Consider the following 72,089-nt stretch of genomic DNA (forward strand, 5'->3'; position numbering starts at 1 on the left):
GCTGAACAAAACACATCAGGTTTAGCCTATTCCTCCTTCCTGCCCCAACGTTGATTGAGAGAAAAGCAAGAAAAAACTCCAATGAAGAAGAAGCCAATTTTTTCTCAATTTTTAGGTGAAAAAAATCCTTTCTGACTTCAATCTGGCAATCGGAATAATCCCCCGTATCACCGACCCTTCTGAAGTAATCAGTGTTTATAACCTGTAATATTGTAACGCTCGAAAGACGTTCCGGGCCCCTCTTGTACAATTTTATCGAGTTCACCAGCACCACGTCCTCAGGCAGAGCGTTCCATAGTCTCGCTGCCCTTACAGTAAAGAACCCATTTTTTTGTTGGTGTAGAGACCTTCTTTTCACAGAGGGCGCTCCCTTGTTACGGTCACAGTCCTAGGTATAATTAGAAGATTGGAGTGATCTCTGTATTGTCCCTTGATATATTTATATGTAGCTTGACCCCCCCCCCCCCCCTTCCCCATGAACCTATTTGGCAGCAGCCGCCTGACACTGGTTGCTCTGAATAGAGCAGTTACATTGAATGGCTATGATTGGTTCATCGAGCACTGGCTTTGACTGGCTGAGCCGCGGCGCTCGAGAACCAATTACAGCCAGCGCTTCCTGTGGGCGGGGATTTTGAACCTCCAAGCCAGGAAGCACTTGTTGAAAACTATAAGCAAGTCTGCTTAATGTAGTCAGGGCTTATTTTCGGGGTGGGGATTATATTTCAAAAGACCACTACAAACTCACGAGATCACCGCGAGAAAACACAGCGATATCACACATAACACAGATGTGATATCGCTGCAATTTTCTAGCGGCGATGACGCTGTTGCCCATGTGTAAGAGGCCTAACTACATTTATCAGTGTTTAAACCTAATTTGCCACTTTTCTGCCCGATCCCCCAGCTTTAACTAGATCCTTTTGCAATCACCTTGCATCTTCTTTTGTGTTAATTACTTTACATAGTTTTGGGACATCTGTAAATATCAATATTTTACTGCACAATCCTTCTACGAGGTCATTAATAAATATATTAAAAAGAATAGGGCCCAGTACTGCCCCCTGTGGTACCTACTAGTAATGGTGACTCAATCACAGTATGTGTCATTTATAACCCCTCTCTGCTTTCTATCTCTGAGCCAGTTACTTACCTACTTACACACATTCTCATTTTATATACCAACCTTTTATGTGGCACAGTATCAAACTCTTTGGAAAAGCCCAGATACACAAGTACCAATGACTCTCCCCGGTCCAGTCTAGAACTTACCTCCTTGTAGAACTTGATCATGGTTTGACAGGAGCGATCTCTCCTAAAGCTATACTGATATGGAGTCATACAGGTATTTTCCTTGAGTTCTCTAGGATACCAGCTCTTAAAACCCTTCAAACATTTTAGCAGTTAGACTTACCGGCCTGTAGTTTCCAGGTTTGCTTTTTGACCGTTTTTTGTATATCAGCACCATATTTGTAATGTGCCAATCCAGTGGAACAGATCCTGCCATTATAGAGTCCTAAAATATAAGGAACAATGGTCTACCTATCACATTACTTTAATTCCCTCAGAACCTGAAGGTGTTTGCCATCAGCCATCGATTTTTCTATTTTAATCTTTTTAGGACGGCTCTTCCCTTCTTCCTGGTTTAGGCTGCTTTTCCACGAGATGATCTATCAGGCACAGATGCTCAACATGTTGGTCCAGCAATAATTGTTCCTCTGCTTTCATAACTAAACGACTACCTGTTTACATAGAACGATACGTTATTCAGTTTTCTGCTTGCAGAAGCTGAACGACGAACGTGAAGTGAAAGACTTCTCGTTCGTCATTCAGTTGATGCATGCATTTACACTGAACGGTAATTGTTCAGATTCTTGCTCTATCGTGGGAATCGGAACGTAGTGTGATCGTTCCATGCAAAATTACCTTTAGACTGGTGACATTTAATGAAGAGTTTACTTTATCACTCTGCATTTCATCTGACTTTTCATTTTCCTGGTGAAAAATTATTTAACAGATTTGTTTTCTCCTCATCACCCTATACTATTTTTCTCACACTACTTTTTAAAAGGCCAAAGCTTTTCGTTTTAATCACTTTGCTACTAAAAATCCACACGTAAAAAGCATGTCTAAATACACCAATATGAATCAGTGATGTGTGCATGCTGGATGTGAATCTGCAACAAAATCCACATATAACGCTCAGATTGGTTGCAGATTACCGGCAAATCCACAGTGGAATTTTTTACGCCATCCCTGGACCCGACCTAATTAGTAGCAGGGTTCTCCAAGGGAACTTTTTTTTTTCCCTCTAGGTTTCCCTAATGCTAAAAGTTTGAAGAACTACTGCTGTAGTGTCTATAGGTTGTGTGGTAGCCTCTTGGTCATACATACTTTGTCAGATGAGTCTTTTGAGAGTTGCTCCCATTGTGTGCTCGGCCTCCGCTCCTCCTCCCGCACCAGGTTCTTGGAGAGCAGCTGGCTCTTTGCTCTTTAGTCTCTCCGGCTGAAGGTTGTTTCTGCTCTACTGCCAAGATGTAAAAGGGAAAATAAAGCCACCTCCTTGGGGTATCGGCAGCAGAAGCAATCTCCTGGTACAAACATGCACTACAAGCTTGTGAGGTTAGTAAGGGCTGTTTATGATGACGCTCTACAAGCGTCATTTCCAACCTGTTACTTTATATCTCTAACTCCTATTCACTGCAGATGCTGGCAAATTTCATATTTTCCCGCTGAGCTCTTTAACTGTTAGGTAGAGAAGTAGTTATGCAGCCCCTTTCTTAGGTGGTCTAATCAATAATATGATGGAACATAAGTTATCTCCACCGACAATATTTAACTTTTACTCAAACTTTCAGGTCTAAAATTCAGTCCTGATTAATTCCCCCATGTAGCTTTATAGCGCCCGCCGCTCATTGATTGTCCGTCCGTCTGTAGAAGCTTGGTGGGGGTTTGACTATAATGGGTTGGTCAGGTTCAACAACAGGTCAGTTCAGAGAGAGGGGTGTAATACGAGGGTGCTTACTCTGGATATCCTCAGTCTGTGGATATCGCTGGCCACAGCCACTTAGATAGCAGTCGGTGCGGCAGCATATAATTGGGAGCAGACTACTTGTGTGAAGTATCTTTTACTTGCACACAGTCCGGTATTACTTTCACAGCTTCAAGGATGGTGCAGAGAGAGCTGGATATGGCGGATGGTACAACCACACACTCTCAACGCCGAGACAGAACACCGTCTACCGCTTGCCTGAGTGTCAGCTTCTCGCACCACTACCCTTACACTCTACGTCTCCCCACTCCTAGGCTACACAGTCTTATGTATGAGAACATATGTTTTATGGCAGCTCTGGTCTAGAGATATAGGGGGCGCCAGGCCTCTAAACTAACCTCAATTAAAGGCCCTTTTACACCGAAGAAGCTCGCAGCAGTCATCCTGATCGCTCCTGTGAATGGAGGCGGAGCGGCTGGGAATCGTTCCTGCCCACCCACCCACCTCTATTCACAGTAAACAGGCAGTTGTTCATAGATGAACGACTGCCTGTTTGGACAGGCCGATTGGCATTGAATTTTTCTGCCTGCCCGATCCAAATGGTAAGCAAATAAATTATCGTTCGTCATTCAGGTCGTACAGATTCCCACCATCTAAACGATAACCATTCCATGTAAAAGGACCCTTGGGCTGCATTTACACTGAGCGAAAACGTTCAATTGAGCGCAGCTGAACGATAATTGTTCGTTTAAACGCATCCAACAACCGAACGACGAATAAGAATCGTAAGGCTCTCGCTCTTTGTTCAGTTTCAATCGGTGCCGGCTTATTCATAGGGATGTGAAACACTGACCGACAAGTGAGTGAGAACTGCGCAATTCTCCACAAGACTCGTGCAGTCTAAACAGGCAGAGCGCGGACAAGCAGGTGATGACGTCACCAGCTCGGTTGCTCAGGTAAACAAGAATCGCCCCGTGTAAAGGGGGCATTAGAGACCATAATACTCACATACTTATCGGTGGACATATTAAAGGGGGTTACCCAGGAAGCAGAGCCTCGTGTGGCGCAGAGTGTTATGGCAACAGAAATGCAGTCCTAAGCTCTCGCTCAAGACCTGAAGGTTGTGGGTTCAATCCCTTTGAGGTTCTGTTCTTCCAATGTCGGTAAAATGAGGACCCAATGGCAAATCACACCGCAAAAACGGTCTGCCAAGACTGTTTATTTTATTTTTTGTACACCCTAGGAGTCAGTGCTTGCACCATGGGACTGTACGGTACCTTTACCATCCAGGAAGCGCCGATACACCGGATCGGAGCGGAAGCACTGCTTCAACCCCTGTGCAGCGGCTGGCGCTTATAATTGCAGGAGCAGCTCTCATTGAAATTAGTGGAAGCTGTGCCCGCAATAAGAAGCACAGCTCTCAATTTATAAGGTTATCCCCTACCTACATGATGGGGGATAACTTTATGCTGTGGGCATCCGACCGCTGGAACCTTCACTGATCGGGGTCCGTCAGTCTCTGAGTTAATGGAGCGGAGGTCGCACAGGTCTGCCACCACTCCATTCACTTCAATGACAGCGCCAGAGATTAGAGTTCAATTGCTTCAGCCCCATCCTGTTGGTAGGTGAAACCTGGGATTTCCTGTACCGGTTGCAGCAGAAGCCATATCTGTAGCGTCCAGGTACGGAATCCCCGGGATTGTTTCCCCATGGTAAAGAAGGGGCCGGACACTTTCCAACGGGTTATAGCGCAAAACATATGCTCCACGTAGACAGATGGGTCCCCCCCAGATTCTGACATTACATTTGTTGCCAGAAATGTGGAAGGCGGCTTCATCACTAAACGCCAACGACTCCATGAAACCATCACTTTCCATTACAGTTTGCAGACTCTTGCAGAAAGAACGTCGCCGCACTTTGTCGTCCGGTTTCATGGCCGGTAACGATCACAATCAGTGGGGACAACTTCACAAAAATTTGCGCAGAATCTTCCACCCAGTCGGTGGCGGGACATCCAATTCTCGGCTCGCTCAGGCAGTGGATTTCTGAGGACTTAGTTTGAAACTTGCACGGACGCGCTCTGCGGTTTCCACACTTACTGGTGGACGGCCGGATGATTTTTGCTTACGGATGTAATCTTTTTCCTGAAAATCGGAGTACCACTCACGAATTGTGCGCCCGCTGGGTTGATCTTCACAAAACTTTGTTCGAAAATGACGTTGCCCATGTATAACAGACTGATGGACGTGAAAGTCAACACCCCAAACGCTCTCCCATCTTCGTTGGCAGCCATTTGTCTCATATCCCTCCAGCGATGACTACGGCAGAATAAAACTCTTTGGGCCTCATTTAGCAAAGCGGTCTACCATAAGAAGGTCTTTGTTGCCCATAACAACCAATCACAGCGCAGCTTTCATTTTACCTCAGCAGCTTGAGAAATGAATGCTGCGCTATGATTGGTTGCTATGGGCAACAAGGACGTTTTCTGGTAGACCGTTTTGCTAGATGTAAATTTTTGAGCTTATGTTTCCGTTAATATCAGATTTCTGTATCTGCGTGTCATTAAACGGCAGTTATGGGGGTCTTACATCGGGGAGATGATTTGTAATAACACTGTATTTAACCCTCTGCTGATTCTGAGTTGAACAGTCCAATGGGCGGTCCTATCCGTGACTGACCGCCTTCCCTGTGTGTACAGTCATACACAGATAGCTGTCAATCACGGTTAGCTCCGCCCACTTCCAAACTCTCGGAAAGCCTAGTAATGCTTGATTTTGGACTTGTAATTATTCATTAGAGGTGAAAATGCGGTGTCATGCTATTGTTCTCTGCTATCAGTTTGTTTTTATAGTCCTGACCATGTTTGTCTATCTTCGCACAGGGCTATCAGCGGTGGCCTGGCCCAGGAGAGGCCTGGTTATCTGTTTTGCCTACCAGAGCAGGGGTTCCTCAAATCGTCAGTGCATGGCATCTTGCATCTTCCGGTGACTCCTGCCAAGCTGGACCCCCCCGAATTGTGTGAGGAGGCTGCCAGATACCCACCAGCGTTCTCCATTGATATCCAAGTACCTGAAAACCAACCCAGCGCCCAGGACGATGACAAGCGCACTGCACCAGTGGGAAACTGCCACCATGTCAAAGACGCTTCTACAATCACAGGTGAGGGGGCATATGGTCACCTGGTGCCACCACCAGCCTTACTATGCCACTTCTGGTGGCACTCTTGCAATGTTAGTGAATGTAGGAAATATTTTGGGGAGGATACACCAGGCTTGTGAAGTGTGACTGGGAGCTGAGCTGCGAGTCACGGAGGCGGGCTGCGCCACCTTCACCCCGCCCGCAGCATGCAGATTGACAGCTCTGTCCCTATGCGCTAAAGAAGAGAGATAGCTGTCGAAGGCATGATGTAGATGGAGAGAAGCTTGCGCGCCCGCCTCCATGACTCGGAGCTCAGCTGAGCCTGTTGACAGAATCCCTTTATAGGGGGTTGTCCATTACAATATATAATTTTTGGCACAGGGCTTAAAATAACAAAATCGTCAGTACTCGCCTGTCCGCAGCCCCAGCGCAACAATCCCGCTGTCCTCCAATTCTTTGTCTTGGAACAGACCGCATGATTTCTGCTCCTGGCATCGGCATGACATCCTCGGTGCCATAATGCAGGAGTTCTGAAGGGCAATGCTACGTCATCCGATTGGCTGCAGCGGTAACGTGGTGTCCGTTCTAAAGCAGAAGTACCGCGGGGCTGCAGCGCTGGATCGCTTGGGTGACAGAACAGAATAGGAAGGTTTCCGTTTGGTTCCGGTTTTAACTGTCCATTTTTCTGAGAATACCCATGAGCACTCTCTGTTTTTTATGGCTTCTTCTTGTAGCAGGAGTAATTTGGGAAAAGGTAGTATTTTAGGGAACTGCTTATCCTGCAATTCCCTTTGGTACACGTAGGCTGTAAGTATACAAGAGGACTCTTTGAGGAGGTTGTCTGTTCCGTCCTCAGCCACATTCTTGACTAAAGTTTGCCTGATTACCACCTGTCCTGACCTTCTGCCTGATTGCCCATATTGCATGACCTCTGCCTGTCTACCGACTACGCCCTTGTCTTACCACACTTCAGTGCCTTTTGGTCCACATGGGTCTGCTGTCACTGCACCAAGGCTTCTCCTGGGAAAACGACCTGGGTGTGCCCGGCAGCGAAGACCAGATCACTCAGAGAGGAGTTAAAGGATGCAAACCAGGTGACCCCATAGTGCAGCCCTCAGCAGTAGGCCAAAGGCGAACCAGTCGGTGACACGGTGGGTCCACACTGGCTGCATTACACAATATTAACTAATTTTTATCTGATTTTCAAAAAACTTTAGAAACACTTATCTTGATTAAAATTATTTTTGCTGCAGTTTTTTTTCTTCCCTGTGACATTATAGGGCTATTTTCTTTATATTTATATATATATACTAGCTGATATACCCGGCTTCGCCCGAGTTAATTTGGTACTGGTGTTTATCTGGTGTTCACACGGAAATCTTCTGAAGTCGTGGTTACTTCACCATTTTGCGTAGTTCTCTGTGTTACCCAGGAAACACCATGGGGAGGTAACCATGCAACGTTTCCTTTATATAAAACGACATCAGGAAGAGAGAGAATTAGATTCCATACGTAAAATGTGGACGCTAATTCTTTTGCGCTTAGAATTGAGCAATCGAGGTGGGACCCATTAGCTTTTCCTATTTATGACATAATCAATGCTCGTGCCAAATTTCACATTTCTATGACACTGGAAAGTGAGAAAATTACATTCCGTACGTAAAATTTTGACGCTAATTCTTTTGCGCATAGAATTGAATAATGGAGTTGGGACCCATTAGCTTTTCCTATTTATGATATAATCAATGCTCGTGCCAAATTTCACGTTTCTATGACACTGGAAAGTGAGAAAAATACATTCCGTACGTAAACTTTGGACACTAATTCTTTTGCGCATAGAATTGAATAATCGAGTTGGGACCCATTAGCTTTTCCTATTTATAACATAATCAATGCCCGTGCTAAATTTCGAGTTTCTATGACACCGGGAAGTGAAAGAATTAGATTCCGTACGTAAAATTTGGACGCTAATTCTTTTGCGCATAGAACTGAATAATCGAGTTGGGACCCATTAGCTTTTCCTATTTATGACATAATCAATGCTCGTGCCAAGTTTTAAGTTTCTATGACATTGGGAAGTGAGAGATTTAGATTATGTACATTAAATATCGACGCCAATTCTTTTGCGCTAGAATTGAATAATCGAGTTGGGACCCAATTACTTTTCCTATTTTGGAGATAATCTATGCTCGTGCCAAAATTCATGTTTCTACGACATCTGGAAGTTGGAGAACTTTTGGCGAGTCAGTGAGTGAGTGAGTCAGTGAGTGAGTCAGTGAGTCAGTGAGGGCTTTCAGCTTTATAGATATATATATATAATGCTTTTCGCAGATTTTTTTCTTCCCATTGTTGTTTTATTAGGGGAAAAAAAAAAAAAAAAATATATATATATATATATATATATATATATATATATATATTAATATAATAAAATTTTTAACTTCATTTTTGTAACTATTTTAACACATATGCCCCCCATGACTTCATATAAGACCTCTGGGGGTGATTCACATTCTTTAAAAAAAAAAAAAAATCCACAATTTTCCACTGTAACTGAGGCATCCATAAGAGTGGGGACAGTAGTCGCCGGCAGAACTGGTCTGGGTCTACTAACACCCTGCAGCTTTGCGTTGGCAGGGGGCACCCAGCAGTCCCGTGATCTCCAGGTTTAATAGGAAAGCGACACTTCTACTTTCTCTAGTCACTACATAGCGCATAGGCTGCAAGAGTGAAGGCAGAAGAGGTTAACAGCTGAGGACCCGACCTGCTCCTGGTACAACAGCTTTATTTCCACGCCATATTTTTATTAGAGCCCAGGACCAACTATGTGAATTTATGGCGCTTGGTCCTTATTGGGTTAACGCAACAGCTTGCTTCCATTTTTATCATTTCTATACTTTTCCCACTAAATCCCTTTTACGGTGGCAATATCCATGTTAACCAGCAGAGGGCAGTGTTGTTACATAGTCCCCTAGCCATGTATGATATATTGTATAATGACATCATCCTGTGATATGCTATAATCGTACAGTGTCCCATTGACTATAACGGGTCCTTCGAGCTTCCGGCACGCCACCCAGCATTTTACTGGATGAAATAGCACAGCATGCCGAGATATTTCGTCTGGGGTTTTGTGCCGGAGCCTCCAGTGCAGATGTGAACACGTGCTAAAACCAACATACAGCTACATTTGCAAGTAGCCGTTTTAGTGTGGATCTTAATGGTGGTTTTGCTAATGAGCCGTAGCAGAATTAACCCTTTCATATGTCTGCTGCAGATCAGCGGCAAAGTCCCCACCAGTGGTGCAGTTTTTGCCGCAGGCTTTGACATGCATTTTGGTGCAGCTTGTGCTGTGTGTGAACGTACCCTAACGGGTTTCCCGTTTTTAGCAAATGATGTTTTGTTCCTTCTATATAATCATGCGTTCTGAAATTTAACAATATACTTTGTATATCCATTCTTCGCTGTTTTCAAGATCTCTGCTTGCTCCCAGTGAATGCCAGCCATCTGAAATTCTCTCCTGGGCATGCGATGTACTGCATTGAGGGGCCCAAGTGTACACCTCATTTTGAAGAAACAGTTATCAGAGCTCTAAAATGCAACCAACTGCATGCCTACGGTGCTCATTTACTGACAGCAAGCAGAGATCTTGAAAAGACTAAGTCACTAATACTCCAAGTATGCTAGAAAATTGCTGATAACCAATGATGTATTTGCTGAGTAGTACATCTTACGTGGTATCTTTTATTAACCCTTTCTTTTCCCCCTCCAGATGTGTGCACCAGCGGGGATGTCCCAGAGGTGGAGATCATTAGCCTGCTGCAGGAGCAGCTCCCGCACTATACCCTGCGGGCAGACACCATGTTTGGGTATGAACACGATGACTGGCTGCACACCCCTCTGCTCCCGCCAGAGCTGCCTCTGCGCCTCACTCCTGAGCAGATAGAGGAGACCTTAAAGTACTTCCGTAAGTTCACAGAAATGTGATCACTTTTTCAGCACACTGTGTACGCTATAACCAGCCTCAAAGAGGATCAATATGGTTTCAAGCTGGGGAACAAACCCACTTGAGATCAGGGAGAAAACACAACCAATGCCATGTTGCCCTAATTGGATGCGAATCCATGGCCTCATCATAGGGCACCTGCTTAAGAGCCACGTTGGTTGGATGTTTTCCTGTGTCGGATCCTCCTTGGAAAGAGGCAAGGAAATATTGATGCATGATTCAACATAAGAAAGGGTTGCCGTTTTGTGTATTTGCTGTTTTCCCTCAAAAACAGCGCCACTTTTATCCATGGCTGTGTCAGGTATTGCAGTTTTCATTTTAAAAGGGTATTCCGGGCACAGACTAACATTTTAACAATAAGTCATTCTGTAATAGATTCACTGGACCTGGTTTAGTTACTTTCTTCATTGATTTCAATGAAAGCTGCCCCTGCAATTACGAGCACCATGGGTTGCAGCAATGGCCTCCGCTCTGACCCTGGTGAGTCACAGCACTGACAGCGGACTCTGATTTGAAACCCACATTTAAATAGGACTTGGTTCTGTATTTGTTACGAGCTTGGTTCTGGAGCTGTATTTATTCTATGAGCTGTTCTGGTGTGGGTTTGCTGCTGTCTTGCTATCAGCCTATCATTGCAATACATATTCTTGTTTTTTTGGGGGGGGGATGGGGCACAAAAAAAATTCTGCACAAGTTTCCAGTTAATCTTTTGTCAGCACAACTGTTATTGCTGTCAATAAGGCCGGCCTCACACGAACGTCATGGAATTGCGTATTACGTGGGCTCTGTATGTCTGTGTGATCTGCGAGAGCTCGCAGCAATCTATTACTTTGCCTTACGCAGTTCCACTCACAGCGCATTGGAATCCGTGAGCGCAAAAAAGAATGCAGCATGTTTTATTTTGCCGCATATATACATGGAATGGAGCCCATTGTTCTCTATTGTCACTTATATACATTGCGTATGGGCTGCGGGTATACGCGTCATCGCTAAGTGATGGGGTGGGAAATAAAAAAAAAACGGGTGTACTGTGCATGACCACTTGCGTGCGTACGCAGTCTTGCGAAGTACAATTTTGCGGCCCCACGCTAGGTCGCGGCTGGGTTCACAGCTGTAAACCGCTGCGGGATCATCATAGTATTTTACGCTTAAGGTTTTTTTTTCACATCTGCGTTCGGGTCTCTGTTTTTTCTGTTCCGTCATAGGAACAGGAAAATGGAAAAACTGGCAGTAAACAAATCCATCCTATGATGGAACCGAAAGGCACTGGACATATATTAGTTCCGATTCCGTTATGCTCTCCAGGTATCATCATCCCTTAAAGAGAGCAACTAGAAAGTGAGTGAGGAGACTAATAAGGCCATTCATGCTCCTCTGGGAAATATATGCAAATACGGAATATGGAGTGTTTGCCCCTCATCAATGTGTAGTAGGATTCTGTCTTGGCAAACTGATGCAGGGCAAACAACCTGAAACAGCTGTCTGTGTATGGATTCTGACTTGGCTTTCAATTCCCAGTCATTGTTGCAAATATAAAGGGTCGGACATTGATTTGCAGGAATGCTGCCATCCAATAGGTGGCGCTGAAAAGACATTGTCCATCTTCCTTATTTGCATGCCCTCCAGCATGACATGCTACTTCATGCAGGATGTTTGGGCGGATCTGCAGCAGAGGCCCCCAGCGGAGTTGTAGAGGAACAGCATAATAATTTTGCAGATATGATTTCTTATATAACGGCCAGCAAAATAACCACGGAAATGATGTTAAACAACAACTTTCAGGACTACTGAGATCTCTTCATCAGGCGGCTATAATGAGGTATCTGAAAAAAGTATGTGTTAGCGAGTAATGCTACTTTTACATGGAGCGAGGATCTCATGAGTCTCATTGGTACTCGGGCATCCTGTTTAGATTGCCCGTTAAGTGCCTGAACCAACACAGATTTTTGTGCCAGCCAAAACGGAACAGCGAACAACAAGCGCACGATTTTCGTTCATCGTTCAGTCACTGTCTGTGTTTAAGCTGAACGATTATCATTCAGTTTCGCTCGTTCGAACGGTTTTGCGAGCGATAATCGTTCTGTGTACACGCAGCATAACACAAAGTATCTGAAGATACGTGAAGGAACGCTTATCATAGATCAGCGGTCATTATCTGGCTGAAATGGTGCGGTGTAAGAGGTCATAAGGAACCTGCTCTGTTTCTGCTCTTTTGTGTGTCTTCAGAGACTGTGAGAGAAACCAAGCAATCTTGTAGATATGATACCTTTTAATGGCTAACAAAAATGCATGATGTTACAGCGAGCTTTCGGGAAATATCGCGCCCTCTTCATCAGGCTGTTAAATGAAACTAGTTTGGATGGCATATAATTATAACATACAGATGAAGAGGGGAGGGGAACACATTCCTCTTGATCTAAATAAATGTTCACACACAGAAATTTGGGACTTTTTGCACTCAAAACTTAAAACAACAAACAGAGCGGAGACATACATCATAAATCAGTCCACTGAGCACAGGACAGTTTTATGGTGTCTTATCGCCTTCAACCTGCACATGAAAGGAGATGCAGCACCACCTAGTGGGTGGCAACATTATTACAAGTCAAGTTCTGAATTTTTATGAAGTTTTAAAGCAAAAGGAAAAAAAAACAAACTTTTAATGATTTGAAAGAGGACATCCCTCTTGATCTCCTTCAGACCTTTCATATTTTCCACTTATGCAAGAATCATTGCTCTACCGGCTAACATGGTACCAAATCATTTTCTTCAGAGACTGTGAAACCGTGCAGAATGAAGAGACCGTGAAGGTTTACATAGGTAAGTATTCGCGCAAAAAAGCGATTACAGGTGACTGTCGGCACAAGTAAACAAGGGACCCAACAAAGCAAGTGTGAGAATGGCTCACTTGTCAGAGTTGCTTGATTTGTAGCTCCCCTAAGAATCGGCCCTTTTAATCAGACAGTTGCTCATCTATGAACTACTTCCTGTTTGTTTTGAATGGTGCCGGAAGAGATCTTTGGCGCATTCCACCTCCGTTCAGTACAGGAGCGATAATTGTTGGGCGGCTGTCTGGTGCTTAAGCTGCCAACACTCATCCCTTGTAAAAGTACCCTTACAGGCCTTAATATCAGGCATGAACGTTTGCCCCAACATTCAAAGACTCGTTTATTGGCTAACTGGCCTACAGAATATCCAAGAGTCGGATAGAATTGGAACTTAAAGGGATTGTCCAGTTTTAAACTATTGTTGGTCTACCGTTAGGATAGGCCATCAATAGTAAATCGGTGGGGCATCCATCGCCTGGGACCCCCATTGATCAGTTGTTCACCAGGCTGGTGCGCTCGTGCATGTCACTGATTTCTGCAGAAAGCAGACAGCTCTGTTTGTACTGCAGTGGCCAGACTTGGTATTACATGCAAACTTTCCTTTCACTTCAATGGAAACTTTGAGTGTAATACCAAGACTGGCCACTGCAGTGGGAACAGAGCTGTCTGCTTCCTGCAGAAATCAGTGCAGTGCATGAGCACACCAGCCCAGTAAACAGCTCATTGTTGGGCCGTAGACCTCCGCTGATCTATTATTGATGGCCTATCCGGTGGACACCCCGTCAATAGTTTACAAAGCGACAGTCCCTTAAATTAATAAAGTTTGATTTACTCAAAAGATTGTTTTACTTTTGTCAGCCATTTATAGATCTCTTGTTCTCAAGTATATTGTTTCTTTAACCAAGAGCAATTACACTAATACTAATCTAACTGGAGCGGTCTATTGCCATCTACTCCGTTCTGGTCTGGTGGCCATTGGTGAAGTCTTGTTGTGTTATGTTCCAGTTGGCGTGTGTCCTGGGACTATGGGGGATGGGGTGCCGAGTGTATACAGTCAGTGAGAGGTTATGACCATTTCATGAGAGCGGTACACTCCTTATTCCTTATCTTAATAAGGAGGGTGTAGGAAGCCAGCTGTCCAGGTAAGTGAACTTCGTACTTGTTGTCAGTGGAGACACTAGGAGAACGTGAGTGAGGTGCAGGTGTGACTTCTGCACGGAATCAAGGGGACGATAAATAGCAGATTAGATTAGGTTTGTGCTTGTATTACATGAAGGTTTCGTGCATGCGGTGTTGTTTTCTACACATTTCCAGATATACATGTCTGACAGGTTATATGTGACCATCCCATAAGAAATAGACCATAGCGGACAGCAATTGGCTCCAAAGTTGCCTCCAAATGGGGTTGTCTTCTGCAAAACACTCGGATCCATTATTGTTTCATAGACTGGGCTCACGAAGGATCCTCCAGTACTCTTTGAGGGTGGTCCGATCCTGTAAATATGTCCGTGACTTGTCCTTTATTGTCAAGCTGCAACATTATGGTCCCCATTATAGCTCCTACAGGAAGGGTTCTCATCCGGCTTTATGTGCTCTATGTGGTCTGCGGAAGTAATAATTGGAAAGTGTCAGCATAATGCATTTTATCACTATAAAGCGTCAACCTTATTCCTACCTTTATATTTGCACATACTGTATATAATGCTGGCAGTACTTTACCCTGTGTACAGATAACAGTGGAGAGGAGTGGGAGCTTCAGGTAATGTTCTTCCTTAATGTGAAAGCCCCTCAGACCAACATTTTTCCTTTTTTGTCTTCTCAAAGAAAAGTTGTAGGGGTATACTGGTTCTCATTGAAGAGATTCAAGTGGTGTAAGGAGACCATGCAATGCTCCATGGGGAAAAAAAATAAGCAAATTCCTTCCCTCCTCCCTCTTATCTCATTTCAGCTAAACCAAAAGTGACCACCATCTGTAGACAGACATTCTAGGGTCCTTGCCCCTCGGCAGTATAGAGCAGGATGTTCTTCCAGCTGCCGCTTCCAAAGTAAGATTAAGATTAGCGGAGGCCCCTGTGCAAACATTTTTCCATGTGCCATGTCGAACCTCTAGGTTTTCAGACTATGCAGTAGACCTAACGCCGTGTATCAGTCATGTCTGCAGTGTTCTTTTAAGGTCTCATTCACATTCGCCTTGTACCTCTAATGGAGGAGATTGCTTCCGAGCCCGTGTTTAGGTAGGGCATGGTGCCGCACTTGTTTGTTCAACGTCTTCCATGGTATCCACGACCCGGGAGGAAGGCGGAGGAGGTGACGTCCTCAATAACTGAATGATCAGTCATTCAGTCATTGCTGCCTAGATAACGCTGGACCCTGGAAGATTGGGACAGCACTAGAACACCAATTGAGGCAAACATGCCTCGCAACTGTGTCTATTTCAACAGGACAGTCCCAATTTTTTAGTCGCTGTTCCTGGAAGCCATGCATGGTGTCCTGATTTCAACTGTATCTACCTCCTCAGGGTGTAGGTACAGTTGGTTACAATCAAGGGCATACAGTTCATGCAGGTCTCATCCCCCGTCTCCTGCTCTAAGGCACTCCTACTGAGAGCAGGAGACGGAGGACACATTGGACTGTGCTATGCATGGAGCCGGACATATCTGTAGGCCGTTGACTTCAGGGCGCTCAGAGGAGCATTATTAATTTGAAGAGTTGGGTTGAAGGCATGGCTTAATGTAGAAAATGAGAGCAGGCTCCATGTGCCCCGGGGATCGTCCGTCTTTTTATTCATTGGAAGGTGGGAGGTATGGAGCAAAGTAATTAGTTGGGGGCAGCTGGCATAATACTTGGGGGCACAGTTGGAAAAATACAAGGGTTCACAATATGGATGCCTGCAATTCCATCCCTGATGCACAAGGCTGTATTTGGGATCTATTGTATGTGCCTATGAGTTTACATGGAGGCATATAGAATAGATGAGTGTGACTTGCAGTACAGAGGAGTTTTTTGGAGGAGATTACGGGGCCACCATACGGCAGTGTACCATGTGTCCAGAATATGGACCTGTAGACCCTCCATGGGTGCATGCGGCGGTGTTGTTTCCCCCGCACTCTCCACACGGTCTGCTCACATTGTTTGGCTGGGTAGATGTTTATCCGGATTCCTGAGTGACAGCCTGGAGGTCTCGTTCTGTCTCTCAGATCATGAGCTGTGGATGTGACAGGCCGCACGTCACCAATGGAGGACGGTCATCAGTGGGAAGAGAGGGGAGGGATAAGCATTCACAAGGGTCTGTCCTCCCATCACATCCCAACCCTCACATTTTACATGACATAGGTTTTCGTGTAGCCGCCAGGCAGGGGAGTGGAGGATTATGGGATCCTTTCATGTGAAGCTCCTTACTTTGCATGCACTTGTCTTAAGACCTCTTTATTGTTGGAAGGGATTTGTCCTAACTGGCTGCAAAATGATTAACGGCTCCTAAGCTTCTGGGTATAGAAGGGTGTACAGACGACTGCAGGCACGGACTGTAATAACCTTCCACTAAGTGTGGTCTGCTACAGGATGGGCCATGGAGAAGTAGTCCGGCACTGCGCTCTTATGAGAGCTGTCTAAAAAAAACCCCTCTTTGTTGCCCATAGAAGCCAATTACAGCGCAGCTTTCATTTCTATGGGTATGTTTACACGGGGCCGAAATTCTGCAGCATTTCCGCATCAAAATCTGCACCACTTCCGCATCACATAACCAGCAGCGCTGCACTCGATCAAAAAGTCAAAATGGTGTCATGCTCGCCTCAATCAGGGACGTGCGGACCTGTAGGCACTCCATGCATATCAGGGAATTGTATTATGAGCAATTGCCCAATATATAGTTAACGTGTGAATAGAAGGAGCATCACTTTAAAGTGACCCTCTAGTTTCAGGACAAAGTTCTGTCCAGGCAGGATTAGTTCTATTAACTATAATTGTTCTCTGCTGCCCCTCCAATCTGCTAGTTCTGGGCCTCATTTTCGACTGGCTAAAATGGCCGCAGCAATTTTCTGACTACCTAATGCACACTGTGTATTGCTCTGTCATTGGCCAGTGCTGATCATGTGATCAGCTAGGGCCAATCAGAGACCAGGTATTGTGCATTGGTATCTAACACTATCGATGCACTGCTGGGATTAGGTAGTCTGAAGATTGCGTTGGCTATCTTGGACGGCCGAAAACTGGACCTGGAACCGGAAGATTGGAGGGATCACAGAGAATGTAATGAAAGACCAATTGGCGATAAATTGCTAATCGGATCTTTAATGCAGACCATAAAATCCTAATTGGTCTGCATTGCATCGTTCCGTATGAACAGGCCGTTGTTCATCTATGAACGACTACCTGTTTACTGTGAATGGAGGCGGGCGGACCGAAACGATCCCTGGCTTGCTCTGCCTCCATTTACTGACTAATGATCGCTTCTGTATAAAAGCATTGGAGCGATCATCACTGAGACGGCTGTTGGGTGCCCGAGACTCGTTCCGTGAAAAAGGGGCAAAAGCCCTTGTGGAGCAGGGTCATAGTATCATAGTATGTAAGGCCAAAAAAGACGTATTTCCATCCAGTTCAGCCTATTACCCCCAATATTGATCCAAAGGAAGGCAAAAAAAACCCCAGTAAGGGTGAAGCCAATTTTCCCCATTTTAAGGGAAAAAACTCCTTCCCGACTCAAATCTGGCAGTCTGAATAATCCCGATCCTTCTGAAGTTATTAATGGGATGTTGTCCTCTCCCTCTATATCAATTTGTGACTCGTGTAGTGGACGTTTACTGTTCCTGTCTTATATATGTAGTTATATGTAGTAGTATTTGCAGTTTATAAGTAGTGCAAAGTAGCTTAACCCCTATTTTCCCATTTGGACAGCGCCTTGGAATTAATGGCGCGTTTACAAATAACTATTAATGAAGTCTGGGTTGAGGTAACATGCCAGCACGTTTTACCCACTCTGAGCGCCGTATTTTTAGGACCATTCCCATAATAGCTCCTCTGTAAGCGGGTGGTGGGCGGACGGGCAATAAGATGGCAGCTCAGGCTGGCAGATAAGTATGGTTGTACGGTGCGCTCACACGAGACACGATGGCCGCAGCCCAGGCTCATTAAGAAGATTATTAGTCTGCAAAACAGCTTTTCAGATGCAACTATCTGCGGAGATTAGGCAGGGTGCACCCCAAGAGATTAGCCGTGAATTAAGGCTCTATTATTATACAGCAGTCTTATGTATCGCACTGCAAATATCTAGATATACTATGATAACGCCCCTGCTCTGGTATTACTCGGCTGATATTTCATTTAGGGCCTTAGGAAAGTGGAGTAATATGCAGGGTTGCTCTTTGTGATCGACCGAGTGATTTGAAATCTGCCCGATTTTGGCTAAATCTGATCATTCTGTTCTGATTTTTAGCAAAAACCGCCAAAAAAAATCTCATTTTTCTGCTTGGAGCAGGATGGACATGTATGCTGGCTGGCTTAGCATTGCTGCCTTGCAGTGTTGGAGTTCTAGGTTTGAGTCTGACCTTGATGGAGATTTGAACCTGGGACCAACCACTGCAAGGCAGCGACGCTTACCACCGGGCCCCGGCCACCACCACCATCACCGCCTCCAGTGGTGTTCAAGGAACATTTTGGAGGCCAGATTAGAGAACCACATTTTCACTCTTAATGCTTTTAATGGAAGTCGGAATCGTGAGTCTCAATTCACATTTTTTTAAAAATTGGGCTGGGGTTGACCGACTCTGTTATTTCAATAATCGCTTAACATTAGTGGTATGCCTTTTTGAAGCTGGATAGAGGTCGATTTTAGGTGTGGCCCTGAATTCGGAGCCCCACTTGTGAATGATGCAGTAATCTACGTGAGTAACTTTACTCCACAAGAGGCACAGAACTTAAGGGACTTGTCATGAGATAGAATCAGCGGGACTGTCCGGAGTGCTCTGCAGCCGTGGCCTTGCGGGCTGTATCCCTATGATGTTTTTTATAATATATCCCACCAGCCCCCTTTGCTCAGGCGAATTCTACTTTAAACTGGCTGTTGGCACATTCAATGTGTCAAAGGGGCATTCCCCACCGCTCACTCTCAATGGGTCACATCAAAATTCTATTGACCGTGAACACCACCCATTGAGCTTTTAGGACTTCCCATTTGACTCATTGAGTGCTCATGGATAGAGGCAGCAAGGCTGGGGTTGAAGAGCGTTGCAGTCTGCCCTGCTGATTCTATGCCTTGACAGATCCTCTTTAATGAGACACTGTCATCACCTTGAGCCCCATAAACTGTGTAAAAACGAATGGAACGAATGAGTCCAGGTAGCGGTATTTCATACTAACCAGATGCCCCGTTGCAGTGCTGTGCCAGACAGGTTTTATATAAGTGATATTTAGATTGAACTCCTCTTGCACTAATCATGTCTGGATGTGGATGGTGAAACTGAACTCAATTGTCAATTGAATTTGCTTTTCTGGTTGGGTCATCATCTAAGGCAGCGAGTACTTTTTCAAGGTAGAGCTGAACAGCATTTTCCTTTTACTAAATGAAATCATCATTTAAAACTGCATTTTATGATTCCTTGGATTATGCTTATCTAATATTAACCCTTTGCAATCCAATTTTGGATTCAGGGTTTCCTAGGAGGCTTTCTCTTTCTGCCATTCTACAATGGCGGCATCTGCTGTCTAGAGCCAGTACTGCAGTACGGGACATGCTCGAGAGGCCCCCGACAACAGAGCAGCCAGTAATATACAGTAAGAATACCCTGACGGACGTCTTCCGACGTCGGCGCTGTACAGCCTTCAATCAGAATGTCTTTAGACGTCAGACAGTGGATTGGAAAGGGTTAATAATGGTCTGATGATCCTTAATACTCCCTAGAGTAGCAAGATGAGAGTATTTGGGGTCAAGCCAAGGCACAGGGGGATTGCCCACCTTGTGATCTCCACTCACCTTTGGGACGGCCGTAGCTCTGGTAGGCCGAAGGGCTTTGTCCTCTCCCTGCTCACAGGATCCATTGTCCACTGTTCAGCAATGGATGATCCTACGCTGGAACGTCAGAACTTTGGTATTTACCACTAGCCATTCTAAGTAGCACCTCTTTCTCTGGCGAATTCGCCATCATCTCATGTCCAAAATAAGTCAATCTCTCTCTCGCGATCTTGCCTTCCAGGGACACCTTTGGGTTGAGACAGTCCATGACAGCTTTGTTGGTGACCCTAGCTGTCCAGGGGACTCCTAGAAGTTTTCTCCAACACCATATCTTGAAAACGTCAAATTTTATTCCCATGGTCATCTGAAAGTGTCGGGAGGTTGAAAACACATGACATACCAACAGTGGCTCAGTGCTATGGGTTGGGGAAAGACCAGGTGACCTACCCCATAAAACCTTCACCATGGAACTCTATGTATCAGAATCCACATGCTTTAAAGGAACAGATAAACAATAAAACCAAAATCGCATATGAACGCATTTGTGCCAGAATCGGTATGCATTCCTTCATGTCCCATGGTGTGCACCTATAAAAGCAAGGGGCCTTGTAGGACCCCTCTACGATCTGAAGTGTGACGAATACACAAAAATTTTAAAAAATTGGGAAGGCGGCAGATCCTTTTTCACAGCTTTGTATGTGAGTTCTAAGTGTGTTTTGGCCTCTTTGAAATTACAACTCAGACTAAAGACATCAAGAAATGGGTCCTCCGTACCTACGAGAGACACAATCTGCAGCACTTAGAGAATGAGGTCAGGGAACGGCTAAGTCCGGGAATATGACTACAGATGGAAGCTGAGGTTTGGTTGGTGCATCTGCCTCAGCACCGGCTCACATTGTTTATCTCAGCCCAGTAATTCACTTCTAGCCCTGGAGGTCTCTTACCCTCCTCACGCGTCCTGATAAACACGGCCGTCACACTAATGACACATGGCAGATAGCACCAGCTGCCCCGATCGGCAGGAGACAACCGGGCCGCCTACTAGAACATCTACACTTATGTATCACAGTGTGGGGGCCGGCTGTGGTCTACAGGTCCTGACGGTGACCCAAATTACGGGACAGATAGAACTGCATACACCTACATGTATGTACAGTATACATGTGCAAAGGTATACGAACATGCACACAAATAAATGTTGACCTGCACGCTCACGGATTCCTGCGGGGGCCATGAGAAATAAAACAATGGCGTTCTGTATTAGCTGCAGATGTTCTGCATGGAAAATGTGCATGGGATTAAAGTGAATGAGATGTTAACAAATGTAATCCACGCAGAACAGAAGGCTTCTATGGAGACATTGATCTGTGATGCCGGTATTTAGCTCTGCAATTCAGGCTCTGCTGTGGGACTTCGCTATCAATTGCACCCGCTTCCATCTGGAGAGTGAAATCCACTGCAGATCTGCAGCAAAATCCACGTGTGTGACCTGCCCTAAGCCATGCGTGCGAGATTTGTGTGTTGCTAAACGCACAAGTCTCGCACGACATGAACCCTATTCTTTTTACTGGGATCATACACATCCCATTTCCCACTATTAGAAGCAAGCGCGTCGGAGGTCTGGAGAGCAGCGGGAGGGACCTGGACTTGGCCTGCGAGAAAAGTATAATAAGCCCCTCCCCCTGAAAATAAGACCTAGTGCCTCTTTTGGCTCAAAAATTAATATACGACAGGGTCCTATTTTTGGGGGAAACGCGGTATCACACTTTGAGACTAGAGGGCGTGATTGCAGATGAATGGGAAGGGGGTAGCTAGGATACAAATAAAAACTGTACCACAGTCACTACAAGGCTGACTGTAGAGGTATGCAGCGGCCAGGCTCGCTTGTCCAAGGAAGTGACAGGTTGACTAATGACCTGTAGAGTTCATGGTGTATTCCACTTGCATATTAATGTAACTTCAGTCTCATCCTTGTATTATTCTCTTCAGGGCGGGACCTCCAGTCTTATTCTCTACATGGCGGGACCTCCTGTCTTATTCTCTACATGGCGGGACCTCCTGTCTTATTCTTTACATGGCGGGACCTCCTGTCTTCTTCCCACAGTTGTTTTGGTTGGGAACACAAAAGAGCTGCTCATTGCCCATTTGCATCTGAATACGTTGGGTTGCATTGTCCCGTTGCTTGATCTCATCATTTATAATCCAGGCTCTTTTCATTTATGGTCCTCCCTTTTCTGCTTCCGCATTCAGTTCTGTGCTGGATAAATCCACATTTCAGGTTTTTTTGCATTCTATATGAAAGGAATTTCAATGTACTTCTTCACCAGACAAGACCTTTCCAAGCCTAGATGGGACGTTCCTAGAGTACGGTGTTCATGTTGTATGTGTGCTTGGTGCTAGTGCAAAGTCATAATTGAAGCTCCAGGATCCAAAACTGGATCTGTAATTGGGCTAACTAGATAAATGTAAGCTTTCGAGGCTAGTAGACCTCTTCGTCGGGCTGGAAAAAAAACCTGAAGAAGTGGCCAAGTGTCCTGAGAAGCTTGCATTCATAATAATTCTGGTTGGCCAATCAAGTTATCAACCCCTACAATACTTGGTATTTTTCATACGAGTATTTAACATCACTGTCCCTGTTTTTACAGGTTTGAATCGGCAGACATTGCTGACTCAGAATCAATAGCGAGTGCCCACAAAAACATCAACATTAGGCAGGTCAATATTTTTGTGGAGACTTGGAGAAGTACACAGCACTTTTATCAGTCGCGGTTATTAAAACACTTCCATAGAAGACCGGGCAACCATCCAGCACATGTTCTAATGATCCAACGGGTGTGTTCTTACAGCCTTCGCCCTGCCCAATAATAGGCAGTGTTCTTGATAGTATCACATGTTGAGTTCCAAGGAAACTTCAAGGAGCTACCCGAACACCATATGAAGTCACAGAGAGCCCCTCACTATTAGAAGCAATTGGGGCTATTGTTGGATTTGTTCTGCGGGTACAGCGATTTACCTTTTGTAGAGATCTGGATAAAGGGCCTTTTACACAGCCCAATAACCAGGCAAGAACATTTGCTTGAATGTTCTTCTACCCAATCATTGCCCAGATAAATATGCTGGCGATCAGCCGACAAAAGGAAAGGGCTAATGCTGGTTCGTTGGCTGCACATGTCCCAGTATGAACAGGCCTACGTACAGAACATTTAAAAGAACACCAATGTCATTCACCATCACTTATTGAAGCAGCCATGTGAAAGGGTCTTTACGAACACAACCAAAGCCCCCAAACTCCCTAGTAAATGCAAATCTTAGTCCTCCTCCATTCAGCAATTACTTAGTTGTATCTGTTTTGAATAAAACTCTGTGATTGGCCGTATGGCCACCATTATATGGGTCAGAAGCGTAGCTACAATGGCTGCAAAGGTAGCAGTCAGAGTTGGTGCCAAGCAGGCCTAAACACCGATTGTTCACATGGTTAAACACCAGCAAATGGCACATAGGCTAGGTAGTGGCTCTAATATTGGTTTTGCATTGGGGCACCTGAGCATCAAGTGACACCTTGGACATGGGTTGGCACCCAGATATAGGGTTTTAGCCAGATTTTACTTAGTGGAGGGGGGCATATGACATATGGTATCTATGGTCACTAAGCATCAGATGGAGCTGGACAAAGTCAACATTCAGCCAGAGGTCTCTACCAGTTGTTCTTGGAGATATGACTTTGGGGCCTGAGCGCATGGGAGAACTGACCTTGAGCTATAATTCCCGTAGTAGATGGGAAAGAGAATTCCAGATGCTCAATATGTCTTAGACCAGAATCTTGGCATCACTGTAACGTAAGCCTAAAGCCAAACCTCACCCAGTTGGGTCCACTGGTTGGGTCTCCACAGAGATTTTTGATCAGTGGTTCCGTCTTTCTCTCGTCATGAAAATGGAAGTTTTAGACCCATTATGACCCAGCAACCCATAGAAGCTACAAAGCTCCTCACTGTCCACCATAAATGGTCATGATTTCAGAAATTCCACATCTAACATGGTGATCAATAGTGTTTGTCTAGAGAATGCCATACCTTGTCCAAACTGAGTGATGGGTTTCAAGCTCCTAATCCTTGGCGTTGCAGTGTGGATAGCTTTAGGCTGGAGGACTCGTTCACATCATCATCACATTGTACAATCATTTCCAAGTATATCATCATACGTATAAGAGTTCAGCACAGTTTCATTGTAATAAAAGAAATTATTAGTGCTCCGCTGCCTCCAGTTTGAAAATTTGGTAGGGCGACTTTTCACCCACGGTGGTATTCCAGGGTTAACAGAACCAACGACAGAAGAAGCTCCAACACTAATCTGAGTGAACCCTAAGACTAACTTCACACGGGCGAGTGCGATATCGGGACGTAAATCACTGCTCGCTATCGCACTCGCCAACATGCGATTTGCCTGTGGATGCAAGGCATTTTAGATCAAAATCGCCGCTGATAGCCGCGGAGGAGGATTTTGGAGTGTCTCCCATTGTTTTCAGTAGGCAGATATCGCCTTGCACCCGCGTGCTCCCAGCATGTGGCGCGATGCTACCGCCAACCCCATTGAAAACAATGGGCGTTGAGATGCGAGGGCACGCCCAGAGATAGGACATCCTGCAGTGCGGGAAAAAAATCACTCATGTGTATGACCCCATTCAAAAGAATGGGGTTCATCTTCATGCGAGATTAGTGCGTCTCACAACGCACAAATCATACGCAATATTAATTATGTATGGGCGTCGGGTCGCATGCATCCAAAGACATCAATGTAGCCTGTCCGTGTGGAATCCGCACTAAAATAGACCATGCTGCGATTTTTCTTTCACTTGCGGTATACGGAATTTGAACCCACAGGTGTACAGGAAACTTCGAAACCACATGCCTTTCAGTGCCTGCGGATCATCCGTTCGGGCGTCGATCGCGGAATCCATAATTCTAATCCGGTCATGTGAGACCCGGCTAATAATGGGGCGAACTATATATAAATTCAAATAGAAGGTGGTATAATGCCTCTGCAGCGCCACCTACTGGAAGACAGATTCCCAAAAGTCAATGTCCGACCTTCTGACAGGTCTTGCTAGAAGGTCGGACATTGATTTACATAGAAGCTGCCTTCCAATAGGTGGCGCTGCAGAGACATATTGTAACATCTCCTATTTGCATATTACATTTCCCAGAGGAGCAGTACACGGCCTATAGGTCTCCTCACACCTCCTTGGTGGTCTCCGCAAGGAGAAACGATGCCCCTCCAAGACCGTATAGAGAAAGGGTACTCAGAAGTTCTCCTATGTAGAGCTTATGGAATGTATACTATCAGTAGTGCTGCTCCATATGTCAGTGACATCTGCCATATTAATACTCCCAGCACCTTTAAGGGAACGTCTTTAACGAATGCAGGAAACGGCGGATGGCGATTTTACTTTACTTTATATAGAAGCATATTAAAGGGGTTTTCCGGCTGTAAACTATTGATTACCTATTCTCAGGATAGTTCATCAGTAGTTGATCAGTGGGATCTGCCACTCGGGATTCCCAGCAATCAGCTGTCTGAAGAGGCTACAACTCTCACGTACTCAGGCATGCAATGTCACATTTATTGGTCGCTTGGCCTGAGAACTCGGCCCTATTAAAGTGTATGGGATTGAGCTGTCATACCAGCCACAGACAGCATACAATGTACGAAGTCCTACTGAAGCAGCCACTTCAATCAGCTGATCGGTAAGGATCCTGAGCAGCGGACCCCCGATGATCAACTATTGTTGACTATCCTTCCGATGGGTCATCAATGTTTTTTTCTGGAAACCCCTTTAAATTTGAACAAGTCCTTGATTTCGCAGAAAGAAGGTTTCTACACCAACATAGAAGAGGGTTCTTTACTGTAAGAGCAGTGAGACTATGGAACTCTCTGCCTCAAGACGTGGTGATGGAGAACTCTTTTAAAAGAGTATAAGAGGGACCTGGACACCGTTCATGTTACAATATTACATGTTATAGTCACGGATTATTTCAGAAGGGTCGGTGATCCAGGGATTATTCCGATTGCCAGATTTAGAGTTGGGAATTGGGAAAATTTGCTTCTACCTTATTGGTTTTTTTTCTTCCACTGGATCAACATTACAGTTCAATAGGCTGAACTGGATGGAGTGATGTATTTTTTTCAGCCTTAGGCCGCCTGCACACGGCCGTGTCGGATCCCGCTGCGAGCACACGGCCGGGTCGGATCCCTCTGCGAGAATTCCCGCAGCGGGACCCGACCCGAGACCCTGCAGGGACCAGCGCGGCACTCGCCTCTCTTGCAGCTCTGGCTCTTTAAAGTGCCAGCCAGCCGGCGCATGCGCAGAGCAGAGCCTGTGGCAGGGAAGCGATGTTTCTGTGCGGAATTAGAACATGCCGCGATTTGTTTTCTGCGCGCGATTTTGAGTGGATAAATCGTGGCTGTCTGCCAAGGATTGCGTTTTCTAACGCAATCCTATGGCAGCTTCCATGGGCGGAAATTCTGCAGGAAATCCATCTTCTTTGAGAGAGATATTTGCAGGATGAATAGAGGGAAATACCTGCTGAAATGTATCAGAACTTAGTAGAAAGTATGCCACAGAGAGTCTCCAATGTCATTAGGACCAAAGGAGCCCCACTAAGTATTAAATTATGGAAATATATACTACTTTTGATTCATGTCATAATAATGGGGTGCAGGAGATGTGGTTTACATGTCCTCAGCCGTATAGCCACCTATCTGGGATTCATCAGGATTGATCTACTCTGTTCACACACAGCCATAAACACTTAAAGGGAACCAGTCAGGTTTTTACATTGCAATCTGCGATCAACCTCTAGAGGTCCTTTTACACGAGACAAGCTATTGGGCAAACGATGCCGACACTCGTCCCAGTGATGCTCGTTGTTGTGTTGTTACAGAGGAGCAGGTATCGTCGGCATCACTTACTAGAGGCACCGGCCCTTTCACGATTGGCGTTTCCCTGTGCTACCCCCCGGAGTGCAGCATAAAATCACGTGACAAGTTTTCCGTGGATCTGTTTCATGTGAATCCACATTAGATGGGAAAATCCAGCGATCTTAGCAACTTCCAATGAGGCCCGGCCATCGGTGCTAGTTTAGTCAATATTTCCAGGGGGTCAGAGGAGGATGTCAAGAATTCTTCTGACGTTCAAGCGATGCACAAGCAAACTGTAGCCAAATGTAAGTTTGAACTCACAACTCCTTGTTGGTTAGCACGGATGAGCTATAACAGCAGACAGTCGGCTCCAGTACCATTGCTAAGAGACACAGACTCTGGTGGACAAAAGAATGCAAATTGTATCACTGGGCAGCGCAAAAACATCACCTGGTCAGATGAATCCAGGTTTCTGTTGCACCATGCAGATGGGAGGGTCAGAATTTGGCACAAGCGGCATGAATCGCTGACCCCTTCCTATCAGCTGGTCAGAACATGTCAGCACTTCCATCTAATTTGCGGAAACTTCAAGAAGCTCCCCGTCCACAGGGGCCGATATTCCTGCAGAATGATTTCCTCACCTAGTGACCTAAAAGATGTAGGCACTACAACTCCCAGCATGCTTGTGCCCAACTAGAGAGCCGTATCATGGGGAGCGCTCATCAGAAAAAAACACCTTGTTGTTCTTACTATTCTATTTCGTTTGTTTGCCTGTTTTATGTTGTTCGCACCCGATCTTTAACTTGGGTTTCACATCTGTGTTGGAACGTCTGGCCGAAGGTTCCATCACAGATCCGTCCAAAAGCTGGGCAGCTGGTTGGAAAGTAGACGGACCCCATTATAGTCAAGGGGGTCTGTCCATCGCTGTTCGGTTCCGTCTAGAGACAGAACCGTTCGGTCGCGGGGATTGCTCTTTCTGGCTCCCCGAACGTGACACCAGGCGCAGATGTAAAGGCAGCCCTTGACTTCTCTTCTTTCTGTGGGGCATACAATGTGCAGATTTTGGTCTTTTTGAGTCCGTATTGGGTTGCTTCAGTTTTCCATCTTGCACCTTATTACTTGCAGGTATTATTCTGTATGTTCCTGGACACTTTCTCATCTGATCTTATGTTTATGGCTTAGGGATAGGAGCAGGTGGAGTGTCGGATTGGCAGCGCTTGGAACATACCATGTCTTGCCACCGAAAAGGGGAATCTCATTACATTTGTTTTCCCCGTAATCACAATGCAGAACACCACCGAGATGTTATTTTTCCCATAGGAACAAGGGGGCGGTTCACATACTTATTACCATATGAATGAAGCCCTGTGTTAATGCGGAGTGGACAGCATTCTGTTTTGCCACCCTGTCTCTCCCTCCTGTCATGGATGTAGGAGGGCCCATCCAGGTGTATATACACAGAGGCGCAGGCTTGTGAAGGACTAGAGCGAGACGAGCTTCACAACTTCACACACTGGGCATTAGAGAGTGCCACTCACTGCCACACTCCTCAGATGCCTGCAGACTGGGGACATCAGGATATGAGCGGGCACAGCGCTGGGACCTGCCTGTTCTCCAACATTCCCAGCAAAGCTCCTGTTGGGGTTCACGTTCCCCATTGAGCGACGCTTAATAAGAAAGGCGCTATTATTTTCCAGCAGCCATGGAGTTCTGGGAAAACGCTTGCCATCTTGCAAACGAGAATGAATGCAATGGAAATCTTATTTTCATGGACTCCATAGCAGATGACCTGGAAGGTAAGGGCCAACGCTCAACTATGGATGAAGGTCCGAAAGAACCTTATTAGATGATTGTAACATTTTACTATCTTGTGTTTTTGTACTGGGATTGCAAGCTCTTGGAGTAATTAATTGAGAATGGAGAGATTTTGGAGAGAGTCAGTATGAGCGCTGCTAATGTCTGCAGGAGGGCTGAACATCTCAGGTAGCACTGTCCATCCATCACTGGTCTACGGGTGGCCTTGGAAGTCTTCCTTGTCCAGTGCAGATGATTTATTGCAGGTCCTTCTGGCTTCCTGGTGTCTTCTGGATGCAACTTTCATCTAGAAGAACCGCAACGTTCAGTTTGTGCTGAAAGTAAGTTGGAGACCTGGTTCCAAAACATGTGGAGTGTCACAGGTCCTCTCCAACATCCGAGGTAGTCACACGGCATATCACTTGGTGACAAAAATGTATCTGACCTACAGGGGAAAGGGACTTGTTATTTGTATAGCACCAACTTATTCCGCTGCACTTTCAGGTAATTTATTTATTTGCTCGTTGACGTCCCATCGCTCAGGATCCTTGCCAATCAGGTGTTCTCTGGGACCACTGTCAGTGCAAACAGAGCCAGATGCAGACAGCTCTGAACGCATTACAGTGGCCTGGGTTGGTATTGCAGGCACAACTCACAAATGTAATGTAATACCAACACAGGCCACTGCAATGTGGACAGAGCTGTCTCACTTCTGAATATGTCCACTGTCACAGAGGACTCGGTGAACAGCTGATCGCCAAGGGGTCCGCGGCCCATCAACTATTTGATGACCTGTCCTAAGGATAGTTCATCAATAAGTCTGTCCTGGAAAATGCCTTTAACGATTCTAAAATGTATGATTAATGATCTGATCCTGTTAACAGTAATTACTGTACATCTATGATACTAAAACTATTGGCTCTGATCAAGGAGAACGACTGGCAAATTCCACTATACAGTGAACGGCAATTTTGTCTGAGACAACAAACAACGCTTTGCGCATTCAGATGCATTAATTAAAGCACCAACGTTGTAGTAGACTGCAGTTTTTGACAGCGCACCACCTAATTTTCAGGATAATTCTTGACCTCCTCCTCTGACCCCTTTTGTGGATTTGTTGTCTCCATTCACAGGATTCCCTTTCACTGCATGTTTTTCCTCGATCACACCATTCTCTGTATACTTTCCACAACACTCTATGAGAAAACCCCACAAGGTTGGCAGGAAAACCCCGGCCCCTGACTAGTCGAGCACAGATGACCAGGCCTCATTTGAAGTTGCTCAGATCGTTGGATTTTCCCACCTAATGGAAGTGCCAATCGTAAAAGGGCTTGAGTCTCTAATGAAGTGGCCAATTCGTTGTAGACTGTTACATGGTGTACTGTGAAATTAAACAATACTTGATACTGGGAACTGTGTTTTTATTGATGCCCGTCAATCATATGTGATGGCACCATCTAGTCTGTAACCTACCTTCTTTAATAATACGTAATCAAGGACGATTTTCCATTAAGTCCCATTTAGACCCAACGATTCTTGCTTAAAGCCGTTTTTTGAGCGAGAATCATTGGGTCTAAACGCGCGGCCGTCATGCAGTTTTCGTTAACAATTCGCTCATCGTTGTCTTTCAGTTAGCTGAAAGACAACGATGAGTCTTATCAGGACCGCGCGCTGAGTTCCAAGCGGGATACCGCTAATATTGTTTCAGCTGTTATCTTGCTCGGAGAACACAGCAGAAGTATGCAAAAGACAGTGCTCCAGCTGTCTTCTGTATACTCCACTCGGAGCGCTCAGCCGTATACCAGCTAAGCGCTTCGAGAGCACAGCAGGAGAATGCAGAAGACAGTGCTCCAGCTGTGTTCTGTATACTCCGCTCGGAGCGCGCAGCTGTATACCAGCTAAACACTCCCTGAACACAGCAGGAGTATGCAGAAGACACCTCTCCATCTGTCTTCTGCATACCCCGCTCGGAGCGCTCAGCTGTACGCCAGCTGAGCGCTCAGAGAAGACAACAGCTGTATGCAGAAGATAGCGGTCCCGCTTGTCTTCTGCATACAGCGTGAGCTTCATTTACACACTTATGCAAAGTGAACGCTCAATACTGTCACTCAAACTGCCATTTGAGCGAATTTTGAGCGATCATCTTGCCGTGTAAATGCACACAATGATTATTGCTCAAAAGATGTCTAAAGACGTGTCTAAATGGGTCTTTACTTCTCTTCAGATCGTTATCTAAACAGCAATTATCTCCAAAGCCTCATAATGATGGGGCTCAGTTCCCATTGAAATCCAGACCCTGACCCTAACCTGTAATTCCGCAGACCGGTTATACGTGGCCCTAGACAATGTACACCTCAGCAATGCAACAAATCCATGATCGGAGGCTCTCCGGCTGTTGTTAAAGTACGTCCCCCATCATCTGGCAGGACTGGTTTGGCATGTAGAAGACCACTGCTAGATATAAACAGCACTCACTCAGTTTTTAAAGGGTTAAAGAAATGCTGACCCCATTACTGTCCTATCTGGAATGCAGCTATTGTTTACTGTTAGCAAGACCCAATTAGTGCCAATTAGTTTCTATGTCAAGTGACAACCCCCCCCCCCCCCCCCCCCCATTTCTCTAAGAATATGGTTGTGCCCAGTGAACAAGCAGCATATGGAATGGAATATTCGATTTTAATATAGGGGAGGACAATGAATTCAATTCATCTTGAATTCCTCTGTATCTCTAGTATTTCAGAGTTATGTGGGCCAATTACACGGTCACATGGTTTCTAGGTCAACACAAACTTTATAATGGATGCTTAATTCATTGTCTGGACTTTGTTTTTTGTTGCATTTGAAGTGAAGATGATAAAATTCTATTTTATTTTATAAAGTTCTTTTTTCCTTCTTATTTTGCAGTTCTGTGTTCTGAGCGTGTAGGCAGAGTGACCAAGACCTATCGAGACATAGACGCTGTGACGAGTCTGCTTGAGGAGGTGAGCATGTAAAGATGAGGCATTCGGTTCGGATTACAGGAAAATCGGTGAAATCTTGGGTTTATTCTAAGTATAACCTCATCCTCGTAGCCGCCCTTAGATTCTGATTGTGTCTGGCATTCACTGGTTGTGACGTGCCAGATTATCCAGAGTCCTACAATACTAGCCAATAAGGAGGGAGCTGAGATTGAGCCCTCGGGTAGACAATGGGCCACCGGCAGATTCTCCAATAGGGATCCGGGACTGTAGGGCCAAGTGGTGGCCATGGAACTCGCCATTGGCTCCAAACCATGACAGCCCTGTCCAGGCCTGACACAGAGCAGACAATGGCTTCCTCTTTGACGCTGATGCTGGTAGCGATCACATCCTGATACTGACAATGTTTTTTAACTATGAAACCATTTCCAGAAGCAATGCAATCTTCACTTGTGAAACTCTCAACGATCCCTCAACCTGGATGCCTGTTGCAAATGCTAGGATGGATGTTGAGCCCAACACACCACTCTGTGTTCGCATTGCGAAAGAAAAAAGAGAGAACTAGTCCTGTCTTGCACTGCTTGGGGTTGAATACACTGAGTCGCTTCCATGCAGTCATGTCCAGGGACCCAATCGTGACACATTTCCGTGGACACTTGAACCTGGTACATGGTCTCTGCAGCCAAGATCTGTTCCCTGCTCTTACAATGCACTACTCTGACATTGGAATCCCTACATAAATTATAGGGCACGTCTCCATTATCATATTTCACCAATCAGATATTAACCAAACAAATATGCAAAGAATGGGAAACGAAAATAATTCTCCATTTGGCCACTAGAGGCCAGGCTCAACCCTTAGTCAGAATGGTAACAACCAAACAGCGGCAACATTTACAATCTGACCAACGCTAGGAGAGATACCCCCATTACAAATTGTGTATATATATAGAAGTCAAGGGGCCGTATAGAGTGGGCCCCACTGAGAGTTCTGACTATGCCTTTATTAAAGTTAAAGGTGTCATCCAGGTTGGAATGATAGATAAGATTCAACAATAATGATGGATAGCCATACAATAGCTGATCGCTGGGGGTCCCAAGCCGCAGACCCTCACTAATTAGTAGCTGATCAGTGAGGGTCTGCGGCTCGGGACCCCCAGCAATCAGCTGTTGTTCGGCTCGCCATCAGTATGCTGTCAGCTGGAAGCTGACAGCCCCGTATACATTGCAGGGGACCTGGTTGGTAATGCAGCACTGATTTCATTGTAGTTGTGATCCAGACAACCCATTGACATAGCAGGCCTTGTATGGAACACGCCTCAAGAGCTGAGGTGTCACTGCGCCCATAAAAGTCCAATTTATCAAAATAACGCATTATTTGCCCTGCATGGTGAACATTATCAGAAAACAATACACCACGCCAGAACTTCACTTTTTTTGGTCACCTTGTCTCCAAGAAAAATTTAATGAAAAGCAAGCAAAAAGTCGTGTGTACACGATAATAGTACCTATAGAAACCACAGGTCGTCCCGCAAGGTACAAGTCCACACAAAACCCCTTCAACGGAAAGATAAAAAACTTATGGTGGTCAGAAGATGGCGACAAATTTTTTTTTTTTTTTTAAATATTTTTTCCAAGTATTTTATTTTTAACTATATTATTATTTATTATAAACTCTATAGGTTTGGTATCATCCTAATCATACTGACCCCTTCCCCAAAGATCGCGCACTCATAAGAAATTTTTAAAAGTTTAAGTACATTATATGGCACATTAAATGGTACCATTGAAAAATACAACTCGTCCCTCAAAACACAAGCCCTCTGACCGCTCAGCAGACGGAAAAATAAGAGCGGTATGACTTTTTTTTTTTTTTTTTAATCCAAAAATTGCAAAGAGAAAAAAATGGCCTGCGTCATTAAAGGGTTAATGTCCACACAATTGTAGTCTATGATTTAGAGGGGTTTACTAGGAGTAAGATATTGATGACCTATCCTGAGGATGTTTGATCAGTGGGGGACTGCCACTCTAGGCCCTTCCAACCAACTGTCTGAAGTGGCTGCCATGCTTGGGTTAGTGCCATAGCCACTTCACTGCATACCAGGCACAATGCTGTACGTTGTATAGTGGCTGTTCCTGGTATAGCAGCTCAATCCCTCTCACTTGAATGGGACTGAGTTGCTCTAAGGTGAAGGTGAATTTTTTTGCCTGAGAAAAGGCCATGGTGCCCACCTAAGCGCTTTTGGCGTCTTCAGTTAACTGATTGACAGAAGCCCTGAGTGGCAGATCACTGCCAATCAACTATTGCTGACTGACCCTAAGGATAAACCATCCATATTATATAGGCAGGGAATGATGGAAAATAAAATAAGCATTAGTCAGCTCTCAAAGGGCCCCTCTAGTCCAGGGCAGGGTCCCAATTCCTGCCGCTCCGATCCCGGAAGAAGCCGCAACCATTCCAATGTCATTCATATATGCATATTAGGGTTCAGCCAATCCCAGGCTTCAGTCACGTGCCGTTCATGGCAAGATCGCATATGAAGCCTCTGATTAGCTGAGCGGTCACCTGTACAATGACCAGCACTCATCTGCTGCAGGTTCTACTGGGATCGGAGCAGCAGGGACCAAGACTCCTGCATTAGACCTTGGGGTTCATTTGAGAAAAATAGAGCTTATTTTTCATTTTTACTATTCCTTGCCCATAATGTTTTTTTTTGGGGGGGGGCAAGAAAACTTTTTAACTTCTCCTTTTTGCATTTTTTCTTGATCATCAGAAAGAGAGAGACCTGGAATTGGCAGCTCGCATCGGGCAGTCTCTTCTGAAGCAGAATCGGGAACTGACGACAAGGAATGAGTTTCTGGAGGAACAGCTGGAGGCTGCCAAAGAGGAGGTAAAGGGGAAAATGGCGGCTGTCCGCTTCCAGGATGCTTACTTTTTCTTTAAATAGTTATTTTACAAAAGTTTTAAAGGGGTTTATGAGATAACAAGAACATGGCTGCATTCTTCCAGAAACGGCCCCACTAGGTTGTGTCTGGCAGTTTAGCTACAATTCAAGTGAGTGCAATACCAGACCTAGCCTGCGTGCAGGAATGGCGCTGTTTTATATAGGAAGCAGACATGTTTTTCTAAAATCATTCCACCCAATTAATAAAATGAAGGCGAATTCTGTGTAAGCGAAAAATCACTTATGTTAATTTGTTGATTAACCCATCAAAACCAATGGGTTATTTTCCTGTGTGACTTCCATCCATTTCACAATTGGATGGAAATATTTCAACAGATGTTACATCGCTTCGGTCTCATCCTGGACCGCTATTTAGAACTGAGTGAATGTTACATTTGTGCATCTCCAGGTCTTTCAACTGCGACATGATATCTCCATGCGGGAAGATCTTCTCCATCTGTATGCCAACATGTCCGACAGCGAGCCAACGTCTGCAACCGCTACTCCGTCAGTACATTTCTATTCACTGCCTTGAAACAGTAATCTTGGCACTTGTGTATGTCCGTAGTGTGGTGATGATCGCCTCCCCATACGTTGCTGTTTTTATTGACCCCCTTACTCTGTTGGTAGGTTACGTAGGAATGAGAATTCCTTTTGTCTTCAACAAAGCGTTCAGCTGGACACGCTGGAGCAGAAGCTCAAGAGCCTGGAAGATGAGAACCAGAAGATGCGTGGTGAGGTGAGCTGTTCAGCTGTGTGCCAGTTGGTGCTATGTATAGTGTTGGCTACCTGGAGGTGTGCTGTGTGATGGTCGCCTCATGGTTCTATATATGTTGTCATCCATTTGGACATTCTATGCGTGGTGTTGGCCACTTGGCCCTAGTGATGCTATGTATGGCGTCGGCAAGCTTGAGGTGTACTGGTGTACTATGTGTGGCATCAGTACCTATGGATGTACTATGTATGGTGTCAGCAGGCTGGAGTTATGCGATGTGTACTGTTAGCGTTTATCGATAAGCTCTGTATTTCATCAGCCACATGGAAGATCTGTATATATGGCGTCAGCCGCCTGGCAGCGCAGCGTCGGATGTTCAAGGTGTCACAACTCATAATGGCTTTGTTTTCTAGGCCGATCACATACTTGAAGCTACCCATGAATATGAGGATCAGGAGGGCTCCTTGATGCTGGACTGTGTCGAACAATTCTGTAAGTTTCCATAAAGCAGACAATCTGTAGCCAACAGTCTTAAAAACCGAGGGAAACACGGTGCCACTAAAGTACAGAGCTTCCCCTTAATTAGTTTTTCCACACTGTAATAAACGTTGGGCCACCGTGTTTGCTAAGCAGTGTCCACAGTACCTTCAGATTATGACATGGTCGACTGGTGGCATTAGCAAATATCCACCCTATGTGTGACATAAGTGACTAATTCCTTCACTTCCAGCTACCTGAGACTGTGGCCAGAACCCACTGCCGCAAGCATGGAGGACGGACGGGGGGGGGGGGGGGGGGGGGGGGGAGAGGAGAGAGAGTTCCCAACCAGGAAGGGACTTTCTTAAATCCATTTCCTCATATTACAGATCTTTATATGTGAAACTCTCCAGAGTTCCCATGAAATGCGATGCATCAGAAGGGGGGTATTGACTTTTTCAGCTGCAGCATATACCCATTCTTTTCTGTGTTTCTAGCTGAGGCCAGTAGACAAGTGGCATTGCTGGCAGAAGAGTTGGCAAGAAGGGGAGAAGATGCAGTCCGGCAGCAGGAGGAGATCAGCCAGCTCCTTGCACAAATCGTAAATCTACAGCAGAAGTGCCGCAGTGTGAGTGCGGTCTACTTTACTGGTCTATTATGGCACCTCTCTGTTTATAAGTGCCATTCATTACAGGGGTGTTCTCTCTATTGGAAGTGATGGCATTTTATTAGGACTTACCTTTATTGTCTGAATGGTGGTAGAATTGCTAGAATACCCACAAATTCAACTTCAGGCATAGGTAAAGGCTCATGGAACTTGGTGCAAAAGTTCCGCTTTGTGCCCCCTCTCTGTACAACTTCTCTACAGGTTGCCACCCCAAGTCATCAACAACTTTCTTAAGTGACTCGTCCATACAGCACAAGCAGCTGAAGGCATTGCTTAAGTCTTAAATGATCAGCAGCACAAGCCTGAAGACATATGTTTTCCCCACCAGAAAAAAAGAAAAAACAACAAAATACATCTGTTATAACACAGCAAACTTAGAGACATCCACTCAGCTCTAGTATATCTTAATGATGCTGTAGATATCACCTCTACGCAGTGATAGTGATTACAGTGCAGTTACCTCCAGTGACCACAGGTGACTCCTCCTCAGATGAGGAGCATTAAGACTTCTTCTAGCCACTACTAATATCTGCATACTCTCCACATCCTGCTGCTACTACTACTGTTCCTCGGTGTCCCCTGCACAGTCCTAGTGCCTCCACACACTAATGATTTCCCCGCTGTGCCCATCAAAAAATAGTAATGCCCCTTGATGCCTCACGGTTATAGTGCCCCTCTTTCTGCCCCTGTACAATAATAATCTCCCTTTGTTCCCTCTACAAAGCAGCAGTACCTCTCTTTGTGTCCCTGAAAGTAAAAATGCCCCCTTAGTGCTCCCCGCTTGGTAATAGTGTCCCCTTTGTGCCCCTTACATAATAATGGTGTCCCTTTGTGTCCTCCAAAAAGTAATAATGCCCCTTTTGTGCTCCCCATAAGGGAATAGTGCCCAGCTGCCCCCTACCAAGTAAAAATGCTCCCTTAGTGTCCCCATGTAGTAGTAATGCTCCCTTAGTGTCCTAAGTGTACTTAAGGAGCATTACTACTACATGGGGACACTAAGGGAGCATTACTACTACATGCCACTATTTCTAATGGTGGGACAACCCTTTAATAAGAGATCCCCCATTTATTGTCATCGTTTAGCTTATTAAAGGGGTTGTCCCGCGGCAGCAAGTGGGTCTATACACTTCTGTATGGCCATAATAATGCACTTTGTAATGTACATTGTGCATTAATTATGAGCCATACAGAAGTTATAAAAAGTTTTATACTTACCTGCTCCATTGCTGGCGTCCTCGTTCCCATGGAGCCGACTAATTTTCGCCCTCCGATGGCCAAATTAGCCGCGCTTGCGCAGTCCGGGTCTTCTGCAGTCTTCTATGGGGCCGCTCGTGTAGAATGCCGGCTCCGTGTAGCTCCGCCCCATCACGTGCCGATTCCAGCCAATCAGGAGGCTGGAATCGGCAATGGACCGCACAGAAGCCCTGCGGTCCACGGAGACAGAGGATCCCGGCGGCCATCTTCAGCAGGTAAGTATGAAGACGCCGGACCGCCGGGATTCAGGTAAGCGCTGTGCGGGTTGTTTTTTTAACCCCTGCATCGGGGTTGTCTCGCGCCGAACGGGGGGGGGGGGTTAAAAAAAAAAAAAAAACCCGTTTCGGCGTGGGACAACCCCTTTAATTTTTCCATTGTCTTTATAGACCTCTGCAGAGAATGAAGAACTGCAGCAACATCTGGCCGCTGTGAAGGAACGAGAACGCCTACTGAAAACAGAGGTAAATAAAGATGAATGCAGTCCTTGTACAGGGACTGAGGATGATGCAAAGAACCCCAAAGAGAACAGTCTGCCCCTACACTCTCTTACGCTATCTGTCAGGCTCTGATTGGCCCACTGGGAACAGGTGAAGCCTCCAGTGGGCCCTGAACAAAGAGGAGGCTCCCAATCGCCCATCACACATGTTGTACATACAGATAGGCACCGTACAGCATCTCAGGCAGGTAGTATATTACTGTACCTGTTCAGTGGGCGCCCATAATGAATTTTACTGGAGGGCTCTAGGCACCCCAGTCCGACACTATCAGTGGTGATTGGACAATGTCTGACTCTGTAGGGGCACATACTATTGACAAGAGGAATGGAATTGGTCAGTTATCCATATATTCATACATTTTCTAGGAAAGATGCAGCAGAATTGTTATTTTATGGGAAATACTAGAATTTTCTATAATACACATATCGGGAGACGTGATGGGTTCTTTTAGTCACGGGATAGAAACGTCATGATGATAATTCTTTTCTTCTAGCTTGAGGATCTGCAGGAGAAACAAAGAGAAAGCCAGGATATGCTAAACGAAGCCCAGGAAGAGTTAAAGAACCAGCGAAACAGAAGCCTACCTAACAGCACCATCAGCAGATACAGCACCTTGAACATCTTCCCCCTGGTAAGCAGATAACCCAGTTTGTAGAACTGATGCCCATGCATCAGATATCAACACTGTTCTTCTTGGACGACCTCGTTATTTTTATCTCTCCAGTCTTAAAGAGTAACTGCAATTTTTTCAAAAACTTTTGACAACTCTGAGTGACATGACAAAAGTTTTGATCAGATGCTGAGACCACCGCTGATCGCTGAAAGGAAGAGGCTGCAGTGCTCATCATAGCGCTGCGCCCCTTCAGCTGTCTTCCTTGCCTGTCGGCTCCTCTTGGCAGCTAAAGACTGATGCATAGACTTCTGTAGATCTCTACGCATCGGTCACAAGCTGCTTAGAGAAGCTAGAAGGCAACGAAGACAGCCACTTCATTCGAGCGATCAGAAGGGGTCTCTGTGCCCAGACCCCCCACTTATCAAAACCTTTGACATGTAATTCGAACATTAAAAAAGATGCTGTTACCCTTTAACCCCTTCAGTTGCAGTCCCGGAAATATTCCGGGACTAGCTCCACTGCCCATAGTGATATAGCCCGGAAGATTTTCGGGCTATGTTTCACTATGGGACCGTGCAGAACACAATGCCATAAGCTGTGGCATTATGTTCTGCACACACCTCGCCTGCACAGTCTCACAGAGAACCAGTGCAGGACTCAAAAAAACAAAAAAAAACTGGAAGATCTAACCAATCTGCCGGCAACTTCACGCTTCTTTTTTTGAACTCCTGCACTGTTTACACTTTGCCATGGAGACTATTGGCTTGTCAGAAGCCGGCCAATGGTCCACATGGCAGGGAGAGCTGGTGATCAGTTGTCAGATGATAGCCGGGCACCAGCTCGTACAGTGGAGAATGGAGAAAACCTCAGATCTCAACTGTTTAACCCTTTACATGCCACGACCTGTGCGACCACAGCATGTAAAGGGCTGACAGAGGGGGCTCCCTCTGGGTCTGCCAGCTAAATTAGAATTAAAAAAAAAGTATTAAGTCCCCTAAAGGGGTAAAAATTAAAAAATTGTTAAAGTTTAAAAAAAATTGTAAAAAAATTGTAAAAAAATAAAAACACCCAAACCCGACCTTTCTCCCCTTACTTTGTAAAAAATAAACAACAAAATTACACAAGTGGTAGCACTGCGTTCGTAATGACCCAGAGAAGGAAGTTAGTACATTATTTAAGCAACAGGGTGCATGGCATGGGAAAAAAAATTAAAACGTGGCAAAAATGGCTAATTTAGGCTAATCCCATCATACAAAAAACAGAATAGAAAGTGATCAAAATGCTGTACAGATCAACAAATGGTACTAATAAAAAGTACAACTCATCCCGCAAAATAAAAACCCTTACACAGCTCCGTAAAAGAAAATTAAAATGCTAGGGGTCTTTGAATGCAGCAATAAAAAAAAATCTTTTTTTTTTAAAGTGTGAAAAAATAGCGGAAAAAAAAAATGTTAACAATTTGGTATTGGCATAATCGTACCGGCCTGTAGAATTACTTTAATACATTATTTATACTGCTCAGAGAATGCAGTGAAAAATAAAACTAAAAACTTGCCAGAATTACAGATTTTGTTAATCTTGCCACTAGAAAAAATGGAATAGAAAGCGATCAAAATGTTATATGTTCCTAAAAAATAGATAAATGAAGACTAGAGTTCATCCCGCAAAAAACAAGGCCTTCTAGAGCTCTGACAATGGAAAAATAAAATGAATACGGCTCTTGGAATGTGGCGCCACAAAAGCAAACCTTTAAGAAAAAAAAATGTTTTAAATGTACAAAAATAGCAAAACATAAAAAAACTGTATAAACTTGGTATCGCCGGAATCGTGCTGACTCAGAGAATAATATTATCACACTATTTATTCTGCACGTAAAAATGAAATCGAAAAAACAAATGGCAGAATTTCTTCTTTTCCCCCAATCTCCCTACAATTTTTTTACAAAAGTTATGCAATACATTATATATACCCAAAAATGATGCCATCAAAAAGTACAACTTGTCCCGCAAAAAACAAGCCCTCATATGGCCTGGTCAATGGAAAAATGAAAAAGTTATGGCTCTTGGAACGAGACTGCAAAATTAGTTGAAATTAAATGACTGGCCCATTTAAAAAATCTGCCCTGGTGGGTCTGACAGGGGGGTGAGAAACCACTCAAGGGGTTAAAAGGTAACTCAATTTTAAAATACTACTGATTTCTCATAGTGACATCAGAGGTTTTAATTGGGAGAGTCTGGGTGTTGAGACCACCACCGATTTTGCTAAAACAAATGGGCGGAAACATTCAGCTGAGCGCCGTGCCTGTTCGACTATTTCTGTCCCTGCTCAGAGCGGTGTACGTACTCCTTAAAATTCCTATAGGGTCTGCACCGCTTGCTGATAACAACAGAACACATTGAACGCTCAGCTGCATTGCTTCTGCCTGATCATTTTAGCGATCGGTGGCGGTTTCAGTATCTAGGCTCCACCCCCACACCACTACCACCACCAATAAAAACTTCTGATGTCGCCATGACATCACAAAAGTTTCTAAGTGTAGTCAAACTTTAATGTATATTGCGTATCTACAGGATTCCTTGGCTGCAGAGATTGAAGGAACCATGAGAAAAGGCATTGATGCATCCTCAGAACTCAAGTAAGTCCCTAATTCAGTCAATTAGAGGCACTTTTTAAAGGGGTTGTATAGGATTAGGAAAACATGGCTACTTTCTTCCAAAAGCGGAACCAAACCTGTCTTCATAGTTGTGTGTCATTTTGCAGCTTAGCTCCATTAGACTGAATGGGTAGTTGCAATACCAGGTGCTACCTGCTGACAGGTGTGGCGCTGTTGGTGTTTTGTTTTTTTTCTTTTTTAATTTGAAGAAAGCTATGTTTTTTCAACCCCTTTTAGTAATAGTGGCCTAATTATATTGTAATCCATTCACTACACATCTCTCTCGCTACACCATTACTAGAAATAAGTTGCAGACCCTTAATTGTACCTCCTTGTATGTTTAAAGTAACAGCGTAGTGATACTCTCTGAATAAAGTCCATAACTTCCAATTTCTAGTTTTATGAAAAAAGTAGGGTAAGCAAACTGATCGGTGTCCTCTACTAACTTCATCCACACAGAAGCTACAAGCGAGTGTTTGAGACTGTCAAAGCAGCCAACCAAGTAGTGAGGTCCAGATCTCGTTGTCAGTCCCCTCAGACTGTACCAGGCACTCGAGCTTCCTCCCAGAGACCTTCAGCTGCCCCAAGTCGTGTTGGCACTCCACCAATGAGCTTCTGTGAGTCAGAGGGTGCCAGCATGGTGTTAGAAGAAGAGGAGACCCTACTAACCACAAATGGGGAATCTTCTGTGTAAGTTAAAGTTCCATAAATCTTCAAGAAATCCATCTATGACTTGGACATTACTAACCCTTGTAATCATTTACAGTGTTGGAGGGAAGAAGTTGGGGACCCCTGGTACCCCTGGAGGCCATGACCTGGCAGCAGCTCTCCAGAAGCTCAGCACTCAGCAGGACTATCATTCTCCTGATAGCCTTTTTGAACAGAGGGAACACAAGTTGCAACGACATGACGAGATATCCAGCGGATTCCTCACCCCTAATGAAAGTGTCTTATCTACTGGCACTAATTACTCTGGCATGTCTGAAGTCACTGGCAGCTCAAGTTTCTCTTTGGGTTCAAGATCCTACCTCCCGGAGAAGTTGCAGATAGTTAAGCCTATAGAAGGTAAGGAGAACTCTTGAGATTATGACTGTCCAATGAGAAAACGCGTTGCAAAAATTTGGTATAATGTTTTGGTTTATATCTAGGATCCGCAACCCTCCTGCACTGGCAGCAGTTGGCTAGGCCCAACTTAGGCGGTATTCTGGATCCTCGACCTGGTGTGTTAACCAAAGACTTCCTGGAAGTGGACATCGATGTTGAAGATGTCTACAACCTCAACGACTTTGAGGAAGATGACCTGGAACCTATATCTTTTGAAGCTAATGCTGCATCCACTCCAACCAAAACTAAACCAAATCATAACAGTAAGTATTTGTTGGGATTTCTTTGTCCAAACTATGGAAGTCAACGGGAGGTATGAAAATAGCAAAAGGTTTATCGTAGTTTTCGTAACTCCTCATAGACTGCAGTGGAGAATTGGAGAATCAGTGGTGCACATTTTTAGCAGGTTCACTGATCTTCTTGTTTGCGCTCCTGTCAGGTTGTAAGGGGCCCCTGTTCTAATCGTTGATGGGGGTTCCCTATGTTCAGATACCCACTGATCAGATATTTATGCCATAACTTACTCTGCTTTTTCTTGGGACCTCTTGTGTTCACACCAGTTGTGTAAATGGCCCCATTATATCTAGCCCATGGCTCAGACTTCTTGAGAAGATGCCACATAGGGTCTGACTACCTTCCCCGTGGGTATTGATCAGAGATCACTGCTTTTAGGATCATGGAGGATGGGGGTTGCTCTTACTCATATGTTGTACACTGTCTAAAACAAACTACCATGTATAATTCCATAAAATCCATAAGTAGTTTCAGCAGCCATCTCCTTCACCCACCAAGTGTTTCCATAGAAGTAGTTCTAGCCTGTCGTTGTTTGTTGTGTGTTGTCTGTAATCCATAGACCACTTGTATGTTTCAGTCTTCCGCTCCGTTAACAACCTTCCCCAGACTCCGTCTACCTACACCATAACTACATGTCGCATGTCGCACCCTCTGCAGGACATTACACAGGTCACTTCCAGGTGGGTTTTTTCGTGGTTTACACTTGTCTGTCTGTCCATCTCGCATCACTCCATATTCGCATTTCATCTCCCCATACTTATCTATTGGCTATGCTGCACATAATGGTTGCATGAGATTAGAAATTTGAGATTCAAATAGCGCCATTCTTGTTCTTGAGGTTTGTCTTGTATTTCCGCTCATCCCCATTCACACCTTTTTGTTTTAAAGCGGGTGTACAGGAAAATAGCATTTGTTCATAATGGCAGAAACTTGCAAAGAGTAGAACAAAAGACCTTTCTAAAGGCCCATTTACACGGAACGATGATCGCTCAAAATTCGCTCAAACTTCACTTTGAGTGATCATTTTGCATAAACTCTTAAGTAGCTACTAAGCTACTTAAGAGTTTATTAGCATGCAAATGAAGCCTTTTGCTCAATGCAGATAACACATTGTGGTCTGTTATCTGCATTCAGCTGCTTTGTTCTCAAGTGGAACTGCAGCTGAAAGAATACTATCAGCACTATCCCGCTGAGAACTTAGTGTGCAGTCCCGATCAGACAGATATGGCTTGAAGTCAGTGATGAACGAACAGTGCACAATGGGCAGATGTTTAGGCGCAACGATTGGAGGCATACAGGTTCCATATGGTATCCTGCATCATATCAGTTCACATTTGCTGTAACTGAGTCTCTAGATCGTGCAAGCTCATGGGCTGTGGAAGTTTGTTTCCCAGATGCTTCCATACATGATCTATTGGAGATAAATCTGGGAACCGGGCAGCCATGGAAGTTTGACAATGTTGTGGAGACATTCCTGTGACCCCCTTGTGTGTGCGGACGAGCATTACCCTGCTGTAAAATTCCTCTTGGAAGCCGCCATGAGAGGAACATGTGCTCCGTGTGAATGGGAGCGCCAATGGCGGACTTGCCAATTCTTCTTGTGATGGCACGTATGAATGTGCCATCCTAGAGGACCAAGACTACCTGTGTAACCCGATTGGGCTGCAGGTAGCACCTTATGTACCAGTGTGAAGGGGGAAGAGAAGAATTGTTCTGGGGGGTGTCCTTCTGTCCCCCCTCCGGTGTTCCTATTGTCACTTTCATTTGCACCAAAGAGTGGGAAATTGATTCACAATTGCTTCTGCTTCCTAACTGGATAGATTGATATCTGTGAAGTGTAAGTGACTTGGAATTATACTGTGATGCTTAAGTGGCGCCAAAGTATTTTTTGAGCATTGTATGTCCCGATGTCTTCTGCATGTTTTGCATGGTTAACTTGTTCCTGTGCCGCTGCCAGCAGCTGAATTTCCTCTTGTACCACTTCCTGATTCCCCTCCCGTTCCTCACTCATGTGTCCATTTTCCATCCTCACGGTTCTAGGCACTTCAAGTCCTGGTGGAAGCACTTTTTCCATTGCTTGACTTTCTGAGAGGCGTCTGAGTGCAGGGTCAGACATCACAGCGAGGCATCAGGTAGCTCAGTTGGCAGTGACCTTAATGGAGGGACTCAGTGACCAGACAGAACTGCCGTTGTATTCGTTCCTCATCCAGTACAACATTTGAAGACTAGGATTTCCTTTGACACTTCTGAAATGGCGCCACCTAGTGGACTCTTTGCTTATAAGGGTAGAGCTACGCTGAAGCAGCCATAATGCGGCCAAAAACGGCTTCGGCATGCAACTGCTGTATTTTATAAACTAAGTGGCTTCTGGTTTTGCCAGTAACCAGGTATTTCATCGGCAGCCGCATCCTGACACACTTTTTGCCACAGTGTGGCTGTGTCCGTGCCACTCCACGTGTCTGTACGCTAATGTGTGTGTGTGTATATAATATATAAATATTACACTATCCCACTAAAAGTAATTGGACACCTGAGCAAGAATCAAAAGTAGTATTTATTTCCATGTTATACTTAGTGGGGCTCCTTTGGCCCTAATGACATCGGACACTCTCCGTGGCATTCTTTCTACTAACGTCTGATGTATTTCAGCTGGTATTTCCCTCCATTCATCCTGCAAATGTCTGTCCAGTTCTCTCAAACAAGATGCATAGGCCCATCTACGATGGTGCAAAGAGTGCCGTTGTTGGACAGTTGAGCAATGGAAGAACGCTCTATAGAGTAATGAATCAAGCTATTCCATCTTCAAATCTGATGTCTGTACCTGGGTGTAGAGGATCTTGGGGAATGCCTGTTGTCTGAGTGTGCTGTGGCAACAGTTAAGTATAGTGGAGGTTCCGTTATGGTCTGGGGATGTTTTTCGTGGCATGGTCTTGGTCCGTTGGTTGTAGTGGTAAGAACCATGAACACGGAGGTGTACCCTGACATTCTAGACAATAATGTGCTGCTGACAATGTGGCAATACTTTGTGAAAGATCAGCAATATTTCCAACAAGACAAACGAGCCTCGTCACAAATCTAACACTGTTGTATGTTGGTTTGAGGACATGGATGTGCCACGATTGGATCGGCTGCACAGAGTCCGACCTGGACCCGACTGAACATCTTTGGGACGAACTGGAACGTCTGGTCAGGAAATATGGACAGCATCCATCTTCTTTGGGAGGACTTGCTATACATTTACAGGATGAGTGTTGGGAAAGTGTATCAGACGTTAGTAGAAAGTATGCCACGGAGAATATCTGATGTCATTGGGCCTACAGGAACCCCACTAAGTATTAACATATGGAAATCAATACTACTTTTGATTTTTGCTCAGATGTCCAATTGCTTTTGGTAGCATAGTGTATATATTATGTGTGTGTATGAAGATATTTATATTATATGCACCAATCAAAGAGATAATCTTCTTACTGTGGTCACTGAGTTACCCCGAGTGCGGTTACTGCAAATTGCATGACTCCTTCTCAGGGTTCAATTATTGCTCCAGACTGACCCTAAGTGACTGATGCAGAACTTATGCCCCGTTTCTTTACTCTCATGATGTACATATACATTGGGTCTTATGGCCAAGCAAGGGGCTCAGAATGGGGCCCACATCTATAAATGTATAAGGGTGGGAGTTGCAGGCAGATACTATAACTGTCACAAGAAGTGGGGCAAGCAATTCAGCGTTGAGCCCCAAAGGTCCTATGGCTTCGTGAGGTCTGCCTCTTTGGATAAAAGTTTAGACCAATTTTAATGGCATTTTCCCATAGGCCATTTAGCTTAGTCCTTTACTGTCAAGGTGATAGCTTCTGTGGCAGCCACAACCTTTCTTATAGAGGTTGTCAGAGTTTTCCCATGGAGTATACTGTAGTGGAAGAGAATCTGTACACCTAATGGCACTAAACGTGCACATTTACTGCATAGGAGCCATGGCGAGAGAACATCCCATCCACAACCTGTGTCACTTCATCATATACTCCACTTAGTTTCACCACATAACTAAACAACTTTGCTATTCAAGATTCTTGGAAATGCAGGTGGCAACATATCTGAGGGCTTCAATGGCAGCCATATTGGCTGTTACTCCGCTTTACTACAAATATATAAGACTTAGAAACCTCTTAAGATAATTGTCATCAACTGGAAAGATTGTGGGAGTCACTGGTCTGTGGGAGTTAATAGAACCCTGAGACGAAGTGGCAGAAAAGACTTTCTACTCAGTTTAACCCATAACCTTTCTTTGGTTTCTTGCATGCGCTAACCTGTACATTCGTCTTTATTAACTGCTTTGTCTCCTCTCGGACGAACAGGAAAGCCTTGTGTTTATTCACTGGTCTGGGAACACTTGGGTCAAAGTTTTAGTGGTGGGGTTGGGGCCATATTTGGGGCTTTATTTGGAAGATGACGGCCGAATTGTGACATGTAGCTTCAAGGAATGTCTACTTGCTCTTCGTCCCCAATGTCTACACTTCATGGTTCCTGAAGACCAGTGAATCTAAGACAAGTGCTTTTCGCAGTGTGATATTGTGTCATAGTTGGTTGTGACACTGTTGACCACCAGTTTGGCTTATGCCGCTCATATTTCTATTCATTTAGGAGCCAAGATCTACATCGTATTGCCTTAGGAGTTCTCTTTTATGTATCGGAGGATAGAAAGACAATGTTGGTGGCACCATGTGGAGACATGTGGTTTATGAATGATGTTGTAGACCTCTGATGTTCATTCTGGTTTCCTTTTGTCTTCCTTCAGTTTTCGTTCAGTACTTTCCTCATGTGGAAGCTACGAGAGCTTGAGTTCCTTCAGCCTCGAACCTCAAAAAGAGGCACCTGTAGTGACATCCGTCCCACCAAGGAATGGTAAACCCAACTCTGGACGCAACACTCCCTTGGGATTAGTTACCCTCTTAAAAGAACATGGCATATCTGCCTCTGCAGATTCCGGCAGCAAAACCTCAACTGAAGCTGATGTTAGGCCACCTGTACCCATTGCATACCCATCTATCTTCCACTTGGGTTGGAGAAGGACTGTAAGTAGTCTAGGCTTTGGAAGATCCCTTGTGGGTAAAGCATCAATGACTAAGACCCCAGATTCTGTAGCTACCCAGAAAAGCGTCTTTAGTATAAACTTGGTTGAACAATTACGAAAACTCGGGCTGAATCGGGTTGTGGAGAGGAGTCTTGTTTCTTCTGAAAGGACAATAGAAGTCAAGAAGCCTCCAAGCTAACTGGACAGAAGTCATCACTTTGCACTGATAAGTAAAAGACTTTTCTGGTATGAGGAGACCACACCGCTTTCTTAATACCTTTTTAGCATGTTCTGTCAGTAGGATATGATGGTAGAAGCAAAGGGATTTCGAGAAAGGGGACTTGCTGGCTATGCAACCGATGTTCCTCTATTCATTTAACAAGAGAGACCTCTTGTATCTGTCACGAGATTTAAAGGAGATCTGTACAGTAGCTGCTCATACAATACTATAACAGGGGGCACTTGGCAAATTCTCAATCCCAGATTTATAGTAAGTAATGGTGGTCTACTGACCGCCTCTTGTTTCCCTTGGCAGAACATTTTGGTGGTTCCATCATTAGTCCAAATTTAAGTTTTAATGTTCTTAATGTCTCTTTTTTTTTTTTTTTTAATGGCAGAATGTATATAGGGAACGAATGAGTCTCGGCTGAGGTCCTTTTTTAATGTGCACATCTGAGCTATTTACTTTTAAAAGTACACGTAACGGGTCCAAATCAGTTTTTTTATGTTTTGCTATATCCTGGTTCCACAGGAAAGAAGTTCTATTTTTTTGTATGCATAAAGAAATGTAATTCTTATCAGTGGCAAACGCTAACAAGAACCACTTTGCTCTCTACCTCCATCTAGCAGTGAGTGCAGGGACTGTCACTGGAGCTGGGTTTGAATTCATTTGATCAAAGTCTGCAAATGTCTTCTTTATAATGTTTCAAGGCTCACAGTAAATGGTTATAATACTGCCTAAAAGGACCGTCCTGCGCTGGTAGTAATGACCTCCATGGTTGGAAATGTCCTGTTCAGGCCGAGACTTCCATATTGGGATGATGAAATCTTCTTCTGCACTGATTCTACGTGACTTTAATAAACTGAAGATGTAATGTATCGGTGGTGGTTCCTATACTATCTATTAAATAAGTTGTTACAAGTTTGTCCGTGTGAAAAAAAAAAATCGCAGCATGTCCTATTCTGGTTCATATCGCCAACCAGAAGCGGACATGCAATGTTCACTGCCTGCAGGTATCAGATAACACGTGGACAGGGTGTTGCAACTTGCAAATGCCCATGTGAAAGGGCCCTTATTCACAGTTTTCTCTGAGCTGGTGGGAGGAGTCCGTCTGCTGTTATGGTGTCATCTACAGCACATGAGAAAACATTCTGTTTCCTGATTCTCTGACACACACACACAGAAATAGCATCATGAAGGTCATTACGCAGCAGGGCTGAGCAGTGTGGATGTGATTTCGGTACTATAACACACCAGTTCTGGGCCCTGTTTTCAGCTGTTCAAGATGGCTACAGCAATTTTCTGACTATCCAATGCACACTGTGCACTGCTCTCTGATTGGTCAGCATTGAACATGTGACCAGCTCTGGCCAATTAGTGATCCGGCACAGTACATTGAAAGTTTAACACTACCAATGCACTGTGGGGATTAGTTAGTTTAAAGATTGCATCGGCCATCTTGATTGACTGAAAACCCGATCCGGAACCAGTGGATTGGAGGGACGTCAGAGAACAACTACTGCAGGTAACGTACGACCCTTCCCCTTTGGTTCCGGGAAAGAATTCTGTCCTGAAACTGGAGGATCTCTTTAATGAACACTTTACAACAGGTCCATGGTGCAATGGGATTAATTAAAAACCCTTCCATCCTAGCTCCTGGAAGCCAACTGTGAACATAGCCTTGGGGTGCTCTCTAGTAGTAAGGGGGGAACTCAGCCGGTTGGAACATACACATAAGACTCATTACAGAATAATAGGCTGGTTGAAAAATGGACATAAACATGGAATTTATTCCAACCTGTTTATTTTTAGGGTTTTTTTTTTTTTTTGCCTCTCCACACATCACTAGTACAATGACCATCAGAAAATGGGACAGACTTTATTTCCTAGACCAATGCTTTAATAATAATATATTCCCACCCAATTATAGCATCGGCAATATTGTCTTAAGAATCTGGGACTTGATCTTCTGAGCTCCTGCGACCAAAGTCCATCCAGCCAGCGTAGTCTCGGTCCTGCATGGGGTGAAGGTGTCCTTCAGCAGTGGACATTTCTAGAGTGTTAAAAAAAATGGGGTTAACTTCAAGCGTACCAGAGTTTTCAAAAGCAGCCGAGGTCCTTACTGGACTCAGCTTTGCTGCTATTTGCACCCGGTTTGAGTAATAACAATTCAATTTTCCATATAAATTTTCCTCTTTCTCCTCCACCCTAATGTTTGCAATCCACTTACTCAGGGGGTGTTCTAAGCAGCCTTTCTGAGAGTACTGTGATGGTCGGGATTTAGTCTTCCACACTGCCCAAAAACAGTTTGCTGCCTTCGTCCTGGCCAAGGCAAAGTGATATGTGGAAGCCTCCTTGCACCCAGGGCACATGCCCCGCCAGCTCTTGCCCCACTAGTTGTGCATCTATGTGAATATCATCGTGGTGTAAAGTCCCTATCTACTTCATGTACTGCAAAAACTGCTTTGTATGTTTTATTGGGCATATACACATTATCAAGTCAGTCCCCTGGGATGATTAGAAGTGTCCTTATGAATGATGGGTAGGTGGCATTTCATCGCGTTTTGTCACTCGTTACCTGCAAGAAGCTGAGGGAGAAGTTGTGACATCATAAATTGCTTCTGTTCATGGGACAAGGATGCCAGGAGGTCTCGCCTGCTGATTTCAGACGGAATGGGGCTCTTCTTCTGTGCTCCATACCTTGCTGATTGCTGTTCTGTCATTGGCCTACAGAGAGCAGCGGTGGCCAGTATGGCTAACAGAACACTAACACAAACCTTTCTGTCCATCTCTACAATGCAAGAACATAGGGATTTAGTACAGCAGTTAATTTCTGCCGTCACCTAGTGGTCACAAAGATGTTAGCATTTTTACTGTTTTTCTAGTTTCAAATTCATCATTATCTCTTTAACCCTTTAAGGACATTGGCCTATTTTAGCCCAAAGGATGCAGCAATATTTGGGGGATTTTCATCTCCACTTTTCAAAAGTCATAACTTTTTTTTTTTTAGTTTCCGTTGACATGGCCATATGAGGGCTTGTTTTTTGCGTGACAAACTGTAGTTTTTATTTGTACCATTTTTGGGTACATATAACGTATGGTAAAACATTTTTTATTAATTTTTTTGGAAGGCACGGAGAAAAAAACGCATTAATGGTGCCTTTCATTGTTATGGGATTTTTTTACAGTGATAGTCATGCAACATACATTTCTTTAGGCAGGCTGGTACGATTACAACGATGGCAGAATGATTATTTTTTTTAGGTTTTTCTACTTTTGCACCCCCCACCACCTGTTTTTTTTTTTTTTGGGACATTTTTTTTTACATTGTTGCATTCAAAGTCCCATAATTTTTTTTTCCCATTGACAGAACATTGGGAGGGCTTGTTTATGTGACAAGCTGTAGTTTTTATTGGTACCATGTAAGGTACATACAGCTTTTTTATCAGTTAAATTGAATTTTTTAGGCAATGAAATGAACAGAATAACCATTTTGCCTCCATTGTTAGGGCTTTTTAAATTTTTCCCGTGCAGTTTAAATAGTGTGGTCAATTTATTGTACCGATCGTTATGGATACGATGATACCAAATATATGGCATTTAAAATGTTTTTTTAGATCGTTATTTTATATATAATATATACACAAGAAAGTATGCAAATAAACTTTTTTTTGGGGGGGAGGGTATTTCTTAGGTCTCTGCAGGGCACTTGAACGATAAAAGCTATGATTGCTATGACACTGTACATTGCGGAGGTCTGATAATTTCACAGACTGCGTGTGCTCCCTCTGTGAATTCTTTTATATGCTGCGTTGCCTATAAAGGCTTAATGCACTCCTTGCTCCATAGTAGTGCTTTGGGCACCATACGTGTCCACTATCTAACCAACTGCACTCTACTATTAAAGTGGCATGTCAAAAGTATTGATCAGTGGGGTCTGGGTGCCAAGAGCCCCAGTGATTGCTGAAACGAATGGGCTCAGGTGAGCGCTGTTTTTGCTGCCTATCGGCTCCTCCTGGCTGCTGAACGCAGATGCATATTAGTGTATAGAAGTCTATGCATCCGTCTTCAGTTGCCTGAGAGGAGCCAGCAGACACTGAAGACAGCTAAAGGGGCACAGTGCTCGGGTGAATGCTGCTGTCCCTTCGTTTAAGCCATCCGCAGGCTCTTGACCCCCGACCCACCACTGATCAGTACTTTTTGTCATGTTACTCGGATATGTCAAATGTTTTTAAGAAGTGCCGTTTCTCCTTAAACTTTGCTCCTTCTGACAGTCTGATTGAAATCAATGTGCACGCTCAACCGCTACTCCATTCATGTGGCAACCTCCTGGCGATTGGTGGAGATCTCAGCAGTCGGCCCCCCCACCTATCAGGATAAGGGATACCTTCATATTACTGGAGTACACTTTAAATAGAAGGGGGGGGGGTCAAATTTAGGACCCTCATCTACAAAGAACATCTCTTACTGTGGATGATTTAACACATCCATGAATTAGGTAAATAGCCCTTTGATTTAAAAGTGAAAATGTGTAATGCTTCATATCACCTGCAGGGGAACTAAACACCTACTGTCCTATTTCTATGTAGTTCACCAAAAATCTTCAGTCTTAAAGGTACAAAATGTTTGAAGCTTCCCTTGTAGAAAATACCTTCCCTTTAACCCTTTCCAATCCACTGTCTGACGTCTAAAGACATTATGATTTAAGGCTGTGCAGCTCTGATGTTGGAAGACGTCCGTCTGAGTTCTTTTACTGTATATTGCCAGCCTCTCTGCTGTTGGAGCCTATCCAACGTGTCGCCTCATGCAGTAGTGGCTTTAGCCAGCAGATAGCGCTGTTGTATAACAGCAGAAAAAGAGTAAGCCCCCTAGGAAAACCAGAATACAAATTGGATCGGAAAGGGTTAAATGCTCTTGGCTTTAAAAGGGAAGCTGTCAGGTCTCCAATGATGCCCGTACAGTATAGTGGTACACACTGATTTCAGTGGTCTGTCATGTATACAGATCGCTTCAGGAGTTATGGACAACTTACATTTCAAACTTTGCGGCAAGCAGTGGAGAGGAGTCTGGTGCAGCTCATTAATATTCATATATTCACTGCTCCCCCTCCTGCTGATTGACAGGTCTCTCCTTCTACACAGAGAGAACTGTCAATCAGAAGCAGAGGGCGAGGTAAGCAGTGAGTATATGAATATCACTAACCTGGATCAGAATCCTATCTGCAACCTTTAAATATAAGTTTTCCAAAACTCCTGTCCCTATAAGTAACAGACCACTGAAATTCGCATCTGTCACTATAACTACAGTGCCCAGAGCCCGGACACTATTAGGGACCTGACAGCTTTATGTTAAAGGATGTCCTCCACAAATGAAACCATGAACTATTAGAAAAATTTAGTCCAAACCGAGAAAGTGGAGAACTCTTCGGAAATCGTGTGAATATAGACAGCAACATTTCCTGTGACTTTTCCAAAAAGTTCTCAATCACCCCCTATACCTCAAATATAACTCACCGGTGGTGATCTTGTCTTCGAGCCTGGACGGTTGTGCAGTTGATGTCTCTGGCTTTCTGCAGGTTCTGAGCACCTTTTTATTGAGGGCAACGAAGGATGTCTCCTCCCATTTGTATCCATCACTCACCCCCCCCCCCCTTACTCTACTGCTCATCATGTCAGTGCACCCCCTGCCCTCAGATACACGGAGATTAACTATTTGTCATGAGGATCGCACAACACAAAGAAGGATAGACAAGCACATCAGTGTAATGTTGTTTCCTTACACTTGTATAGCAGGGATCCACACACAGAGAAAATGAGTCAAAAATTTTCCACATGTCAGAAAAAATACCTTTTTAATAATGTTTAACTCTTCCTGTTGCTTAATGTTAACCGTACATCGTAAGCTGCTGGGTAGCCCAGATCTACTTTGAGAATTGAGTTAACATAGTAACGTATGTGAGATTGAAAAAGGACACCTTTCCATCTGATTCCACCCCCCACCTCCTCCCATGTTGATCCAGAAGAAGGTAAGAAGCACCAATCAGGTAGAAGCCAATTTTCCTCATTTAGGGAGAAAAAAATTCCTTCCCGACTCCAATCTGGCAATCGGCATAATCCCCAGATCACCGATCCTTCTGAACTAATCAGAAAGGGATCCAGGCCCCTCTTGTACTCTTTTATTGAGTTCACCATCATCACATCCTCAGGCAGAGAGTTCCATAGTCTCACTGCTCTTACAGTAAAGAACCCCCATCTATGTCTGTGTAGAAACCTTCTTCTAGACGTAGAGGGCGCCCCCTTGTTACAGTCACAGTCCTGGGTTATAAGTAGATGATGGGAGAGATCTCTGTATTGTCCCCTGATATATTTATACATAGTTATTGGATTGTCCCTCAGTCGTCTTTTTTTTTTTCAATTTTGATAGCCTCTCTGGGTATTGTAGTCCACCAATTCCATTTATTACTTTAGTTGACCACCTTTGTTCTCGCTCAAGCTCTGATATGTCCTTCTTGAGTACCGGTGCCCAAAACTGTCCACAATATTCCATGTGTGATCTGATCAGTGACTTGTAAAGAGGAAGAACAGTGTTCTTGTCATGTACCCCTGGACCTCTTCTCATGAACCCTATGATCCTATTTGCCTTGGCAGCAGCTGCCTGACACTGGCTGCTCCAGTTGAGTTTACAGTTAACCAAAATCCCCAAGTCCTTTTTCATAGAACCGAAATGTGACCGCATCCAGGGTGAAAATATTTAAAAAGTCTTTATTAGAGATGAGCGAGCATACTCGATAAGGCAAACTACTCGATCCTTATTCGAGCACCTGCCCACCCGTCTCTAAAGATTCGGTTGCCGGCACGTGTGAGAGGTGAGTTGCGGCGGTGAGCAGGGGGGAGAGAGGGAGAGAGAGAGATCTCCCCGCCGGTCCCTGCCCCCTGCCGGCACCCGAATCTTTAGAGACGAGCGGGTAGGTACTCTAATAAGGCACTACTCGCTCGAGTAGTTTGCCTTATCGAGTATGCTCGCTCATCGTCTTTATACTTCCAGGATGTAGATGCCCCTTCTTTGCTGCACATTGATATTAAATGCTTTCTTTTTCTGCACCACATGTCTAATTCAGTCTTCATATTTGTCCAAAGTGGGATTGCGACCAGCAGGAGGGGGTGTCCAATCAGATTTCTTCTTGGCCCTTTCTCTTGTGTTCGGGTGCTCGAAAGTCCTGTCATGGAAGAACTCTTTCCGTCTTCGTTTCCTGACGTATTCCTCCATGTCACTGCAGAGTTCTGTATTTTCAAGAGTTTTAGTAGAACAGAATGTAAGCCCCTTCTAACTCCTACACCACTGTACACTTTTTTGACCAATTTTTGAGAGAAGTACAGTGTTCCCCAAATGTGTAGCTGTATTCCCATGCAATTTTGGGGACCCAAATTTTACTTCCATTGACTTTAATGGGAGTCAAATCAACAGTCCTGATTCACAATGATTTTCATGAAATTGGCCTGATAGTGACACAAACTAATTATTCCACTAATCAGTCATCAATAATTATTGCACAGAGGATATCATCATTGTGATTATGGGATATCCTTAAATCATGGCCTGATGTGGGGGTTTTAGGACTAGAATTGAGAGACTGCTGTAGACAGGCCTACTGAACCTCTATGGAAAGAAGTGTTCCCTGCATGAGCCATAACCCATTCACATATCTGTTATTCTTCCCTGTGCCCCATATACATCGTCTCACCTATGCTACAAAGTCTAGTCCTACAAAGCGTAATGAGTTGCTCTTAGCCTTTGATATCTTGTTGAAGCCTTCCACTCTCCTAGTGCTGCTCTATTGTCTACAATAAATAATTCAGTTCTGTGTCAAGTTGTCCCTCCATAGTGAAAGCCCATCAACGAGGACTGTGAGCGGCCTGACTATTCCATCACTTAATATGTCATGAACTCGCATTTACATTCTTAAATTGATGTGTCACCTGCAGTCAACGTGTCTTTCATGACTATTATCTTCCTCACAAGCGGTTCTTCGCGCTGCACATTAAGCTTACATTAGGAAAGAGATTCTTTTGTGTAAGAGAAAACCCTCATTGTTTTTGGAAATAGAATGGATACCCTTAATAAAGAGTTCTCATCTCATTGTGCTTGTCTGCTACATCTAGAGGTACTTCAATATGGACGACTAGCATGGAAAGCCCTGAACACCAATGTTTCTGAAGTGGATTGGGCTCTCTTCTTAGATGGCTCAATACCTCAGTTTACAGCCCAAATGGTATAAATGGGTTACAAAGGGGTTTGGTGCCCATTTAAAATGTTGTATGTTTCCCTACATGTCTGGACTACTTGATAGTGTGGTAGGAAACTTAAGACTCAAGGTTTCCAATTATGGTTGTACGAATTAACTATAGGGCAAACTTGTAAGGCCCCATTTTGCCATGGCCACTATCAGCAGTGATTGTTTCCACCACCTTCCTTGGTTTTTTTTTGGTGCTCATTATAGTGTCATCCCTTCATCTCTTTAATATCCCCTCAGTTGAGTTGGGCTTCATAGCAGTTGGACTGCCTGCTACCCTAATAGTTACAATCATGCCACCAACCATGAGAGAAGTTTGGTGCCACTAAAGAACCCCAACCTTGGCCAGAGTGGGGAACAGTTATAAAGAGTGTCTCTAACTATGGAAGACCAGTCCTTTACTAGAGCCCTGTTTACATGGGCCTATCTCAGCCTTAAACAAAGCTCGATCATTGATTTCGGCAATTGTTTAATTGGCCCTTAACAAAGGGGGAGGAACAATTGGTCATATGATTATTCACTGCACTCTATTTCTTATTGGACGGTAAAAGTGCTCCCCAACCCTCCAGAAAAAACAAATAGTGCTGGGCACTCATACTACAGGAGATGAAACTACCATAATCTAGGCCACCAAATCTTCCCAGCAGCACACTAGATGCTGGAAAATTAGATTTCAGTACAACAGTCACATGATGTGCCTGTGGCCAGGATCAGAGCTGTTCTACCACTTATTGCTTAATGAGGAATACAAGCGCGCTCAGGTTACCTCCAGAGATTAGAACTGATCAGTGGGGATCCCAGCAGAGAACACTTTGTGAATTGCTGTTTCTTAGGCTGCATTCCCACGAACGTATATCGGCTCGGTTTTCACGCCGAGCCTATATACGTCATCCTCATGTACAGGGGGGAAGGATGGAAAAGCCAGGAGCAGGAACTGAGCTCCCGCCCCCTCTCCGCCCCTCTGCACTATTTGCAATTCGGGAGAGGCGGAACGGGGACGGGAGCTCAGTTTCTGCTCCTGGTTCTTCCATCCTCCTCCCCCTGCACATGAGGACAATGTATATCGGCTCGGCGTGAAAACCGAGCTGATATACATTTGTGAGAATGCACCCTTAGAAGCAAGTAGCAATGGTCAAAGTGGAGAATCCCTTTAAGGAAACTTTCAGATATTTAGCTATGTTGCAAAAATTTCTGAACTTCTCCACTTCCCTTAAAGTCTTGAAGGATAATCTATTGCAGTGTTCCCCAACTCCAGTCCTCAGGGACCACCAACAGGTCATGTTTTCAGGATTTCCTCAGTGTTGCACAGGTGATGTAATTATTGTTGGTGCCTCAGACATTGCCACAGGTGTTCTTACTATAGGATATCCTGAAAACATGACCTGTTGGTGGTCCCTGAGGACTGGAGTTGGGGACCCCTGCTCTATTGGGAACCATCAAACTGTTCAAACGGACAGAAAACATAAAGGCTTTCCAGTCTAATGCTAAGGTTTGGCAAACAAGCTCTTTCACAGGTATTCAAATAAGAGGGCAAAGCATGCCATGTGCATTCTGTCTCTGCATGATAGATAAATGGGAGTGTTATCAGCTCATGGGAAACCATGAGAAAAGAATTGCACTTTAGAAAGGTCTCATTAATAGAAGACAGTTTTCTGGCCAGAGACCTTCAGTCGTGTTTGGCTGGAGCTGTTAACGTTTATAGAATTGTTCTTTGCAAATTAAGGAGACCTTCTCGGGTCAGACAGAACGTCTGCATGGGCGAAGATCTTCCTCCTCAAGGCTTCATTTAGCTTCAGAGACTAATCCAAGTCCAAATTCTGGCAAATCACGCCTGGGTCATTTGGCACCTTTTATTTAGATTAATTGCTTACACAATGGAGGTCAGTCATCTGCTGTCATTTTCCCGGCAGACCTGCAGTATTTTTGCATCACTAGGATTTGTCACAGTATAGATGGTTTTATAAGAAATGTCAACTCCAACTGAAGAAACCAGCAGAAGTCCATAGAAAAGACATGGTGAACTTGGAAAAACAGCCAAAATTAAGGAAAAATATTTCAGACTTCCCTTGTGGTTTAGGGTAGTGAAAGGATTAAAGTGATTTGTGGGATTGGAAAACATGGCTGCTATCTTCTAGAAGCAACACCACTCTTGGCTATGGGCTGTGACTGTTATAGCAGCTCAGCTTCATTCACTTAAATATAACTGTTTTGCAAGAGAATATTCACACGGCATTTTTGTATCCTCCTGAGGGTTTTCTGGCTAGGGGGTGGGTTTCAAATTCAGAAACGGCATTGAGATACAACCATAGGCTTTAATGTATGAAACGGAGACCCCTTTAGGTCTCCGTTGCACAAGGCTTTCATTCATTTGCGGTATCTTTCGAGAAAAGAAAAGCATAGTTGACCATATTTTTGTATCTTCCTAAAATATCAGAAGCCTTCTGAAATAGAGATGAAAATGGTCTCCATGTCAAACATTAAATCCAATGCTTTTGTCTTAATTCTGTTTTTGGCATTTGAGACAGAACCCAACAGCGTATACAGAAATGCCCACTTATAACAGACACAAAATCCTGGACAAGAGGGGTGGTATTTCTGGAAGAAAGGAGCCTTGTTTATCCAGTCTCATATACTCTCTGTAATTTCTGCACCCTTAGTGGTCTGGATTAGTAGAGGGGTATCCATCTGCATCCGGGGTGGTATAGAGTAGTACAGAGGTCAACACCTGCATCCCTGATGGTTCAGGGAAGTGGAAGAATTAATGTAAATTTCCCTGGTGTTCTAGAGTAACATGTTAATCCTCCTTACCCACTAAAAGACCCACTTATTGTATAGCAGAAACATTTTTTTTGCTAAAAAGTGCCACATGTAGTTTGGAAAATGAAGTAAGACGCCCGTTAGGAGTGAGAGTTTTGAATGCACCAAATGGTCCATAGATTATATTCCCTCACGAAAGTCTTTTTGAAGGGCTTATTCCATACATAAATAGCATATCTATTGCCTATCCCATAAACGTTTGATCGATGCAGCCCAACTGCTGGGAGTCCACCGATCTTAAAGCAGCAGATACTCCTGTTTTCAGGAAAGTTAGGGCTCCCAGTAGTCAAGACTGCCACTGATCGACCTAAAGGTAATTACATTCAAACTAACGAGTGGCAGAATGCTCATTTGCTTGCCAGCTATTTTCCATATTCTGTCTGCTTGGCTTTGTTTTTTCAAGGGCGAGACAGATACAAGTTGCTGCTTGACCCTGCTGGCAGTGGCTTTATTTATATTATTGGTCTCCTAATATGGGAAAGAGAAACCTTATGAGCCCCATAAGGCTCCAGGGCGGGGGCGCAACTGCATCCTCTGCACTTATTGTTACGACCATAGTAGCTTCCCTTTTGCTGGAACAAAGGATCAAACATGTTGTAAGCCAACATGCTCAATCATTCTTTTTCAGCCTCCCCCGCACCAGACTCTCTCCAATCCATCCTGAATGCGGCAGCCAGGCTCATAATCCTGTCCAGCCACTACTCAGACGCCTCTGCCCTGTGCCAGTCACTGCACTGGCTGCCCATGAAATACAGAATTCAATTTAAACTCCCCACCCTCATCCACAAAGCCCTCCACCGCGCCGCGCTGCCCTACATTGCCTCCCTCATCTCAATTCACCTTTCAGCCCACGCCCTCCGCTCTGCTAACGAAATCAGACTGAGTGCCACTTTAATTTGAACCTCTCACTCCCGCTTCCAAGACTTCTCCAGAGCAGCACCAGTCCTCTGGAACGCACTACCCAAAACTATCCAGGCAATCCCTGACACACAAAACTTCAGGCGTGCTCTAAAAACGCACCTCTTCAGGGAGGCATACCGCATTCCCTAAACCAAACCCTCTTTATTCTGCCTGATACTATTGTCTATGTGTATAGCACCCCTCTTTCTCGATGTCGCCATGCCTTGCACATCTCCTGCCCCTTTACCTTCTGTAGCACCCCATTATCTGTAGTATGTAAGCTTGTTGGAGCAGGAGCCTCAACCCTACTGTTTCCATCAATTGATTACTTCCTATAACCGTGGTCTTGTTTTTATTTCCCCTGTAGTGTAAGCGCTGCGAAATATGTTGGCGCTATCCAAATAAAGATTATTATTTTTCTTGGAGGAGAGTTAGGAGATCCTCACACACACAGTCAGCTGATCTTGCCAAAATTTATCTAATGTTTACAAAGTCGCATAACCTTTACATTTCGCGAGTCTATAACCTTATTAAAGACAAATGGGGCAGATTTACTAATCTTGTCTAATATTAAGACAGCGCAAACTCAAACTCCAATTATTGGGTCAGGCACAAGTATTCCTTCAAGTATTCATTGGCCTTACAAAGGAGCTATATAAAATTCCAATGATCAGCTGACAAACGAGCAAATGCTCATTTGTTGGTTGATCGGTAGTTTTTAGGAAGCATAAAAATGCTCAATAATTGTCTGTATATCTCCCCGTGTAAACAGGGAGACATATAGCCAGCCTATGGATACATACAAACAAATGAAATTAAACAAGTACTGTTCAAATTTGGCTAATTTAACAGGTCAATTAGACAGTCTAAAATTTATTAGAGTGACTCAGGCTGCATGATAAATCCAATACATTTATGCCAGTTTTTGCACTGGAATTTTGGTGCATTTTTTGGCAAATGAGGGCACATATGTGTCACACGCTACACAAAGCCATGTCCTCTAATCTTGCGAGGTGCAAAAAATGTCTAAAAGTGGTAAATGTGATAGAAGGCCTGTAAAGACAATTTTGGTGCATTTTCAATAGAAAATCTGTCCTACGGACGCCATCTACAGATATCTGATACCTATACATTCCTTTATGAGAAAAGAGACCATAAACTTGACTAATAACCGGATACCTTTCATGACATTGCAGAAGATGAAGGGTTAAATACCAGTTCTAATAATGAGTAGGTAAAAACTGGATGTTTACCAGGAAGGAGAGATGAGAAGTAGCTGGCGCTCAGAAGCAAGGCCACAGGTGATGGGGTAGATGGTGGACAGAACGTAATGAGATTTCTGGAGAATTACATACCAGAGATAATGGAATCTGCTGGAGAGGAGATCATTGTCCTGTATACCTGAAGCACGTCATGTATCCCGCCGACCCTCGTAGAGAGCGGGGAGATTGTGGTTATCTATGAGACCTTGATAAGAGATAAGAATGATTTGATAATTACTAAGCCTGAAATTACCTCAACTCAAGTGGTTGTATCATATCTTGTATTCCACGTACGAGATGAGGAGGACTAAGAGTTCGGGGGTATGTGACATGTTGGGATCAAATCTTTGTATCATAAACATCCTACTATGGACAGCCAAGAGAAAATGGTGATGTAGTTATATAATTCCATCTAACTTAGAAGAACCACTTGATAGGGTTGTCCATACCATCTCTTGGAACACTTGTGTGTTTTCAGAGAAATGTGTACATTTGGGAGGTAGAAGAGGAAATGGTTTATCTTATTCTACCTCTTCAATGCTATGGGACCCATAGAAAAAGTTGTCCTAGCTTTAGCGGTCTCATACTTCTAGATGGACAGTCATTCAACCACCATAGGTAGCACAATATAATAAAACGGAAGAAGTGCAAACTAGTTTTAAGGGCTTGTTGACCCTCTCTACATCGAAAGTGAGGATCCAAGTTTTAAGATAGAGGTGTGATGGTATTAACTAGAACTAGCGCATGTCTCATTTCCATTTTTTACCAGGAGGTTTCATTCCCTTCACATACTGCCTTAGGTGGCATAAAGTTGGTTATGACTAATGTTGAATGTATGAATGTTGCTTCTACAAAAGTTCCAGTCTTCAGTTTGGATCCTCAGGTTCCTCGATATTGATGCTTCTGTGATGGTATCCATCCATGTTGCTTATCGTTGTCCTATTTTTTTTATTTCTTGCTCTTACACTGGCCAACAGTTGTAACAAGCACTGATTGACAAAGCATGTCGATAGCGGTCATTCACACTTGGCAGATGATTGTCTAAAAGGCGGAGAACAAGGCATGGACCTTGTGTCATAAATGATCATCCGCATGTAAGCTACAAGATCTTAAAGGGGTTGTCCCGCGGCAGCAAGTGGGTCTATACACTTCTGTATGGCCATATTAATGCACTTTGTAATGTACATTGTGCATTAATTATGAGCCATACAGAAGTTATAAGAAGTTTTTCACTTACCTGCTCCGTTGCTAGCGTCCTCGTTTCCATGGAGCCCGCCTAATTTTCGGTGTCTAATGGCCAAATTAGACGCGCTTGCGCAGTCCGGGTCTTCTTCTTTTCTCAATGGGGCCGCTCGTGCAGGATGCCGGCTCCGTGTAGCTCCGCCCCGTCACGTGCCGATTCCAGCCAATCAGGAGGCTGGAATCGGCAATGGACCGCACAGAAGCCCTGCGGTCCACCGAGGGAGAAGATCCTGGCGGCCATCTTCAGCAGGTAAGTAAGAAGTCACCGGAGCGCGGGGATTCAGGTAAGCGCTGTGCGGTGTTCTTTTTTAACCCCTGCATCGGGGTTGTCTCGCGCCGAACGGGGGGGGGGGGGGGGGTTGAAAAAAAACAAAAACGTTTCGGCGCGGGACAACCCCTTTAACTTCAAAATAATGTCCCGGTGGTATAGGACCCCGGAGACTCTACATAGAATCTTTCCTCTTACTCCAGCCACATGTTGGAGATGTAACGTGGACAGAGGCGATATGTCGCATATCTGGGGGAGCTTCCCGATGGTAGCCACATTATGGAGGGAAGTGATGGAGATCCACAACACAATATGCTCCCCACAGATAACATTGACCATAGGAATGGCCCTTCTCTCAATCCTCCCAGGCTCTATTAAGGAGATCAAAAGAGAAATACAACGGTTCTTTATATTGGCAGTCAGAAGGATAATTCCAAGACTATGGCGATCCACCTCTCCCCCGTCAAGGGTTATGTGGGTAGAAGAGCTCAACGAGCTGATGCGATTTGACGAAATGGGGGCAGACAAGAGCGGAGCACTAGAAAAATTCTATGGAGTCTGGCAGAGGTGGATTTCCTTCAAAGCATCCAAAAGATTTGAAGACTGGATAGATACGGGCCAGATCTGATTCACTGAGACAAAACAGTTGTACAAATAGGACTAGAATCCAGGGCTCTGCCCTCGTCTGCTCCCCAACATTATCCAGGCTTGCCCCCCCCCCCCCCTCTTTCCCGACTGTGTACATGTCTAGTTGTCTGTTCCCTTCATTAGTTAGCGTGCTTTTGTCAAAATCTTATACGGAAACGTAAAAAAGGAGACATGCCTATGAAAAGTTTGGAAAATAAGAGATTTATTTGTTTTGCAATAAAGGTTAAAGCACCACTATCACTATTTCAAAATGTTTGTAATACATAGAATATGCAAATAAAAAAATGTTTGAACGTAAAAGGCGGAGAACGATCGCTAATACTATCTTTTGTCATGGAATCATAGAATGGTAGAGTTGGAAGGGACCTCCAGGGTCATCGGGTCCAACCCCCTGCTCAGTGCAGGATCACTAAATTATCACAGATAGATGTCTGTCCGTGTCCAACCTTTGTTTGAAGACTTCCATTGAAGGAGAACTCACCACCTCCCGTGGTAACCTGTTCCACTCATTGATCACCCTCACTGTCAGAAAGTTTTTTCTAATATCTAATCTGTGTCTCCTCCCTTTCAGTTTCATCCCATTGCTTCTGGTCTTTCCTTGTGCAAATGAGAATAGGGCTGATCCCTCTGCAATAACAAGCTCACCCATACCAACAGCCTTAAATCCACTGCTTCTTTGGAAGTACACAGGTAACTCCAGTGAGCTGTAAGTCCCAGCTGGAAACTTTCTCCATAACAAAAAAGTATGCCGGGTCTCTCAGTGCAAAAAAGATTTTTCGTCCTTTATTATTTTCTTCTATTACATAGAGGGACACACAAATAAAACCGCTAGACGCGTTTTGGCTGAGAAACGGCCTTTCTCACAGCTTAACAGCTGGACGTCCCACTATGTAATAGAAGAAAATAATAAAGAAAGAAAAAACATTTTTTTTGCACTGAGAAACCCGGCTTACTTGTTTGTTATGGAGATTAATCCGTCTGCACTGTGACAGCCCTTCAGATATTTGTAGACAGCTATTAACCCCTTAAAGTCACAGGCCTAAGTGTATGTCCTGGCTGCGTGATCCCATTACATGACGCTGTTACCCCTTACATGCCGTGATCTATGTAGATTGCTGCCTGAAAAGGGCTCACGGAGGAAGCGCACTCCCTCTGTGACGTCATTGGACCCCTGCAATGTAATTCGCAGAGGACTGACAGGTTATCATTGCAACAGGATGCCAGATACAGGCGTCCTGCTTTGCCAGTGCCTATGATCGCTATTACAAACAATAAGGCATTGCAGGACAGAAGTCCGGCAATGCTTTATCATAGCAATCATAGGTGTTATGGTACAAGTCCCCTAGAGGGACATAAATAGTGTAAAAAAAAAAAAGATAAAAATAGTGTCAAAATAAAAAAAAAGTTACAAAAAAAACCTCTTTTGTTTTTTTTCCCCCCTATTAGTATAAAAAAAATTTAAGATCCCACATGGTTGGTATCATCATATCCATAACAACTTGTACAACAAATTAAACACACTTTGTAAAATAAATAAAAACAAAAAATTGAGGCAAAATGCTTATTTTTTTTTTCATTTTGCCTCCCAAAAAACATAATAAAAGTGATGAAGAAAGCTGCATGTGCCCCAACCAGCCATCACAGATATCCATCTATGGAAAAATAAAAAAGTTATAGGACTTTAAATGCAGCGATTTAGAATTTTTTTTCCAAAAAAGGGTTTTTATTGTGAAAAAAACTTTTTTTTAAAAAAAAAAAAAAAAAAAAAAAAAAGGAGACTGTTGGTATCGTTGCAATTGTACCGACTCGCAGAAAAAAAGTTTTGTGTCATTTATGCTGCATGATTAACACTGCAGAAAAAAAAGCCCCAAAAACAATGGCAGAATGGATGTGTTATTTCTCCCTGCTATCATAAGGAAATTAATAAAAGTCCCTCGTCACGTGATCGCCGCTATCCAATAAATACCGGCGATCATGTAAAAGTAAAAAGAAGTTAAAATTTCACCTCTTGTCACGGATCCGATTCATGAGGGGAGGTGAAAATACTTACCTAAGGCCTCTGGCGATGTACCTCGATGGGATCTTTAGCTATAGACCTTACCCCAACTGCGGCGCATGCGCCCGTCGGAAAAATGGTGAACGTAAGCACAGAAGCTGGGGAGGGCCTGGGAAATTTAAAATCTTGCTCTTGATTACTGAAGGTAGCCAAAAGCCTGGAGTAGTGACTGAGGGCCGCAGTGAGCGGTCTCCGGTCACGTGATTGCTGTTATTCAACGGATAATGGCGATCACGTAAAAGTTAAAAACAGTTGAAGTGTGATGCTCCTTTCAGTTTGGGCCCTATTGTGCATACGGACATAATATTAGGGCCACAACGGGTATGTTTCTGAACACAGGACAAACAGGGGGATCAATTTTGGGGTGAAAGTCTTCATTCAGATGTGTGCTGTACAAAAAAAAAGGTTTTAACATGACACAATTGCCAAAAAATGAAAATTGTAATTTTTTTCCTTCTGCTTTGCTTTGATTCATTCAAAAACTGTGGGGCAAAAATACGCAGTACACCCCTAGATAAATTCGTTAAGGGGACTAGTTTTTAAAGTGGGGTCATTTGTGGAGGTTCTCCATCGTTTTGGCCTCTCAAGGGTTCTACCAAATAAATATGTCTTTAAAATGACATATTTGCAAAAATATGAAATTTTATTTTTTCTCCCCGAAACTACATTAACTCCTGAAAAAAAACGGTGGGGTCAAAATTCTCATGATACCCCTCAGTGAATACATTAAGGGGTGTAGTTTTTAAAATGGGGTCATTTGTGGGGGGATCTATCATTCTGACACTTATGACCCATTTGGTATAGGAAAACAAAGTGTTCCTCAAAATGTTGATAAGTAATGTTAAATTTGTACGTCTCCTAAATGGTTAAAAAAGTGATGGGAGGTCAAAAACACCTCCCATCACTTCAGTACAGTTGCTATCCTGCAAGAGGATGGGCAGGTGTTTCCCATTGTTTTCAAAAATCGCTCATATCGGTTCATATTCGTAAGAGACTTGTCTGATTTTCATGGCCGCGTGTAAGCGGCCCTATTCTGAAGATAGTTCTTAATGATATTGGCTGCATGTATGTTTGGGGTTGTTGTCTTGCTGCAGAGTGAGTTTGGAACCAAGCAGACGCCTCCTATTTTTGAAAGCAATCTTACTTTGCAGCATTTTTTCCACATCTACCTTAACGTTTGCACAGGACAGAATGTTTTGTTTTGGCTAATTACACCCAAAAACTGTCTTACGTGCTTGCGCCGCATTTACTATGTTTTTTCAATCACTTTCGGACAGTTTATCTGACTAGTCTAAAAAGTTGCATTGCCTAAATTGTGCCAAAAAGGTGCGCTAAATTGTTGTGAATTGTATTAAAATTTTGGTGTAAACTAAGCCAACCAAAAGGTGGTCTAAACTTAAGCTAGACAGTCTTAAAATTCGAGAGATTTAACATTCAGCAGATCCACTATGATAAACTGGCGCAGTTTAAGACTGTCTAGTCTCAGTTTGAACTGCCGAACTTTTAGGCAGTATTCGTAAATAAGGCAGATTATATTTAAGGATAATTCATCACTCGCATTTCTTATTACAAGTCCTGCAACTACAACTTAAAGGCAATGGACACCTTTGGGGGTGCAGGGGGCAATTGGTTTTTCACGTAAATGCAAAATCGTTTTTGCAATAGGGTTTAGTTAAAATTTTGCACCGTTTGTCTTCTGCAGCTTCTACATATCACTTTAAATAGAAACATCCTGCCTCCTCCCATTGCAAATAGTGGCGAGGGGCGGGGACAGGGCGGGAGCTCAGAGTACTGCTCCCGGCTCTTCCAGCCTCCTCCCCCTGCAGAGAGGGACACCGCATATCGGCCTGGCGTAAAAACCCGGCCGATATACGGTTGTCTGAAGCCTCCCTTAGACTGAAATTTCCATATACAGTGATATTTAGAAGCTGCAGAAGACAAGGGGTCCAAAATTTTTAATGAAACCCTACTGTTAAATTGATTGTCAGCCCAAAATACATGCATTTAGGTGAAACTAAATTTTGCCCCCAAAGGAATATTGGAATCGTCTTCGTGCCAGAACGGTCAGTCCACCAACATATTCAGTCGTCGCTGGGGCTCCCAGTTCTACCACAGGACTGCGATTCTTGTGAAGAGGTCAATGTTCTCGCTGACGCTCATCTACAATTGATCTCTGGTCAAACACAGCAGAACAATCTCATTGTTATCAGATTATAGGGCAGTAATGGGGCAGAAGTAAATGTGAGGATGAGCAGGGAGGAAACAACTGACATCATAGGCTCCACATCAGGTTATTAGGGCCTATTATTTTACTATCAGTGACAAGATGATGGAGATAAGCCATTGGATCCTTCCTGTGAACGGTGATTGGTCACAGATGAATAAACAGTTACCAGCTCAGTCCAGGATGGCACTATGGGTAGTGACAGGGGTAGCATAACATGTAGGTAGGGAATAGTCTCCGTAATGACCCTTATTCTCAGGAATATGTTCAATTTCATTACAACACTTCATATATTGCCTACTCACAACATAGAGGATGTGTAAAAAGTAAGTAGCCTCGGGTTTTATGTTTGGGGGATGGATTATAGCTAGCTTTACAGGGTGGATTTGTGTAAGGCATTGATTTGGGGGCAATATTCCTAATACTGTTATGAGGGTACTGTGACTGGAACTGTTATGGGGTCATGATTATTGGCACATGTGACTCTTTTCAGCCATGCAGCATAGCAGAAGAATCAGATAATAGAACTTTGGTGGAAGCCATTAAATACACTGGTGGAAATTGAAAGTGTTACACCCAGGAGGAATTGGTGGAATTTCATGAAACATAGTAGATTTGAGTCATACCCAGAATAAATGATAGTAAATTGGAATGAATCAGACAGCATTTATTACTGTTCAGTACAGATTTAAGTAAGACGTGAGCTCACCATGAGCACCTATACACTCTTGGATCCTTGCAGGCATTGAATCAATAAGTGTTCGGATATCTTGTTGGGTATGCATCTCCACGCCTGCATGACTTGTGCAGTTAGTTGTACAGTTTGTGGTGAGTGGTCACAGGACGTAATGCATCTACCTATGGCGTCCCAGATATGCTCTTTTAGGGATAAATCTGGGGACCACGCTGGCCAATCTATGGTTGTGACAACTCACAAGGGGTGTCTTGTCATGGCTGCAGTATGTGGATGGGTATTATCCTGTTGGAAGATACCATTTTGGATGGTGGTCATGAAGGGTATGACAAGAGAGTGTACCATTCTGTCCACATACTGGTAGACAGTCATTGTATCTTTAACAACCACTAACTCGGTCCTGCTGTCATAACGGATTGTCTCCCCAAACCATGAATTTAGGGGTTGGACCTGTGTGGCGCTCTGAAATCACACCAGGGTGGGTCCTTTCTCTGAAACACCACCAGATACGTTGACGATTACCACTTTGCCCCAGACAGAATCAGGATTCATCACTAAATACAACTGTTCTCCATTCATGTTTCTAGTTGCGTCTAGTAGTACATCATGTTAGTCATTGCTGGCAGTGAAATCAAGTTAACAGAACACACTGCACGGAGGTCCGAAAATGCAACTCAGCTTCAAGCAATCAGTTTATGTTGGGTGGCTCTGACTCCAACCACTGCTTGGATCTGTGCTGTAGCCACCCATCTTATCAGCAACTGTCATCCGCACAATTTAGCAGTCTTCATGTGGCATTGTTCTTCTGCATGGACCTGTGCCAAGTCTGCAAGTAGTGGAGCCTTCCTGTCCCCACTGAGTGACCACTCTCTGTAATGACATTACACTACGGCCAGACCTTCATTAGATTTCACAATATAATGCCTCCATTTTGAACATGGCAATTATTCGACCTCTCTCAAAGTTAGACATTTGGATGTTCGCAGTTCAAACTCTACGATTTGGCATACCTGGTCACCGACAGTCTGTGGACAGAAAATAACCTTAATAATTCAAATCTTTATTTGTATACCCCCAACATATTTCACAGCACTTTGAAAATTGGGGAAGACCTACACAAAATGAGTCATCACATACAGTATTAAGCTGATGCACAGCTTCAACAATAGGGGTGAGGGCCTATTATAGAGGAATTGAATCTAAGGTCACTAAAAGAGTGGAGGGCCCAGGGTAGAGTGGTAGACAAAGAGGAGGGAGGAAATGTAGGGTGGCACAGCATTGTGGGGGGGCCTTATGGGTGAGACTGATAAGTTTAAATTGTATTCTATATTTGAAGGGCAGCCGATGCAGTGACTAGCACAGGGTGGAGGCATCAGTGTAGCAACATGACAAAAAGATAAGCCTGGTTGTTGTATTCAGGATGGATTGGAAAGGAGACATTTAGAGAGGGAAATCCCAGTCATTTATTAAGTCAATAAGATTTTATTAGAACATGAAAGCATACAATAAATCGTATCAGCATTAGGTGTGCATTCGATAATAAAACTCTTGTAACATACATATATTCAAGTTGCACCTACTAACTGTTCCCTTCGTATAACTCCATGAAAACTGTGTCATATCCGCTTTCGTTCCAAACATTTTTCTATACTTATCTATAACCAACAAAGTTTTCACACCTCCGGGTAGGGGTCCAGGAGACATGAATAAAAGAAAAAGAGAAGAAGAAAAAGGGTGAAAGAAGAATTAACCAATAGAGTAGCTCTGGTGAGCTGGATGAGGGTATAGAGGGAGTATGAGGGGGGTATGGGTGGGGGGGGGGAAGGGGTGGACATCTCGGGTAAGAGTAATGACCTTCTGTTTGTTGTTCCGGATAATTGTTCAGCGAGCAGAGACTTATATCACACTAAGGAGGACGGGCTTAACCGCCTAATGTTCCGCCATCCTCGACCCCCGTGAAGGGCCTGAATACCCCGGCCTCCATAAGAGGCGTTATCGGGTGACCCCGGTACTGCTTCAGATTTGCCTACTGGGAGATCCATTCCCCCAGTCCAGACGACAGTCTGAAGTCTAGCCATGGTCGCCATGTTGCGTAAAACCCCTCCACCTTTACCTCCTCTTCCGCCCTCATTTCCTCATATCTGGCCAAGGTGTTGATAGCTTCCACCCAATGGGTCCTTGTGGGCCCCGAGGTAGCTCGCCAAAATCTAGGAATAATCTGCCTTACGGACAGTATGAAGTATCTTAAGAGCCCTTTTTTAACGTGGCTCGTGGGTTCCCAGAATATAGACAATAGTGCCATTTCGGGCGTGAGCTGAACGTCTGTCCCACACAGCCTGTTGTATAGGGCCTCAACATCTCTCCATAATGTCGCCACCGGTGGGCATTCCCACCAAATGTGTACCATGTTTCCCCTGCAACTTGTGCACCTCCAGCATTGGTTGGGGGATTGAGGAAACATTTTATGTATTCTTTCCGGAGTTGTGTACCACTGGGAAAGGACCTTGTAATTGAGATCATGCAGTTTTGAGTGTACTGTGACCTTGTGTGTTAGAGTGAAAGACCTCTGCCATAGTTCAGCAGAGAAGTCCTTCCCCAGCTCCTCCTCCCATGCTCTCGTGTACCTCGGGAGTTCGTCCCCCATCTCACGGTTCAGCATTAACTTGTATAGCCGGGAGATTAGGTGTCCCGGGGCCTCGGGAGATGTGCATAGCTCCTCGAAGGGAGTAAGGACCTTGTGTAAACCCGACCCGGGTGCCAGGGCGTCCAGAGAGCCCCTCAACTGTAAGTAGACCATCCAAGCTCCCGGCGGGGCCCTAGTCTCCTTGAAAAATTCTGTTAAGGTTTTGATCCCTGAGTGACCTAATACGTCTCTTATTCGGGGTACCTGGATCATGGGGGTTAGTATCAAATTTCTGTTATGCTCGAATGCTGTAAATTGGGGGTTCGCTAGGAGTGGGGTGAGGGGTCCCGGAATCGAGACCAGTCCGTCTCGTCTGGCAAAGCCCGACCATGCCTCCGACAGTAGTCTCAGCCACGGGGAAACCTTAGGCGAGTCTCTAAGTAAACCACCCGGGATCCAGAACATCCCCTGGGCCAGGTTCGGCTCCAGGTCTACCTCCATCTCCACCCAGATTTTGGACTTACTGAGCTTGAGTAGATCAAGTACGCACCTAGTTATATTGGCCTTGTAGTACAGGGCAAAGTCCGGGAGGCCTAACCCTCCCCTCTCTTTGGTTCTGACGAGCGTGCTGTGTTTTAATCTGGGCCTGCGCCCACGCCAAACGAATTTGGTGATTAAGGAGCGAATACGCATCAAGTATTGTCTGTTTAGGCGTATGGGGAAGGCCTGGCAAAGGTATAGGAACCTTGGCAGCGTGACCATCTTAACCGCATTAATTCTGCCGCTCCAAGACAGGAACAGAGGGTTCCAATTTTTTAGGTCTTTGTCTAATCTCTCTAGAAATGGTTTGTAATTTAGGTTGAATATGTGGGAGGGGTCAGCGGGGAGCTGGATACCTAAGTATTTTATGGTGCTATTTTGCCACCTAAAAGGGAATTGTCCTTTCAGCCTTTGTTCTTCTGCTCGGGGGATCGTAACGTTC

The 72,089-nt window shown here is 44.3% G+C and overlaps 2 protein-coding genes across 5 annotated transcripts; one reads left to right on the forward strand and one right to left on the reverse strand.

Moving 5' to 3' along the window:
• The first annotated feature begins 2,527 nt into the window (after positions 1–2,527).
• LOC136588530 (trafficking kinesin-binding protein 1-like) lies at positions 2,528–48,961 on the forward strand. Of its 4 annotated transcripts, XM_066587828.1 has the most exons (18): positions 2,529–2,619; positions 5,871–6,148; positions 9,900–10,094; positions 31,521–31,597; positions 34,348–34,464; positions 34,928–35,025; positions 35,149–35,257; positions 35,647–35,725; positions 36,208–36,338; positions 38,018–38,092; positions 38,622–38,759; positions 41,312–41,376; positions 41,854–42,084; positions 42,161–42,459; positions 42,543–42,761; positions 43,370–43,472; positions 44,833–44,924; positions 47,588–47,722. In XM_066587828.1, the coding sequence occupies exons 1-17, from the start codon at positions 2,600–2,602 to the stop codon at positions 44,879–44,881; spliced, it is 2,283 nt and encodes a 760-aa protein (XP_066443925.1). In that variant the 5' UTR covers positions 2,529–2,599; the 3' UTR covers positions 44,882–44,924; positions 47,588–47,722. The 4 variants fall into 4 exon arrangements, with proteins under 4 accessions (XP_066443927.1, XP_066443925.1, XP_066443923.1 ...); XM_066587826.1 differs by lacking the exon at positions 44,833–44,924 and having other exon boundaries at positions 2,531–2,619; positions 47,588–48,961; XM_066587830.1 differs by lacking the exons at positions 43,370–43,472; positions 44,833–44,924 and having other exon boundaries at positions 2,528–2,619; positions 47,588–47,760.
• Positions 48,962–49,950: 989 nt separating this feature from the next.
• Positions 49,951–53,646, reverse strand: LOC136588152 (gastrin/cholecystokinin-like peptide). The gene is made up of 3 exons (XM_066587158.1): positions 53,597–53,646; positions 50,662–50,874; positions 49,951–50,136 (listed from the first exon to the last, which is right to left on the reverse strand). The coding sequence occupies exons 2-3, from the start codon at positions 50,870–50,872 to the stop codon at positions 50,030–50,032; spliced, it is 318 nt and encodes a 105-aa protein (XP_066443255.1). The 5' UTR covers positions 50,873–50,874; positions 53,597–53,646; the 3' UTR covers positions 49,951–50,029.
• Between the last annotated feature and the right edge of the window lie 18,443 nt (positions 53,647–72,089).

The sequence above is a fragment of the Eleutherodactylus coqui genome, chromosome 13 (assembly GCF_035609145.1).
Source record: "Eleutherodactylus coqui strain aEleCoq1 chromosome 13, aEleCoq1.hap1, whole genome shotgun sequence".
NCBI classification, from domain to species: Eukaryota; Metazoa; Chordata; class Amphibia; order Anura; family Eleutherodactylidae; genus Eleutherodactylus; species Eleutherodactylus coqui.

Excerpts from the sequence above, each read along its gene's own strand:
- LOC136588530 (XM_066587826.1), top strand. The coding sequence starts at position 2,600 with ATGCACTACAAGCTTGTGAG. Across the intron at positions 6,149-9,899 it reads AGACGCTTCTACAATCACAG|ATGTGTGCACCAGCGGGGAT; the intron begins GTGAGGGGGCAT and ends TTCCCCCTCCAG. Across the intron at positions 38,760-41,311 it reads CCTTGAACATCTTCCCCCTG|GATTCCTTGGCTGCAGAGAT; the intron begins GTAAGCAGATAA and ends GCGTATCTACAG.
- LOC136588152 (XM_066587158.1), bottom strand. The coding sequence starts at position 50,872 with ATGGACAGAAAGGTTTGTGTTAGTGTTCTGTTAGCCATACTGGCCACC. Across the intron at positions 50,137-50,661 it reads TCTCCCTCAGCTTCTTGCAG|AAATGTCCACTGCTGAAGGA; the intron begins GTAACGAGTGAC and ends TTAACACTCTAG.